This window comes from Budorcas taxicolor, chromosome 5 (genome assembly GCF_023091745.1).
Source record: "Budorcas taxicolor isolate Tak-1 chromosome 5, Takin1.1, whole genome shotgun sequence".
Taxonomy (NCBI): Eukaryota; Metazoa; Chordata; class Mammalia; order Artiodactyla; family Bovidae; genus Budorcas; species Budorcas taxicolor.
Genome location: NC_068914.1, coordinates 75,722,844 through 75,792,077, shown reverse-complemented (window position 1 = coordinate 75,792,077; position 69,234 = coordinate 75,722,844). Strand labels below are relative to the sequence as shown.

Sequence of the window (69,234 nt, the reverse complement as noted above, 5' to 3'; positions counted from 1 at the left end):
ACTGCAGGAGATGCAGGTTCAATTTCTGTGTTGGGAAGATCCCCTGGAGCCAAGGAAATGGCAACTTCAGTATTCTTGCCTGGAGAATCCTAGGGACAGAGGAGCCTGGCGGGCTACAGTCCACCGGGTCACAAAGAGTTGGACGTGACTGAGTATGCACGCATATGATGTAATGAACACCCATCCGTCTGGGCTGTGAAGTCAGGAGGACCTGAATTCCAATCAGAATGTAACTTGGACAAACTGTAAAAGATATTCATCCTTTCAGCAAACATTCATTAATTGCCTACTCGGTTCAGTTCAGTTTAGTTGCTCAGTCATGTCTGACTCTTTGTGACCCCTTGGACTGCAGCACGCCAGGCTTCCCTGTCCATCACCAACTCCCAGAGCTTGCTCAAACTCATGTCCATCGAGTTGGTGATGCCATCCAACCATCTCATCCCTTTCTCCTCCTGCCTTCAATCTTTCCAGCATCAGGGTTTTTTCCAATGAGTCAGTTCTTCTCATCAGGTGGCTGAAGTTTTGGAGCTTCAGCTTCAGTATCAGTTCTTCCAATGAATATTCAGGACTGATTTCCTTTAGAATTGACTGGTTTGATCTCCTTGAGGCTCAACGGTCTCTCAAGAGTCTTCTCCAACACCACAGTTCAGAAGCATCAATTCTTTGGTGCTCAGTTTACTTGATGGTCCAACTCTCACATCCATACATGACCACTGGAAAAACCCATCGCTTTGACTAGATGGACCTTTCTTGGCAAAGTAATGTCTCTGCTTTTAAATATGCTGTCTTGATCTGTCATAGCTTTTCTTCCAAGGAGCAAGCATCTTTTAGTTCATGGCTGCAGTCACCATCTGCAGTGATTTTGGAGTTCAAGTAAATGAAGTCTGTTACTGTTTCCATTGTTTCCCCATCTATTTGCCATGAAGTGATGGGACCAGATGCCATGATCTTAGTTTTCTGAATGCTGAGCTTAAACCAACTTTTTCACTCTCCTCTTTCACTTTCATCAAGGGGCTCTTTAGTTCTTCGCTTTCTGCCATAAGGATGGCGTCATCTGCATATCTGAGGTTATTGATATTTCTCCTGGCAATCTTAATTCCAGCTTGTGCTTCTTCCAGCCCAGCGTTTCTCATGATGTACTCTGCATAGAAGTTAAATAAGCAGGGTGACAATATACAGCCTTGACGTACTCCTTTCCCAGTTTGGAACTAGTCCACTGTTCCACATCTGTTTCTAGTGGTTGCTTCTTGAACTGCAAACAGATTTCTCAGGAAGCAGGTCAGGTAGTCTGATATTCCCATCTCTTGAAGAATTTTCCAGTTTGTTGTGATCCACACAGTCAAAGGCTTTGGTATAGTCAATACAGCAGAAGTAGATGTTTTTCTGGAACTCTCTTGCTTTTTCGATGATCCAGCAGATGTTGGCAATTTGATCTCTGATTCCTCTGCGTTTTCTAAATCTAGATTGAACATCTGGAAGTTCTCAGTTCATGTACTGGTGAAGCCTTGTTTGGAGAATTTTGAGCATTACTCTGTTAGTGTGTGAGATGCTACTAGGTAGCAGGCACAATTCTAGGCACTGAGATATAATGGGAAGTAAAAAAGGTTGACAAGGTTCATGGCCTCATACTACTTACATTCTAGTCCAGGGATGCAGATAATAAACAAACAGGCAAATGAAATAGAAAAATATATATCATGAAAAGTATATTGCATAATCTAGCTACATATTGTATGAACATACTATAGAACTGGAGAGGAGAAAGGCAAACCACTCCAGTATTCTTGCCTTGAGAACCCCATGAACGGTATGAAAAGGCAAAAAGATATGACACTAGAAGATGAGTCTCCCAGGTCAGAAGGCATCCAATATGCTATTGAGGAAGAGTGGAAGCCAATTACTAGGAGCTCCAGAAAGAGTGAAGTGGCTGGGCCAAAGCAGAGACAATGCTCAGTTGTGGATATATCTGGTGGTGAAAGCAAAGTCCGATGCTGTAAAAAACAGTATTGCATAGGAACCTGGAATGTTAGGTCCATGAATCAAGGTAAATTGGATGTGGTCAAGCAGGAGATGCAAGATGGAACATCGACATCTTAGGAATCAGTGAACTAAAATGAACAGGAATGGGCGAGTTTAATTCAGATGACCATTATATCTACTGCTATGGACAAGAATACCTTAGAAGAGTGGAGCAGCCCTCATAGACAATGAAAGAGTCTGAAATGCAGTACTTGGGTACAATCTCAAAAACAAGAGAATGATCTCTGATGGTTTCCAAGGCATTCCAAAGCATTCAACATCACAGTAATCCAAGTCTATGCCCCAACCGCAAATGCTGAAGTAGCTGACGTTGAACAGTTCCATGAAAACGTACAAGACGTTCTAGAACTAACACCAAAAGGAGAAGTCCTTTCCATCACAGGGAATTGGAATGCAAAAGTAGGAGGTCAAGGAGTCCCCTGGTGGATCAGTGGCTAGGACTCCATGCTCCCAAGCCTGGGTTCTATCTTTGGTCAGGGACCTGAATCCCACAGGCCGCAACTAAGACCCAGGGCCAAATAAATAAATATTTAAAAAAAAAAAAAAAACAACTACGATCTCTTTTTTTAAAAAATAGGAAGTCAAGACATACCTGCAGTACAGGAAGTTTAGCCTTGGAGTACAAAATGAAACAGGGCAAAGGCTAACAGAGTTGCCTTGAGAACACATCGGTCATAGCAAACACCCTCTTCCAACAACACAAGAGATAACTCTACACATGGACATCACCAGATGGTCAATACTGAAATCAGATTCATTATATTCTTTGCAGCTGAAGATGGAGAAGCTCTATACAGTCAGCAAAAACAAGACCAGGAGCTGACTGTGGCGCAGATCATAAGCTCCTTATTGCAAAATTCAGACTTATATTGAAGAAAGTTGGGAAAACCACTAGGCCATTTGGGTATGACCTAAGTCAAATCCCTTATAATTATACAGTAGAAGTGATTAATAGATTCAAGGGATTAGATCTGGTAGACAGAGTGCTTGAAGAACTATGGAAGGAAGTTTGTAACACTGTACAGGAGGTGGTGACCAAATCTATCCCAAAGAAAAAAGAAATGCAAGAGGGCAAAGTGGTTTTCTGAGGAAGCTTTACAAATAGCTGAGAAAAGAAGAGAAGCAAAAGCTAAGGGGGAAAGGGAAAGATATACCCAACTGAATACAAGGTTCCAGAGAAGAGCAAGGAGAGATGGAAAAAAATATTCTTAAGTGAACAGTGCAAAGCAATAGAGGAAAACAATAGAATGGGAAAGACTAGCGATCTCTTCAAGAAAATGTCAGATATCAAGGGAACATTTTATGCAAGGATGGGCACGATAAAGGACAGAAACGGTAAGAGCCTAAGAGAAGCAGAAGAGATTAAGAAACAATGGCAAGAGTACACAGAAGAACTATACATAAAATGTCTTAATAACCTGGGTAGCCATGATGATGTGGTCACTCACCCACAGCCAGACATCCTGGAGGGTGAAGTCAAGTGGGCCCTAGGAAGTGCTATTACAAAGAAAGCTAGTAGAAGTGATGGAATTACAGCTGAGTTATTTAAAATCCTAAAAGATGATGCTGTCAAAGTGCTGCACTCAATATGTCAGCAAATTTGGAAAACTCAGCAGTGGCCACAGGACTGGAAAAGTCAGTTTTCATTTCAATCCCAAAGAAGGACAATGCCAAAGTATGTTCAAACTATCGAAAAATCACTCTCATTTCACATGCTAGCAAGGTAATGCTCGAACTGAGAACTTCCAGATGTACAAACTGGATTTAGAAAAGGCAGAGGAACCAGAGATCAAATTGCCAACATTCATTGGATCATAGAGAAAGCAAAGGAATTCCATGAAAACATCTCCTTTTGCTTCATTGACTATGTTAAATAAAGCCTTTTGTGCGGATCACAACAAACTGGAAAATTCTTACAGAGATGGAAATACTATACCATCTTACTTGTCTCCTGAGAAACCTGTGTGCGGGTCAAGAAGCAACAGTTACAACTAGACACGGAAAAATGAACTGGTTCCAAATTGGGAAAGTACATCAAGGCTGTATATTGTCACCTTGCTTATTTCACTTATATGCAGAGTACAGCATGCAAAATGCCAGGCTGGATGAATCAGAAGCTGGAATCAAGATTGCCAGGAAAAATATCAACAAGCTTAGACACTCAGATAATACCACTCTAATGGCAGAAAGCAAAGAGGAACTAAAGAGCCTCTTGATGAAGGTGAAAGAGGAGAGTGGAAAAAGCTGGCTTAAAACTCAACATTCAAAAAACTAAGAGCATGGCATCCAGTCCCATCGCTTCATGGCAAATAGCAGGGGGAAATGTGGAAGCAGTGACAGATTTTTTTCTTGGGCTCCAAAATCATTGCAGACAGTGACTGTAGCCATGAAATCAAAAGATGCTTATTCCTTGGAAAGAAAGCTATGACAAACCTAGATAGCATATTAAAAAGCAGAGACATCACTCTGCTGACAAAGGTCCATATAGTCAAAGCTATGGTTTTCTAGTAGTCATGTATGGGTATGAGAGTTGGACCGTAAAGAAGACTGGATGCCAAAGTATTGGTGCTTTTGAACTATGGTGCTGGAGAAGACTCTTAAGAGTCCCTTGGACAGCAATGAGATCAAATCAGTCCATCCTAAAGGAAATCAACACTAAATATTCACTAGAAGGACAGACACCGAAGGTGAAACTCCAATTCTTGGGCCACCTGACTTGAGGAGCTGACTCACTGGAAAAGGCCGAATGAGATGAGAAAGGCTGAGTGTAGGAAGAGAAAGGAGCTGGCAGAGGATGAGATGGTTGGATGGCATCACCGGCTAAATGGACATGAGTCTGAGCAAACTCCAGGAGATGGTGAAGGACAGGGAAGCCTGGCATGCTGTAGTCAATGGGGACACAACTTATCAACGGCACTATAGTGCTAACAACAAAACAAATACTATACGAGCTTCCAGCAAAAGTAAAACTACGGAAACTGTAAAAAGATCAGGTTTGCAGGGAGAGAGGAATGAATAGGCAGACCATAGAGGATTTTAAGGGCAGTGAAGAACCTCTTGATGAAACTGAAAGAGGAGAGTGAAAAAGCTGACTTAAAGCTCAACATTCAGAAAACTATGATCATGGCATCCGGTCCCATCACTTCATGGCAAGTAGGTGGGGAAACAGTGGAAACAGTGTCAGACTTTATTTTTCTGGGCTCCAAAATCACTGCAGACGGTGATTGCAGCCATGAAATTAAAATATGCTTACTCCTTGGAAGGAAAGTTATGACCAACCTATACAGCATACTAAAAAGCAGAGACATTACTTTGTCAACAAAGGTCTGTCTAGTCAAGGCTGTGGTTTTTCCTGTGGTCATGTATGGATGTGAGAGTTGGACTACAAAGCTGAGTGCCGAAGAATTGATGCTTTTGAACTGTGGTGTTGGAAAAAACCAACACCTTGAGAGTCCCTTGGACTGCAAGGAGATCCAACCAGTCCATCCTAAAGGAGATCAGTCCTAGGTGTTCATTGGAAGGACTGATGTTGAAGCTGAAGCTCCAATACCTTGGCCACCTGATGCGAAGAGCTGACTCATTGGAAAAGACCCCGATGCTGGGAAAGATTGGGGGCAGGAGGAAAACAGGACGAGGGAGGATGAGATGGTTGGATGGCATCACCGACTCAATGGACATGGGTTTGGGTGGACTCCAGGAGTTGGTGATGGACAAGGAGGCCTGGCTTGCTATGATTCATGGGGACGCAAAGAGTCGGACATGACTGAGCGACTGAACTGAACTAAAAGCATCCTACTAGAATAGTTTCAGTTCAGTTCACTTGATGAAGTACACTTGATGTACTTCTTTTCCTATTTGGAACCAGTCTGTTGTTCCATGTCCAGTTCTAACTGTTGCTTCCTGACCTGCATATAGGTTTCTCAAGAGGCAGGTCAGATGGTCTGGTATTCCCATATAGTGAGCATATTCCATTATACATGTCAAAACCCATAGAATATATGGCTTATTCATGTTGATGTTATTCATGTTATTCACCAACATCAATAAGCATCATGCTGATGCTTATTCGTGTTTGTAGAAACCAACAAAATTCTATAAAGCAATTATCCTTCAATTAAAGAATAAATAAATTTTTTTTAAAAACCATAAAATGTGCAACACCAAGAGTGAACCCTGATGTAAACTAGGGGTTCTTGGGTAACAAGGATGTGTCAAAATCACCCTCTATTGATTTTAACAAAACCATACTGTACTGCTCTGCTGGGGGATATTAATAATGGGAGAGGCAGTGCATGTGTGGGGGAGGGTATTAATGGGAAATCTACTTTCCCCTCAATTTTTCTGTGAACTTAAAACTGCTCTAAAAATAGTCTATTTTTTAAGGGTGTTGTGAGAACTTACCATAAAAGGTAGTTATAATAAAAGGTAACTGGAGGGACCTACTTCTTTTTTTAATTTTTATTTTATATTGGAGTATCAGGAAGATCCCCTGGAGGAGGAAATGGCAACCCACTCCAGTATTCTTGCTGAGAAAATCCCATGGACAGAGGAGCCGGATGGGCTATGGTCCATGGGGTGGCAAAGAGTCAAACATGACTGAGCAATGGGCCACAGACACACATAGCTGATTAACAGTGCCGTGATAGTTTCAAGTGGACAGCCATGCACACACATGTATCCACTCTCCCTCAAACTTCCCTCCCATCCAGGCTGCCACACAACACTGAGCAGAGTTCCCTGCGCTATACAGTAGGCCCTTCTTGCTTATCCATTTAAAATATAGCAGTGTGAACGTGTTGATACGAAACTCCGTAACTATCCCTCCCCGCCTCATTTTTCCCATCTTCCTCCCTGGTGACTGTAAGTTTGTTCTCTAAGTCTATGAGCGGAGGGACCTACTTTAAATAGAATGAAAAAGGAGGCTGTCTTCTCACTCATAAAATGTAAATAGAAGTATTGGTCTATATATATGTGCGTGTGTGTGTATCATATATACATTAAGTGAAAATCACTCAGTCATGTCCAACTCATTGCGACCCCATGGACTATACAGTCTACGGAATTTCTGTAGGCCAGAATACTAGAGTGGGTAGCCTTTCCCTTCTCCAGGGGATCTTCCCAACCCAGGAATCAAACCCAGGTCTCCCACATTGCAGGAGGATTCCTTACCAGCTGAGCCACAAGCCACTGGAGTGGGTACCCTATCCCTTCTCCAGCAGATCTTCCCAACCCAGGAATTGAACCAGGGTCTCCTGCATTGCAGGTGGATTCTTTACCAACTGAGCTATCAGGGAAGAAGTCCATATGTATACATTAAAGTTCCCTTTAAATTATTATATATCTTCCCATCAGCTCTGAAATGGCTCCCCATGATCCCTACTTTCTGGTATCCAAGTCCTTGTTTAATTGCCACCCTCTGAGTGTGGGTTGGATCTAGTCACTTGAATTAAGGGATAAAATGCAGCAAGAAAGATGACAAGTCACTCCCCAAATTAGGTTCCAAAAAGACCACACACCTCTCTCTCTCTCTCTCTCTCTCTCTCTCTCTCTCTCTCTCTCAGCAGCTGCCATGTGTACGCAGTCCTGCATAGAGGTCCATGTGACAAGGAACTCGTCTCCAGCCAACCAGCAAGGACCCACAGTGAGATGTTGCAGGATGCAGTGTGTGAATTCTTGATGGGATACTGATTAAGGAACATCAGCTATAGAAGACATTTGGGGGCCAATTGGGAGATCTGAATATTGACTGGGATTAGATAAAAAGAAAATTAATGAAATGAAACCATGGAGAACATTGGATGAAAATAAGCAGGGTAAAAAAGCATTCATTTCACTCTGTGTATATGTGTGTACATTAAAAAAAAAAAATGATACAGCCTAACCTATAACTCAGCAATTCCATTTCTTGCTGTATACCTCCAAGAGGAATGAGTTCATGTGTCTAACCAAAAGACACATGTTCAAGAATGTTCATAGTAATTTTATTCAGTATACAACAAAATTGGAAACATTCTAAGTGTTCATCAAGAGGAGAATGGAAAAATAAATTATAGTGTATTCTAACAATAGAATACCACATGACATTTTTTTAAGTTGTTGATAAATGCAATAGAGATGAATCTCAAAAATGTAATATTGTGGGAGAGACACCAGATATGAGGGAGTACACACTGCACAATCCTTTTTATATGACATTCAAGAACAGGCAAACCTAATCTATGGTGATAAGAGCCTAAGGCACCATCACCACAAGACTCTGGATCCTGACCATGAAGGGGTACAAGGACAGCTCTTGAGTGAGGATGTCACAGACCTTGACATGGATGTGGTTACACAGACACTGATGTATCGGTACGTATATGCAAAAAATTTACCCAATTGTACATTTAAATCAGTACGCTATATACAACTAAGTTATATCCCAATTTTTTTAAGGAAAAAATACCCAGAAGGATTACACCAAAAGCATTAACGGTGGAAATAACAGGGTGGTGAGAATACTGTGTTTTGACTTGTCTCATCTTGTTGCTTGTCTGTATTTCCTTTCTCCAATACATAATCCCTACTTCTGTAATGATAAAAAGTTATTTTTAAACTACATTCCACATGCTTGATAATATCATTTATGCTGCCTCAGGGGAAAGCTAAGAAATGTATTTGCTGTGTTATTCCTGATGGAGAGAGGGGTGTGGCCACACATGAGACAAAGGAATGAAGTACTCATCGCTGTGGCATCAGGGTGTGGGGGACTTTTCGGGGAAGTCCCCTGTGCTGAGCACGGGTGGAAGGTCAGAGTGGACCAGAGTGTCCAGCCCACATGGTGTAATGGAAAGAACCCAGGAGATAGAATCTGAAGATCTAGGTCTAAATCCAGAGCCAAGCACTGAGTGTGGCCTTTTGAAAAGTCCTGTAACCACAGAAGTGGAAAGACGAGGGGTCAGTCACAGGGCACGGGTGATAACCCAGATCATGACTCCGGACAGGTTCTCTCCACTATGCGCTGCTTCCCTGTTTATAACAACTAACTTTTCCATGGGAATTTACATTTTATAAAACACAAATATTCCTGCTGAATTCTCACAGAACCTCTTGAGCAAGCACTGCTCTTGCCCCTTTTAAAAGTAAGAAAACTGTTTCCAAGTGGCTCGCTTGAACTAGTGAGTGATCAAATTACGATTTGCCTGCTGGTTTTCGGACTCCACATTCTGTGTTCTTTCCACCAATGGCCTACCTAGAACCTTGACCCTCGACTGTTGCCCTCCTCCCTGTCAACCGTAAACCAGCACCCGCTTCCAGCGGCTCTGTGTTCTCCTGCAATCTTGGTAGGGCCTTATTTCTGGGGTTGGGGAGGATGGGGGGAACAGAGAGCTCTGTGCAGAGCACCCCTAGTGACCTGATGCTGACTCAAAGAAGGATCCAGACTCCTGGCTCTATGTTACTCAGAAAGGCATATAGGAGTCCACCCCTTGACAATGCAGCCCCTCAGGTCAAGGGTCTTCCAGGCTCATTTCCCCAACCCAGCTCCAGGGTGAGCACCCTGTCGTCATCCACGATGAGGGGCCACAACTCTTCACCAGTCCTCTGCCCTCCTCTCCAGAAGGCTTCTCCTCAAGGCCTGAGTCAGCACTTCCCCATCCCTACAAAGTTCTAGCCTCTCCTTAATATCTCCTAAGGCCTGTCCCATCCCAGGCAGCCAGACCTCATCTTCCTCACAGCTGGTGAAGGAGCCATGAGAAGTGGAGTGAGAAGCAATGGCAGGCCCCAGGGGGCAGCCGCCCAAGCAGCTAGCACTCTGTTCTCTTCAATAATTCATTCCCGGGGAGGCTGAGGGCTCCAGGCTCATTCTGAGCCGGAGATGGCTACCACAGCGCAGACCCTGAGTTGACAGTGGTGGGAGTCACAGGTGGGTGGGAGAGCTAGAGTAAGCAAGTAGAAGAGCACCCAGCCTCCAGCCCCACCACAGACACCTCTCCCACTAATTCTTATTTTAGAGAAGGGGACTGATCTGGCTGGAGGTCAGGCGTGCCGTGAGAGATAAAGGAGCCGAGGACCTGCAGTAGGCCCAAGAGTGCAGAAAGAAAGGACCCAAGTCTCAGCTCTCTCATTCCAGCTGTATGTGCATCAGGGCCTGCCTTATTACCATTGCCCTGAGCCTTCTTGAGGCCACCTCAACCTCTCATCAGCAGCCCCACTTTTCTAAAGGATGCCCGAGTCCACTCTGTCCCAGCTTTTGGAAGGCCTGGGATGCTTCCACTGCCTCCACTTAGGGAATCCTGCCCCCACTTAGGCCTCAGCACTCCTCGCAGGGATTCCCCACCTCCATCGCATCTCTTTTCAACCCCAGCTTCCCCACCCAACCTCTGATGTTTACAAAGCTTATAAATATGTGAGAGTGGAGGAAAGACTTGACCTGATCCCTTGGGTGGTGCTGTAATTCAGTGTCTGAAGTGTTAAGAGTTTGGCAAGCGCAAAGGAGAGAAGGAGGTAAAGCCTAGGTCAGCACCCCCTTCCCCAGGCCACCCTAGGGAGCCTGCCTCTCATACCCCTTCCTCCACCCAGGGCAGCACTAGCGTTCCCCTCCTGTGCCCAGCCTTGTTCCTCTCTCCAATCCATTTTGCGGAACTGGAATCACCAGTCACATTCAATGGAAACTAAGATCTAAGACTAAAATAGACATATTTCAAACACCTACTATGTGCCACCTACTCTGAGCCAAACTCCAGGGAGAAAGAGAATGAGAGCTAAGCATCTCAGCCTTCTCACCTTCCCCTCTTCCCAGGGATGAAAAGGAACCCCCAAATCCACAGAGCATCCACACCACTTGCCTCAGAACCAGCAAGAGTTGGGTCTGGGAGACATAGCTGAGAGCCCAGTCCCTCTAGAGAGGCCTTGTGTGGGAAGGAAGGTGCAGTCTTGCTGAGCACTGTCAGCAAGAAACTCTTCAGACATATTTATAGCAAATGCTGCATCAGGGGATGGAGACTGAAAGTGCCCAGAAGCATCAAATATCACCACGAGTCTAGAGGCAGAGCCCAGAAAAAGAAAACAGAGATTGCAGCAAGAGGGACTGAGGTTTGATGGTAGAGGAACTTCCCCAGAGTAATATCTGGAGTTGGCAACAGGGATTCCCTGTGGAAACTACCCCCACAGAGCTTTCTCAGAAGCTCCCAGTAGAGCAGACATAAATGGACGGACGTGGTGATCTCTGTTCTCTGTCTTTGTGGTGCAGGGGTTTTCAGATGTTAGGGCCACTAAGTACAGTTATGTGAGTTATGCCTTGCTGAGGAGGCAAGTGGGGATCGAAATCTAGCTCTAGGTCAGTAGAGCAACACCCTGTGCAGGGTGGTGTCTGCACAAAGGCTAGCCAAAAGGGCTACCAGAGTCCTGTCACATATCCTGAGGGCCTGACAACCTGGGAGGTCAGAGAGGAGGTGACACCAGGGAGAAGGGATGAAGGCTGTCTGGGAAGGCCTCCTGGAGGGCAGAGGGGTGGGAAGCAGATGCTGGAGCTAGGGGCCCAGAAGGGGCTAACCTAAAACATGGCTCACAGGAGTGCATCCAGGCTTTGAGGCCCCTCTGAGCAGGGTGTCAGACACCGTGAGGTCAGGGCCAGAGATGGGGCCGCTAAGGGAGGTAAGGCGAGGAGGAAGACTGTGGGTCCTCTAAGCAGTCATCTCACATGGAGGGGGCTGGAAGAGGACTGCTCTGTGGACCTGGAGGCTGGGCTCCCAGCTCCAGCTCTGAGGGTCCTACCTTTTCTCAGTAGCAGAAGAGAGAGGGGTGTGTGCTCCAGCAGCTAGAGTGGAAATGAGAACAAGGGAAGGGTGCTCAGCTGTCCCTGTGCACCTAGATTCCCTCTGATAGGCTCAGAGAGAAGTCATTGATATTTCTATTTTAAAGTAAGGGATGGAGAGGCTGTAAGTTCTTGAAGAGGAGGGAGGGAGGGGGAAGCTAGGGACAATTGCTTGCCTTGGCCAGCACCCCCCCCTCCTTCCCCTTCTCCTATGGAAACTTAAGCTGCCCCAAGGCCCAGAGGAGCTAGTCCATTAGCTGTGGTCAGCAGGGGTGTAGGGAGGGGCCTCTCTCCCTCCAGGTCTTATTGCCAAATGATAGCAAAGCTTCTGCTCCCTCTGTTGGAGCCAAAACAAAACAAAACCCATAAAAACTTGCATGCACAATTTTAAAGCACACATGCAACCTCCTTATCTCCTCTGAATAGTTGAAGCTGAATAACTGAGGGGTAGGTGGGTGGGAGGGGATGCAGGGACTAGATCACAGAGAGAGAGGAGGTGCTCCCCCAAAGGACTTTGCAGGTTAAGCATAAGGCGGGGCTGGGGGTAGAAAGAGGAAAGTTGATTCTCCCTCAGTTTAGCTCCCTCCGGAATGGGGGCAAGGACAGGGTAAGCTGAACGGGGAAGCAGGGAGAAGTCTTCCAAGATCCCCAGAGGATCGGAGGATGGGGGAATCGGGAACTCCCCAAAGGAAAGCAGCCAGAAGAAGAGCCAAGAATGAGAGTGGAATACCCTGGATCCAAAGGAAAGAGTTCTAATTGATGCCGAGGGGAAAGTTGGAGACGCCGGGTCACTGGTCTTCAGGGTGTATCTGTCTCTGTCGGCCGCCCCCTCCCTCCATCCTCGGTCTTTGGTATGGAGCAGAGTCCAGCCTGGGGATACTGGGGGTTTGGAGGGACCAGTGAGAAGCTGATCCGCTCACAAGGGTGCAGGGAGAGAGCTGGCTGGGGCTACACCCCTGCTCCCCCCTTCCCTTGCTCCCCCCTTCCCCCGCCAGAACTTGGGCTTGTCCTATTTGACGTGCCCGCCTAAGCGGGAGGGAGCGGGTACTGACCCGAAGACTGGTCCCACGACTCCGTACTCCCTGCTACTCAGGCCGGGCCAGGACGCCGCCGGGCTCAGCAGGAGAGCCCCCGGAGAGCAGGATGGAGGTAGGAACAGCGTAGGGGACCCAGAAGGGCCAAAGACCTCAAAGAAGCCCCTTGGGGGAGGGGATAGAGTGCAGATCCCAAAGGGGTCTGGAGGTGGGATCGCAGTTCCTGGAAAGAAGAGCGGATGAGGGGGCCCTGTTAGGCTTCTGGCGGGCGAGGGTCTGGCTCCGAAACGCGCTGCCTCTGGTCTAGCCAGGGCAGCGCCTCCTGCTGGCAGGGCCAGAGCCCTGCCGGCCGACAGGCGGACCCCGGGTGCCACCACCTGGAGGGCGTGTGCGACCGCGGGGCGAGCAAGCCCAGGGGGCGCTGCAGCTGGCCGGGAGGAGCCGCCTCGCCTCGCTCTCCGCCTGTGCGAGCTGAGTCTCGCGGCTCCCGGAACCCGGGAGAGAAGAGTGACAGTAGAGACGCCCCGGGTGCCGGGCGCATCCCCACTGGGGTGTCGCCAGTTGGATCCCATAGGAGCCACCGGGTCTGGGCCTGGGACGGGTGGATGGACGGAGCTTCCCCGGAAACCAGAGGGAGCGCTGGACGCTGGGGCTACCGAGCCGTACACAAGCATTCTTCCTTTCCGATCTTTCCCTCTGCTGAGGACAGGTCGAAGTCGTCTCTGGGACCGCGGCGCCTTTCTTTCCGGGCGCACCGAGCAGGTGTCGGAAGGGAGCGGAGCCTTCCGCCTAAAGCTCCGGAGTCCGGGCAGCCCTTCGGCTACTCCTGCCCTTCTGCCTGCGGCAGTGGGAGCTCCGGAGCCCCTACCTTTTCTGGGGAGAGGGTTAAGCAAGAGAAGGTGGGTGGGGGGGGGGCGGTCAGGGAAGAAAGGCGAGATATGTGGATGGAAGGACAGTGGCAGGCCCCCAGATAAACAGAGAACAGGGATCGTAGAGGGGGGAAGAGACGGAAATGGAGAAAGCTGGGCTGAAAAGCGAAAAGGGAGGGAGAGAGTGACAGAGGCGGCGAGAAAGGAAGAGAGAGAGAGAGAGAGAGAGAGAGAGAGGGAGGGAGGGAGGGAGGAGGGAAGAGAGAAGGGAGGAGGGAGCCCGGAGAGAGGGAAGGGAGCGCCGTGGGAGCCGGGCGTGGGGCGAGGCCAGGCGTGCAGGTGGGAGCCAGTGTGCAGAGCAGCTGCCCGGTCCTGCTCCCGCCTTGGAGCCCCTGCCCCGGAGGAAGGAGAAAGGCCGCCAGCCCGGTCTATGTCTTTTTCTGACTCCAGTGCAACCTTCCTGCTGAATGAGGTAAACGCGAGGGCCCCCTCTCAGTGGGTGGGAGGAGAGCCCACTCCGAGCTAGGGAGAGGGCTGGCATTTGGGGGAAGACTGCAGTGATGGGGAGGGAGGCGGAGTAGGTGAGGCTAAGGGTAGAGGTGGCAGGTAGGAAAGGAGGGAGAGCCAGTGCTGGCAGCCTCTAAGCACTGGGACTGGAATGGGGGCGGGGAACTGTGTGGGGGCCAAAAAGGGGTCTAGATGTGAGGACTGAGGGGAGGACTATGCAAAGCTCCCCTGGTGCTCCTCCCTGCATTCCCTGGGAGCAGCCCAGCAGCTAGAATGCTAGAGGCTTTGGCTTTCTCCAGATTTTAAATACTGCTGGGGAGGACTCCCAAGAGGTCCTAGCTTCTGCCTCAGTTTCCTCCCTTCAACACTCTGCGACTGGGATCCACCCAGTTTCCTGGTGCACTTATAGGAGAAGCTAGAATGTATTCTGGAGATTCCCAAGAATTCCAACTCCCAAACCTGGTTATTCAGGCTTCCCCCCAGCCCCGATCCTATGTCCTGCTTCCATGCCTTGGGTATCTGCCAGCTGCCAGTCTAATGACGCTCTCCTAGAAAGAGGAAGGCAGAAGGAATCCTGTCCATGAATCCTCCTCCCACCCCACCCCCCAGCTCACTCTCCTTATGCTTAGCCAGGGAAAAGAAAATGGATTAGGGACCACATGGACAGTGACAGGCACATGTCTTGATATAGGACAGGAAGCACTAGGCTGGCATGAGAACCAGAGCAGGCAGTTGTGGGTGAGGTGAGAAATGGAAGAGGGCAGTGAGTAGCAACTTGGAGAGAAGGGAACCAGGGAGAGGCTCTGAAGCTCCCGCAGGACCCAGGAGATGGCCCAGGTATGCGGAACTTGAATACATCTCCTGGGGGTGGTTGGCATGGCAATTCATGCTTCATGAGCAGACTTAAGACATCACTGTCCCAGATGGGGATGAAGACAAGGTGTGTAAGACAGGAGTGAGGTTGACAGCAGATCCACTGTTACCTACAGTCCCCTGGACACTCCCGTGGTGGATAGAGTCCTAAAAGGAGGGGCCATGAGAGTAAATTCAGGGACGGAGAGAGAAGCAGATGCCCTGGTAGCTGTTGCCTTCATTAGAATCATCTCCCAGGAGAGAGCACCTTAAGGTCTTATTGCGTCACATTTAATGCCCCCTTTCTGCCCCTCTGGAAGGACAGAGACAGAGAATAAAGGAGGCTATGAGAAATACGGAGGAACTGCAGGAGGGCACAAAGCGAGAAGACAGTGTCTGGGAACTTCCGATACAGAAGAATCCAACATATAACCAAGCCCCAAATGGTGCTAGCCTCAGGAGAGGGAACTGTGAAAGTACACTGCCTCGCCCAATAGTGGGCCATAGGGGCTCCAAGAAAGTTGTACGCCAAATCCCTGCGGGAGGTAGATGCTGGGCAGGGCTGGACTGCACCATTCACAGGGGGGTGAGAGACTAAAGGCAGACCAAGACAGTCTTAAGATGAGACCCCCTTCTCTTTTTCTTGTTAAGGAACACGAACAAGTGACCTAAGTGGGAAGCCAGTTGGTTTGGTGGTCTTCCTCTCTCTCCCAGGCACAGTGCTTCCTACCACAGATCTCACCCAACCCTGTCAGAGTTTTGGTTTTCCAACTCCCCTGTAGCCCCGGAAGAAAAGGGATGAGCAAATATCAGATTCACCCTCCTGGGTGTGAGACTCTGGGAGGGGAGAAGGACTGAGACCAGAAGCTGTCCAAGGGCACCCCTGTATCTCACATTCCCCATCCCCGCCACCCGCCCCAATCTCTGGGAGGAGGCAGAGAGGGGAGGAAAGAGTAGGGAGGGAATCAAAATTCAAAGGAATAATTTTGCTCTGGAGTTCAAATGGGTGGATCTTTGAGGAAGTTTCCTCAAGACAAGGGATGCTGCTCGGGTCTCTAACCTCAAACCTTAGTGCCCCTTTGAAGGAGACAGACTGGAAGAATGGTACATGTGCTTCCAACCCACACACTGGCCACCCGGACCACCCTCATCCTTTTGCTAAGGAGGGTATCTGGCCTTAGACTAGTGACTCTGAGGAGAATTGCTCCCCCCGCCAACCCCGGCGTGGCCAGGCTCCCTCCTTCAGTCTCAGCCACAACCACCCCCTACCTCCACTCTCTGGCTTCTTTCCCCCTCCCTTTAGGTTCGCCTAAAGCAGCCCCTCCCTACGCCAGTTCCCACGATGCCTTGGCAATGCCTGGCACAGTCCTTGGCAAGGAAATGAGGAAGGGAACCCCCATCCTGGCCAGACTAGGATGAAATCTGCCCGCGCAACAGGTGTAGTAAGGCGGCCGGGCCCCAATCCGCCCGGGTTGGGCAACCACTGAGGCCCTTGGCTGCGAGCGAGTCCCAGCACTAACGGGCCCGAGCGCCTGGCGTGGGGGGGGTTGGGGAGGCGGGGGACGGGAGCCACTTTTCGGCATTTGGCCGGGGGTCGCTGAAGCCACTCCTCCCCAGGACCCCTGCGGGGTTTGCTCTTGGAGTCTCCCGGGCCGCCGGGGCGCAGACACGCCGCCGTCTCACCTGCCGCCCGCCCCCGCCCCGCCTCCTCTGTCTCCGGTCTCCCGCTACCCGGCCTCCCCTCTTCCTCTCTCGGCCTCTGCCCCTGCGCTGCCTCCCCCTCTCTCCCGCCTCGCCCTAACCTGCGCCCGCGGCTCGCTCGCCGGGTCCCGGCTCCGCGGCCGTCTCCGCCCCGCCCCTCCCCCGCGCCAGCCCTTTGTTTCCCGGCGGAGCATTTCCTGGGTTGCCGAGCGCCTCGGTCTCCGCGTCTCTCCTCGGCCCGCCTCCTCCACGCCGGGATCCGCCCCGCCCGCAGTCTCTCCTCCCCTTCCTCCCCGCCGCCCCTCTGCCCCGTAGGTGCTCGGGGACCCACCTTCTACCCCGCTGGCGTCGGCCACCCTCCGGCGGCCGGGCCTCGGGCTCCCCCGGCGGCCGGCGCCCCCTGCCGCCGCCCCCTCGCCCGCTCCCGGGGAGGGGGGTCAGGTGGGCGGGCGCTATTGTAGGAGCCGGCGCCAGATTTCCTCAGCCGCGCTCGGGGTGGGACCGGCGGGGTTTTGGGGGGGTGGGGTGGGGGGAGCGGTGATTTGAGCTCGGAGCAGCTGGTCTTCGCGGCTCGCTCCCTCCTTCGCGCTCTCGCTCTCCGCCGCCGCCCGCAGGGCTGCGGGGCTCGGTGGCATCTCCCGGGCGCGGCCCGCTGTCATCGCCCCTGCCTCCGGGCCGCTCCCGCCCCCGGCGCCGCTCGCTTCCCCCCCACCCGGACTCCCCCATGTATGACGACTCCTACGTGCCCGGGTTTGAGGACTCGGAGGCGGTGAGTGCCCACGGGGAGGGTGGGGGTGGGGGAGCTGGGGTGACACCTCCTGTCCCTCGGACCCTTCCCCCAGTTCAGGACTTTGAGGAACGCCTCTGTGGCGGGGCAGGGCATGTCGTGGGGGGTGGGGGGCGGTGGCGCTCCAGCAAAGTGGAGCGATGGATGCTCACGCCGGAGGCTTCCCGGTGGCCCCGTCCTAGAGCAGGGCGCATCCGGTGTGTGCCGAGAGGGACTCGGGTGGGGGGAGGCTCAGAGCAGGTGGCTCCACAGACCAGGACAGAAGGGTAGAGGGAGGCGGGGCTGGAGACTGAGGGCCCGGAGGCATTAGAGAGGCCCTCGGGCAACGTCTGGAGTTCCCCAGGGAGGGTTTCTGAGGTCTGAACAGCAGACACAGAAGATGCGATGCGGGGGCTCTTACAGAGGGGGACAATCCAGCCCTCCTGTGCCTCAGTAAAGGACAGATTAGGGAGCCTGGAGAAGAGCAGAGAATCCCATACCAGCCCCTTCAGACAGAAGGATCATAAAACTTGAGGACCTCCATTATCGCCTTCAGCTGGCCATCCCCGGGCACTGCCTTACCTCCTCACCCCTCAGCCCAGCTTCTCTCCCAGCCTGGAAACTGGGTGTCCAGCACATGGGTGGGCTGGCTGACTGTGCCCCAGCCATCCCACTCCTCCTGCTGAGGCACCCCCAAGCAGGGGGGCCTCCTGAGCACCTGCTCAGCAGGGAGGCCAGGAGATGAAGCCAGAGGAGCCCAGGGCCTGGGGATGGAGAGGAAGCTCTTTGCTCAGAGAACCAGGCAACTGATAAATATTTAATTCTCCTCTTTGCTTTTATCTCCTGACCCACTGAGACAAATCAGCTCATTAGGCAGTGATTCCCGGAGCTCAAGAGAGCAGGGAGAGTGCTTGGAAAGATGCGGCAAGGATGGGCAGCACTGTCTCAGTCCCTTCTCTCCGGCATCCGACAAGAAGTCCTCCTTATGAAAGCAGCTGGATGGCTTGAGAGGGGTCTCTGATCTGATAAGGAGGGTAGAGTGTGCCAGGGTCAAAGGGGACTGTTGGCGTCTTCTCCCATCTCCTGCTGCCATGTCCAGGATAGATGAGTTCTGGGGCTCAGGAAAGGCACCTATCTATCAGTCCTTTTCGGGGACTGGGCCCCTGCTGGGCCCAATTCCCCACTGGGCCTCTGAGGCTAATTACATTGCAGCTAGAGCAGATGATTTTCAAGGCTCTGGTGAACACCTCTTCCTGACAGTTGAAGGGACAGCTGGCCACGGCCCAGGGTGCCAAGGTGAGCTGGAGAATGAACCTCCCTCTGTGGGGCTGGAGGGCCCTAGAAGGTTCTTCCCACCCCTTGTTGAGAAGGCTTGGACTGTTACAAGGTAAAGCCTGACTTAGGGATGGTGTTTGGGGCAGCCTGCTAACCCATTGCTGGCTCCCCACCCCTCTCTGGTTCCTGGGTTACCCTCCCCCACTTTCCTTTCTCTTGCCTGGCTCCTTGCTCTCCCTGAGGCCCCCTCTGAAGCAGTAGGAGGGAAATCAGGCTCTAAATAAATCCAACGGCTCATCTCCCTCCTCTCCTTCCCCCGTGCCAGGCAAGAGTAGAGCTGCAGCCTGCCCACACACTCACCAGGCGAGGGGGGCACCACCAGGGCACAGTGCCAACTCCTGGCAGCTCCAAAGCACTGAGCCTCTGGCTGTTCTGGCATAACAGGGGGTGGGGGAGGCAAGACCCCAGGGTCTGCTTGGTGGGGCAGCCCTGGCCTCCCTGAGTCATGGGTGAGCTCTGAGGACCTGGGAGAGATGGAGAGGGATTGCATTCTGAGCATGACTCACGGAACATTAGGAAGAGACCCTGTCGTTCCCATCTTAGGCTAAGAGGTCAGGTAACCCAGGTGCCCCAGGCAGGAACACAACAATGACTCAGGCTGAGAGCCTGGAGAACAGAGGAAGGGTCAGACTCCTCTCCCATCTAGGAAGCATCTGGCATGTACTTACCAACGCAGGTGGTCATCCTGCCTCACCTGCCCCCTCGCCTGCTGGCCCCTGTTCACTTCAGACAGCTGTTTCCCACAGAGGCATCTCCTGTGCCCCAGGCCCCTGGGATGAGATCCCCAACTCAGCTGTTATAGCTAAGGTTCTTCCCGGGGCTCAGCTGCTCTTTATCCTGCTGCCAAGAGGCCTTATTTAGTTCTCAAGGGAGATGGGAACGTGCTCTGTAAAATGGAGGCCCTTCCCTCCTCGTGCTGTCTTCATGCCTTGGGTCTAGCACGGACATTGTCGTTAGTTTCCACACTAGGACCTGGGCTGCCCGCAGGCTGACCAGCCCTCTTGCCCACGGTGGGCTGGGCAAGCTGTGTGAGTTTGTCTTCCTCACCCAGAATCAGGCCTCCGCTGCCTTCTGTGGTGGTCATGCACAGTGGGTCTGAAGGAATGTTCCTCAGCCTGAGAACATTCTACTACACACGCACACACGTGTACATTCCTACACGGTCCCTTTATCTAGGCTCCTGCCTGATCTCTTCCCCCTGGACCTCAGAACTGATCCATGTATCACTTTAGGCTTCTGCTCATAAAGAGGGGAAACTGAAGCAGGAAACCAAAGACTCCCTTCTCCCTAGACTGAGGGGGAATCCCAGACATTCTGACTTCTTCCCTCCTGCCCTGAGGTCCAGCTTCCCTTGTTCATCAACCTCACGGCCTTGAAGGTGAGCTCTGCCACCCTCCTAAGGCCCCTCATTGCCCAGAGGCCCGACCTCTGAGCAGGACTCACACCCTCCTGGCTCAGGTTACCAGAGACCCCCTCTCTCCATCCCCAGGGTTGCCCGGCACCAGCACCGCCTTCCTCCAGAGCTGATATCCCCCTGGGCAAGGGGCGGAGAGATGTAGGCCAGCTGCTAGTCGTGGCCAGGGCTCACCTGGGCTCAAGGAGGTAGCTTTATGTTGCCTCCTCAGTCTGTGCTGCCCACACCTGGCCAGTTGTCCCAGCAGGGGTGAGAGGAAAGAAAGTGGGGGTAAAGAGAGCAGGAAGGGAGTAACTGCCAGGAGTTGGGAGCCCGGTGTCCTCCCCTTCACCCTGGATGAGAGAGAGGATCTAAGGGGGTAGGCAGCTATATCCTGACACTCAGGACCAGCAGCATGCCAACCAGTGTCTCTTGACTGTTCCTGGCTGGCTATACTCCTGCCAGGCATTTTAAGGAAATAGTTTCCAGGCTGCTTTGCAGGCTGATGTGAACAAGAGGGTTGGGTCTTCTGGATTCCAAAGATTCCGAATCATCCCCAGTATGTCATCTTCAGTACATCTCACTTCCCTCTGCCTCACAGGACATGGTCAAGGGGAGAAAAGGGAGGAAGGAGGGAAATGAAGGCTCTATTCACGGCTGCAGTATTAATAGGTTTGGGAGGAAGAGCCCAGATCTCAGCACATAAGGGTTGGACTGGCTTTCCTGCAGCCCCAGAAGCACTGGTGCCTTTCCTGGGGAAACAGGAGGGACTGACAGGGCCAGCCACCCCCATGGAACTGGAGAGGCTGAGGTTCGTGGGGTTCGGAGGTGCCTCTCTAGTGCCCAGCACTCCTGAGCCCACAGGTCACAGCCTCTCCCCACACCAGGGTTCAGCCGACTCCTATACCAGCCGCCCATCTCTGGACTCAGACGTCTCCCTGGAGGAGGACCGGGAGAGTGCCCGGCGTGAAGTGGAGAGCCAGGCTCAGCAGCAGCTGGAAAGGGCCAAGGTATCCTCTTGCCGGCTGCGGCACAGTGGGCCAGGCTGGGTGGAAACTGGTGCCAGATCCTAAGTCTCGAGGGGTCAACGGGCAGGATGTGCGAATGAGTATGTGTGTGGTTGGGTGGATGGTTGGGCCCTGAACCTGGAAGGGTGCTCTGAGGTTCCCCTCATTTGTGCCGATGGTTGCGTTCCCCAGCACAAACCTGTGGCGTTTGCTGTGAGGACCAATGTCAGCTACTGTGGCGTACTGGATGAGGAGTGTCCAGTCCAGGGCTCTGGAGTCAACTTTGAGGCCAAAGACTTTCTGCACATTAAAGAGGTAACTGACCCTCTCCGGACAGAAGCCACTTGGTTTCTCTGCTCTTACCCAAGTTCCCAGGCCTCTTGCTTCAGTCCTCTTTAATAAACAAGTCCTGAAACTCCGAAACTCATCCTTAACACACCCCTGTACATACACACACCCCTCATACCCGAGACCTAGTCCTCAGGGTCTCTGTCCTCCGGAGACCTGGAACTCAGCTCCCATCTGTACAAGTGAGCAGTTAGCTTAGTTGCCTCTAAGGCTCCCAGTGACCAGCGTGAGGCCTCACACGGAAATCTTGGGGGTCTCAGACATGGCTGCCCTCCCCTCTGGCACCTTCTCCTGACCCTCTTCCCTTGCACTGCCTGGCTCAGACCAGCTCTCCCACGCCTCCCTTTTCGTTGAAGAGCCAGCGCGGAGGCCTGGACCGCCTCCTCTCACCACTCCTTCCGCCCCACCCCACCCCTAGAAATACAGCAATGACTGGTGGATCGGGCGGCTAGTGAAAGAGGGCGGAGACATCGCCTTCATCCCCAGCCCCCAGCGCCTCGAGAGCATCCGGCTGAAGCAGGAGCAGAAGGCCAGGTGAGAGCAGGGCTGAGACTCAGTAAATACCTCCTGACGTGTGCTCTTTACCCACGGTCCACATCACCACACAGGCATGCATGCCCCGCCCCCCGCAATATGCAGTGTGCACACTCAGACCTAACGTGTACATTCGCAATGCACAGGTACAAATGCACACGTATTGAAGCTCACACACAAAGGCTCACGTCACATGCACTTCTGTCACTAGCAGAAACATAGGATGCATACAGCTATTGAGTACTGTGTAGAGCAGACACACACAGACTCTCATTGACCTCCGTCTCTGCTCTCAGGAGATCTGGGAACCCATCCAGCCTGAGTGACATTGGCAGCCGACGCTCCCCTCCTCCATCTCTAGGTAGCCTCCCCTCCACCCACCTGTCTTGGGTAGGTGGGCCACTCAGACACAGGGGGAAGGGAGATTCTCCCAGTGAACAGTGCGGGAAGGGGTTGGAGCTGGGAGAAGCCCAGGGTTTCCCCTGGGGACGGGAACACCGTGTCCTCGGGGTCTTTCCCCCTTCACCAACTTTAATCTTTTATTTCCTTTTCCAAAAAGCCAAGCAGAAGCAAAAGCAGGTGAGTCAAGGAAGGGACTGGGGCTTGGGGGGCTCCTGGCGTCTGGCTGTGGGGACAGGCTTCTGGGCAGTCATTGTTGAAGGGGCAAGAAAACACAGAGGGGAGGGGGCCCAGACGTCTGCATCTGCCCCACCCCACTCAGGCGAAGGGCAGGCCACATGGCCATGACTTTGCCTGACCTCAGGTCAATTCTGCAGGCGGAACATATTCCTCCATATGACGTGGTACCCTCCATGCGGCCTGTGGTGCTGGTGGGACCCTCTCTGAAAGGTTATGAGGTGAGAGGTCCCTGACCCCAGAGTTGCCTCTACCAAACTTGCCACAGAAACAGTGGGAGGGGGTGTTCCCCACTGCCCCTCCATCAAGGTCTGCGTGTGGAGAGGCTGAGCTCCATGGCCGTACCTGGGGAGGCTGCCCATCTCCAAGAAGGCTCCCAGCCAATTCCACGCCTCTCCCCTCACCCGCCCCCCCAACCCAGGTCACAGACATGATGCAGAAGGCGCTCTTCGACTTCCTCAAACATAGGTTTGATGGCAGGTAAGCTACTCTGGCCTGGGGAGGCATGAGAACCAGGGAGAAGTCCTTGCCTCCTTCCAGATGCTGTAGCCCGGTGTCCTCCAAAGTGAACCTGGTGGGACCTGGGTAGGGAGGGCCCTAGGCTTGAAATTTAGAGGTGGGCTGTGCTTCCCCCTGCCCACCCCAGGATCTCCATCACCCGAGTCACCGCAGACCTCTCACTGGCAAAGCGATCCGTGCTCAACAATCCTGGCAAGAGGACCATCATCGAGCGCTCCTCTGCCCGCTCCAGCATTGGTGAGAAGTCCCCAGTCCTGCTTCTCTGCCCACTCATGCATTAGTGAAAACCTTCCTCGTACCTTTCTCTTTCCTGACAACTTGCATTCCTGCCCAACCCCTTCTCCACCTTCCCCAGGATTGGCAAGAACCCACCCCAGTCTCAATTCCCCGTGCCTCTGCCTGCCCAGGCCTTGATGAACATCCTCTCCCTCCACCATTCCTTCCCATCCACCATTTGGGAGACCCCCAAAGCCCTGTTGGAGTCAGATGGGGGTGGAGCCACCGGTGAGCATTGCGGCTCCCCCCACCCCTCCCTCCCTTCATAGCTGAAGTACAGAGTGAGATTGAGCGCATATTCGAGCTGGCCAAATCCCTGCAGCTAGTAGTGTTGGACGCTGACACCATCAACCACCCGGCACAGCTGGCCAAGACCTCACTGGCCCCCATCATCGTCTTTGTCAAAGTGTCCTCACCGAAGGTAAGAGCTGTGGCGATGGAGGAGGCCTACAGGGCTGCCCTCTTAGAATGTGGTACTACTCTGCTTGGTCCCTGCCCAGGGGCTCCTCAGTCCCCTTTTCCTGCTGCTGCTTAACATCGCTCAGAGTCCTCCTCGCCTGCTCCTCATGCCATGAGTCAGGGACATGCCCAGTGCTCCCTGGGCCCAGCTCTGCCCTTGCCCCTCAGGTACTCCAGCGTCTCATCCGCTCCCGGGGGAAGTCGCAGATGAAGCACCTTACTGTGCAGATGATGGCATACGATAAGCTGGTCCAGTGCCCACCCGTAAGTGGCTGGGCACCACTCCTGTGCCCACTCTTGCTTTTCCAGGGCTGGGGTGGGCTGACAGAGACGGAACATTCCCCCTTTCCCTTCCAGGAGTCATTTGATGTGATTCTGGATGAAAACCAGCTGGAAGACGCCTGTGAGCACCTGGCTGAGTACCTGGAGGTTTACTGGAGGGCAACCCACCACCCAGCCCCCGGCCCTGGGCTTCTGGGCCCTCCCAGTGCCATCCCCGGACTTCAGGTAACCATTTCCAAGGGCACTGATGCTCAGGCTGAGCTAGCCAAAGCAATGCCCCCTCCCCACCCAGCGGATCATTCCTGACCTCCAGTTTGAAGGCCAAAGGATCAGAGAGCAGAGCAAGGGTGTGTGGGTGAAAGCACTCCCTGATGAGGGAAGAAAGCAATGAGACAGGTAATCAGAGGCCACTTTTCCTGGGATTCCAAAGCAACACACTCTGCAAACTCTTCTCCTCATCTGTCTTGAAGGCAGAGCCTGGATTTGGCTGGAGTCGAAAGCTCCAGTTTTCCTTGTCTGAAGTAGAAGAATGCTCCGGGGTGCTTCTCCTTCTGCATCATTTCCTGTACCCAGGGACCGAGAGTTGAGGGCAGGAATCCTCACGCTGCCAGAGTGGGGAGGGAAACTGAGGCAAGGTCCGCATGGCCTCACGTAGAGCTGCCATCTTGCCCCCAGAACCAGCAGCTGCTAGGGGAGCGTGGCGAGGAGCACTCGCCCCTGGAGCGGGACAGCCTGATGCCCTCAGACGAGGCCAGCGAGAGCTCCCGCCAAGCCTGGACGGGCTCTTCACAGCGCAGCTCCCGCCACCTGGAGGAGGACTATGCGGATGCCTATCACGACCTGTACCAGCCTCACCGCCAGCACACCTCGGGGCTGCCTAGTGCCAACGGGCATGACCCCCAAGACCGCCTCCTGGCCCAGGACTCGGAGCACAACCACAATGAGCGGAACTGGCAACGCAACCGGCCCTGGCCCAAGGATAGCTACTGACACAGCCTCCTGCCACCCTGCCCCGGCAGGCACAGGCACAGGCTGGCTGGGGCCCCTGCTCCAGGCAGGTCGGAGTTAGACTGGCATGAGGCTGGCACTAGGCTCAGCCCCCGAACCCCCCCGCCCAGCCCCAGCTCCAGGCCTGCCTGCAGTCCCGAGGTTCTGGGAGAAGAGCAGGGGGCCCCCTCACCTCCTGGGCACAGTGACCCCCCCCCCCTAGGCTGCCATTCCAGGAAATAGCTGTGTGTGCTGCACCCTGGCACCTTTCCTCTCCTCCTGCACAAGAAACTGCCCCACTGGGCAGTGCCCTCAGGCCAGGACCCCCTTAGCAGGGGCCTTCCCACCAGACTCAGGGAAGGAATGCCACCCAAAGAGACAAGAGGGTGGGGCATGGGCAGCATGGCATGAGGGAGAAACAAGGTCCCTGAGCAGGTACAGTCCTGTCCTAACCTGAGGGACTCAGGGTTCGTGCTTTGGGGTCCGAGGGCCTCTACTCACCTCACTGCCGCACGTGAGACATGAGACAGTCGAAGCCCAGCAGGGTGGCACTCCTGGCATCAGCTGGGGTGGGGCATCCACACAAAGGCTGGAGCATGGGCAGCTGGGCCAGGGCCAGCTGAAGCTCCAGCAGGGAAGGGCTCTGCCCACCTGCCAGGAAGCATCTTAACATCTGAAGGGACCAGGGACTAGGAACATGGTGGGCTGGGGGCTGGGGGAGGGAGGGCAAGTGTAGCAGAGAATATATGGACGGCTTGCTCCGGGCGCGTCCTTGCCCCACTCATTCTTTCGCTCTTGCATCCTATCTTTTCTGTTTTTGGCCTTCATGCCTCCCACGCCCATGGGATATGGGCCTCAGACTTTATTCCCTGATCCATAGCTGCTGCTCGTAAGTTAGGATTAGAGGGGGAGATAGGACCCAGCGGACAGCCCCCAGAGGCCCTGTCAGCCTGGCTACCCTTGTCTTAAGGCTCTAGTGTGTGACCTACAGAGCATGCTCCACAAGACCCTGCCCCACCTCACTGTCATCACTAATAAACACCATGCGCAGACCCTTGGGCTCCTGTTCTGTCTGCTGGCTCCGGTAGCCAAGGTCCTTACTGCATGGCCCAAGTCTGGAGGAGTTGAAGACGTGTCCTCGATGTGCTCTCTCAAAAAAAGACCGAGTGGGAAGGGGAAAGGACAGAGCTGGAGGAGGCACTAGACTCCCGGGCGCCCCTTCACCCAGCCGCTCATGCCCAGGCCCTGGAGGGAGACTGTCAGCAGCACAGAAGGGACTTGTTTGGGGAGGTGGAGAAGAGGCTGAGTCACAGCCTCACACTGTCCCAGCCTCAGGCCAGAAAGGCCCTGAAGTAGCTGCAACTCGAACTCCATGTCCTTGCCCAACTCTTTGAGGGGTAAGGAAGAGCATGTGAATAAGAGTACTGGGGGAGGACCCAGGCCTTGCAGCCCCCTCCCTACACGGAAACTCAGCCGGGCCCAGCTCCTCTCTCCTTGCTGTCTCTGGTGCCTGTCTCCTCACCCTCCAGAGCAGCAATCTGGGAGCCACAAGCAGTGATCCTGAAGACTCGGGGTCAAGCACACTGTTCCAGGGTGGGAGAACGGTTCTGACTGTGCTGCTCCTGCCAGAGTTTCACAGCTGCTTTCCTTCCTCACCCTTGGGTGAAGACCCCAGAAGGCTGTCCAGGCCAGAGCTACAACTTCTGTGAAGCCAGAGCTCAGGAGGGAAGATGCATGACGGTCCCACCGTCACTGCCTTTCCCATCTCCCCTCAAGTGGTTCCTAGAGACTTAAGGCTAACAGCCTAGACCCAAGGATCTTTTTCGGATGTGATTTTCCTTCATTTCCCAAGTCAACCCACCGTGCCCAGTGCTGTCCTTCCGTCTCCTGTGGTACTAGGGAGGGCCTGGGAGAGGAGTTTAGCCAGAACTAGACACAGCCTTCATATTCGTGTATTTATTCTCAGAACATACAAACTCATCTTCTCAGAGAATAGAAAACAGAAATTTCACTGACTTCAAGATGGACTCAGCCAGCTCACCTTGTCCCCTCATCTACTATAAAAATTCCCGGGGTGAGGGACGCCTCAAGTGCACAACACCCCTTGGTACAGGGGCCGTGCACAACTCTAAACAAGGCTCTCGACTTGTTTTATAATCCAAAAGGGCAAACAGCTGTCAAAATGACGATAAGAGTCCAAGGTCCATAATTCTCAGTACCCGATTCCCTGGGTCATCTAGGGCAACAATGGTGCCGTGGCTTAGGCAGTCAAGTCTGTGCCAAAGAAGTCCCAGCCCAGCAGCCAGGTTTTTGTTCAGTCTGGGAGGCGATGCCAATTGGCTCCCCCTTTAACTGGCAAGAACTGATGGCCCGATGCAATCCCAAAGCCCGCCTGAGGGGCAGAGCTGGGCCAAATCCCTGGTAGTTTGTTCTGCCTGCCTCCTAGAGCAGCTTCCTCCCCTTTGACAGACCTGCACTCAGGCCTTCAGCCCTGAGGGCCTGGGCCAAGGAGTCTGACTGCTTCCTAAGCCCCTGGAGGAGTGAGGGCCTGGGAAGAGATGTGAGTCTCCTGAGGAACAGGCTCCAGAGCGTGGCCTTGAACCCTGGGGTGAGTGCTGCGTCAGGCAAAGATGGTCTCTTCCCGGCGCTTCTTGGTGAGGATGGTGCCTGGTTTGTGCTGGGCGTCAGGGTGGTTGGCTAGCTCTGGGGGGCAGGAGGACACCGGGCTCTCCAGAATGGCTTGCTTCAGCTCATAGAACACAGCAGAGTCCTCTTTGGTGAGGAAGGTGATGGCCACACCACTCTTGCCTGCTCGTCCCGTGCGGCCAATGCGGTGGATGTAATCTGGGGAGGGGGGAGAAATGTCAGGGTACCAGGCCAGATGCCCTGGTGGGCAGTGTCTGAAGCCTCCACTTCTAAAGGCACCCTCTTCCCTGCCACACCTCCAAGGGCAGTAAATGCAGCTTGTGCTGCCTGAACCTGCAGGGCCCACGGTGCTCTCCCCAGCAGCACTGCTGATGGAGGTCACCCTATCACACTCGGACAGTGTGACCCAGCTCCACTCTTCACACCCAGAGGACAGAGTGCTGTCCCAGGCGCTGAGGGACAGGAGCTCTTCTCACAGGAAGAAGCAACTCCAAGCTCGAGGCTGAGAGAGCTGAGAGCAGCGGCCCCCTCGGTGGAGACATTCGAGAAGAACCAGGCAGGGAACCACCCTTTACCTGGAGTGAAGCTGCTTTCCCCTGCACTCACCCTCAATGTTCTTGGCCATGTCATAGTTGACAACCATAGACACATCTTGGATGTCGATACCACGACCCGCCACATCTGTAGCCACCAAAATATCCTTGGCCCCAGCCTTGAGGTTGGACAGTGCAAACTCTCGCTGCTCCTGGCCTTTTCCACCGTGCAGTGTACAAGCGTTGTACTGTTGGAAGAATGGTGAGGTGAAGAAAGAGCAATGGGATCACAGAGAGACACAGAAGGCAGGAGGGTAGACAGGGAGGGAGGGTTGCGGAGAGGAGAGGGAGAAGGAAGGGGAAGGAGGCGGGAGAACAAGGGCAAGTGAAGTATGAAGGGAGCAGATGAGCTGAGGAAAGGGATGGAAGAGACGGCGGTGCGGCAGACAGACAGGACAAGGTTAAGGGTAGGGCAATTGGGGTGAGATGTGGAGTCAAAACAGATGACAAGTAGTGGAAGAGAGAATGAGGGCAAGATGAGGATAGAAAGCAGGGACCAAGAAATTCAAGGCCGTTTCAGTGTTGAGTGGAGAGGACACACCCTTCCCCTCAAACACCAGATTCAGGAGTAAAGGACGCTGATCACTAACATCTGCCTCCTGACCACGCCATCCCCTCTCCTCAAAATACTTGGTAACAGAACACTCCAACCCACTCCACTCCACACGCTCAGATCCTGCCAGGATATGTGTCTCCCTGGCCCCAGCCCACCTGGAGGAAAAGCCGAGGCAGCTGTGGCTGGCACTGCTGGAATGGACAGGGAGTCACAGCAACTGACTGAGTCCCCTTTATCCCCATCTACCACCCCTCTCCCTCTGACCCTGACTTGTTAAATACTGTAAAGGTTCAAGAATGGGTCGGAATTGAAAGCAGGAGCCCAGGGGGCCCGACTAGCTTCAGAAAGCCGCACCAAAGAGACGAGGCATTGCCCTCCCCTGCCAGACACACCCCCATCTTCTCCAGGGATTTGGCCAAAACATCACAGCCCTTCTTCTGGTTGACAAAAATGATGATGGGTGGATCAAAGCCTTGCTCCAAGATTGCCAGCAGCTTTTTCCTGGAGAGAAAAGGATGAGAAAAATTACACACATACCCCTCCACTCCAAGTGAAATGCCCAACCCTGATCTACAAACACCAATTCCAGAATCTCCAGTGCCCGTGGAATTCTGAACAAAAAAACAGAAACTCTTCAACATGGTAGAACAATCACCCTCCAGCCACCACTGGCACTAAAGAGTCCCTTCTCCCTTGTGTTTCCTGACTCAGGTGCCCCCATACCTCTTTTCGGACTCTGACATGAGGAAGACTTTCTGTTCCACACGTTCATGGGGCTTGCCTGCAGAACCAATGTACACCACAGCAGGTCGCCGAAGATAGCTCCGGGCCAGACGCTCTACCGCTGGGGGCATGGTGGCCGTGAACATGACTGTCTGTGAAAACAAGAGGTCTAGCCCTGAGCGCAGGCAGACACACCACACATGCCACCATCAGCACAAGCAGCACACCCCAAACTAAAGAACAGAAAATGAGCCTGGACAGGAAACAGTGTTTCAGAAAACTGCCCCTTGCCTTCCCACTTCTTTCCTCAGTGGCTACTCAGCAGAGTACTTTCTACCTTATGATAGAAGGAAGGGCTGAGTCATCTGCCAGAACCTGCGGCGGCGGCAGCGTGACTCTCAAGAATCATCTTTCCAGGCTAAGAGGCTACACTGCTAGCACTGTGAGAGGACCGTACGCAGCCATGCCTCACCATTCTGGAAACAGGTACTCTGGCCCACCAAGGGCAAGAAGGGCCCTGGAGCAGGTCTGGCAACTTGCCCAACTTCTCCCGGCCTGGGGAAGCAGCCTTACTTGGCGGTACTTGTGTTTTCCTGACTCAAAGTTGGCCAGCATCTTCTCAGGGTCCTCGGCCTCATCTGTGTCCGGCTTCTGATTGCTGACAGGCATGTGCTCCAGGATCTTCTGGACATCTGGCTCAAAGCCCATGTCAATCATCCTGTCTGCCTCGTCCAGAACCACATAGGTGCAGCGGCTCAGCACCAAGTAGCGGTTCTCTAGCACGTCGATCAGACGTCCCGGGGTAGCGATCACTATCTGGGGGGCACAGGGGAGTCACGTGTGGCCCAGCAGATACCCTTTCCTTCCCCTCCTGTCAACTATCCACCTACTTGGACAACAGATCCCCAGTGCTAAGAAACTTGGCCCCCAAACTCTATTTAGGTTTGGAAGTGAAAATTCCAGAGAACTGGCATGAAATCACTCGGATTTTTTTTTCTCAGGAGTGAATGGGGTCTCTGGGTAAGGTCCAGGGGTTAGACGGAAGAGGCAACATCAACAGGAACTTTCTTAGATGGAAGAGAGACTAAGTGATATGGTGGAGGGGGTTGGACAGTAGGATTAGGAAGCCTGCAGAAGACTCAATTCCTCCAGCAGACCTCTTGTAAAAAGCTCTCCTTCTACCCTGAGAAGAATGCAAAGCAAAATCAATGACGCAGTCTGGCAGAGTGATTAAGAGCACAGCCTTCAGACATGAATCTCAGTTCTGCCCATCACCAGCTGTGACTCTGAGCAAGTTATTAACTTGATCCTCAGCTTCATCTGTAAAATGGAAGTACCATTATCCATTCTCCTAAGGTAGTTGTGACAATGATGTGCAAAGTACAATCCCTGGTGCCTAAGTCCTCCATAAATAACAGCACGTATCTATAAGCCAGCCCCCTTTTCATTTACTGTACATCTATGGCAGAACTAGAAACACTTCCATCCCAAACGGCGGGCTTGCTGCTGGCTAGGTGAACCAACCTCACAGCCCATGCGCAGCCTGAAGCCCTGGTCTTCTCTGGAGATGCCGCCAATAACAGCCACAGTGCGGATGCCCAGCGGCTTCCCAAACTTGATGGTCTCTTCCTCAATCTGCTGAGCCAGCTCACGAGTAGGGGCCAGGATGATAGCGTAAGGGCCCTGGTCGGACTCTTCGATCCTGTGGTAAATGGGGCAGCCCGCAGTTTCATAAGCTTTGGTTCTCATCCAACCACAAACAGGAGCAAGATAAAGTCACTCTTAAGGGCAGCTATGAGAATGGGGAGGGTGGTGGGAAAAGAATGCAACAAGTGCTCTTAAAAATCAGACTCCAGGACAGCCAAGCACTCCAAGGAGTGATCTGTACCAGCAATAAAATAACCATATGCTTCTTTGATATCATGATCCAATTATTCCCTAATATCTGACCCAGGCTAACTAAAGAAGGGTCCTTCTGATTACAGACTTAAAAAAGAAGACCAAATGCTCATTTGCCATTTTCACCCTTCCCGCCCAGAGGAGCCAATGCTGGCTGCTCTCACCTGTCAATTTTGGGGAGAGTGGTAATCCAGACCAGCAACGGGATGAGGAAGGCTGCTGTCTTGCCGCTGCCAGTCTCAGCCACGCCAATGATGTCACGATTCTGTAGCCCAATGGGGATTGCCTGGCGCTGGATAGGTGTCGGCTCCTGCAGTGACCCAGAGATAGCAGTGGGTACAGACAACGGGTACAGAATTATGCAACCTGGACTACTGCTGCCAGGCTGGGCACAATGGGAAGAAACCAAGCACAGTGAAAAGGTATGGGACCCGAGAAGAAACACAATCAACAAACAATACTTCAGAAACTGACAACATATGGGAAGGGAGGTGGGAGGGGGGTTCATGTTTGGGAACACATGTAAGAATTAAAGATTAAAAAAAAAAAAAACCCTCAAAGTCCAAAAAAAAGAAAAAAAAGAAACTGACAACAACATCACCTTGGTGCCCACTGGCAGAGGAGGCACCAAACAGTCAAGGAACAAAGTCTTCTGTTCGCAAATTAAGCATGTGCCCCTGGAATCTGGCAGGGTGTCGGACCTCGGGCAGTCTGCGCATCTCACCTTGTAGCCACACTTGTCGATGACCTCCAAGATGTGTGGCGGCAGAGAGGAGTCTTTCCAGGACCGGACGGGGTTGGGGATCTTGCCGCCTTTGGTGGTGATGCTATAGTCCTCGCGGAAGATCCGCCAGTCCCTGTCCGTCATCTCATCCAGCTTTTTCTGGGACCAATGCCGATCATCCCAGCGTTGCTTGGCTTCCTTCTTTCGAAGTTTGCGGAGTCTCGCCCTGGAGCAGGACACGGGGAATAAATGGGGTCCATATCCTCCATCTCCTTCCTGTAGACTCGGCTGTGCCCCCGAACCCATAGCCCTGACCACTCACTCCTCTTGCTCCTTTTCTTCCAGCGTCCGCCTCTTCTCCATTAGGTCTCCATAGAAACGCGACTGCTCTCGTTTCTGCTGCTTCAGGTCAATGCCTGCAATGAAGCCTCGCCCCAACAACTGTACCTGGTGCCGTTCTTTGTACCTGGGGTTGAGACAGAGAAAGAAGAAAAGAGAAGAAGCTGCTAAGCACAAGGCTGAAGGTGTGCCAGTTCCCCTTTCGGTCAGAGTCTTTTCCCACCCAGAGGGCTATTGACTATTGTTTTACCCATCTCCCCATCCCAGCCTATCTCACTCCTATCTCTGTAGTCACTGATTCTCTCTAGCAACTGCCTAGTTTAAAAGACCTAGCACTGAGGCATGAAACCACTCACAAGGGGTTGTAGTCAATGGAAGTGTCCTCAGACGCATCCCACTCAAAGACAAACTTGCGGTCGTTGAGATGCCTTGTCCGGCGCCGCTTCTTGATGCCACCGAGGTAACGCTCCTGCCCAGAGACAAAACACAAAGCCCTTTAAGCAGGAGGCCCAAACCTCACATACAGAGATCAGAACAGCCACACAGCTAAACCTCATTTGTGTGTGTGGAGGGTGGGGCCCAAACCTTAATGGCGTGCAGCTCCTTGCTCTTATCCTTCTCCTCCCGGATCTTCTGCCGCCCTTCCTCATCCTCATTCCCGTTGGTCTCCCTCTCCATCCTCTCCCTGCGCTCCCGACGTTCCCGTTCCTGAGGGTCTTCTGCAGACCAAAGAGAACAAAGCTGCAGAAGAACTCAGTGGAAGAAAAAGAGGGCATGGAGATCATCCAAACAACAGACACCAAACGAGTAAAAAGGAAGGGGGGACATTTATGATACAAGGGGAATGAAGACCTAACAGAAAGAGATGTTTCTCATGAACGTGCCCCAGCCACCCTCCTCCAAACTCAAACAGGTCTCAAGCCCTTCTGAGTGACACCACAATCCTGCCCCACCCTTTCCTACCCCCATCGAGGACCACGGGGTAAGAAAACGAACCCAACATTTTCCTGCCCAAGTCCTGGAACTGCTTCCTTTTCTTCCTCTCTTCTTCAAGCATCCTCTGCCGTTCCTCCACCTCCTGCTGTCGTCGCTTCAGGGCTTCAGCCTCTCGTTCTGCTTTGGAGAGGAACTTGGGCTACAAAATAGATTACAACTGTTAACAAGGATCTGGGGACAGGGTAGACTCACATCACTGATGGTGAGATGGCAAAGGGCCCAGAAATACCTGTCCAGGCATTAAATGTGTAAGGAAAATACAAACAGGCCTGGGACCTTGTTAAAGGCTAAACTATGTCTCCCTCAAAATCTGGATGTTGAAGCCCTTAACTCCCATCCCTCTGAGTAGACTGTATTTAGAGAGGTGATTAAGGTAAAATGAGGCTCCAAAGATAGGCCCTACACAGATCTAACTGTATCTTTATAAGAACACTTGGACAAACAGAGACACCAGGGGCCTGTACACAGAGGGAAGGGCCTGTGAAGATGGAAAACCCACCCACCTAAAAGTCAGGGAGGGAAGCCTCAGAAGAAACAACCCCATTTGATCTTGCATTTCTAACGTCCAGAACGGTAAGAAGGTAAATTTCTGTTCTTTAAGTCACTCAGTCCGTATGTTCTGTCGCGGCAATCCTAGGCAACTAATACAGACCCTCAAGCTCTTACCTTGGCCTCGGCTTCCTCCTCAGCCTTTTTCTTGGCCAGAAGTTCCTCCAAGGATAATGGCTGGGCCTGAAGATAAAACACAGGACTTCAGTCCATAGAGGCTCTCTCCCTCTGAAGAACAACAAAGTCAGGCTTAAACTGAAGAGTATGGTAAGGGGAAAAAAAAATTCTTCCTCTTTTTACCTTAGGCTTCTTATCACCATGTTCATCCTCTTCATCCTTTCTAGAGTCTCTATCTTTCCGAGATTTAAAATCTTTTCCTCGGCCAGGAGATAAACTTTAAGGCAAATGAACAGGGGAACAGTCCACATCACTTTTTTTTGGCTACGCTGTGAAGCATGTGAGATCTCAGTTGCCCAACCAGGGATCCACTGCAGTGGAAGTGAGGAGTCTTAACCACTGGACCACCAGAGAACTCCCCATATCACTGTTACTCTAGCCCCTGGATGAGATTCAGACTGAGCCCCCGAAAGACAATGGAAGTTTTCCCATGACTCAACAAGACTTGCCCATGGTCATCCAACAAGTCCTGAAGTTCCTTTGGCAGGCCTAGTCAGTCTGCCTGCTCTGAAACCAATGATGGCCCTGTCTTGGGCCCATGATACCTGAACCTCCTTTTCTGAGACTAATCTCCTCTGGGATGTGGGTCTTAACTACTGATATCAAAAATATTTCCTCCAAACATTAGTCACAAAAAACAATCAAATATTACCATTTGTAGCAACATGGATGGACACAGATTATCATACCAAGTAAAGTAAGTCAGACAGAGAAAGACAAATATTAGATAATATCACTTATACATGGAATTGCAAAAATAATCAAATGAATTATTTACAAAACAGAAACAGACTCACAGACACAGACAGCAAACTTATGGTTACCAAAGGGGAAAGTGGGCAGGGAGGACTAAATTAGGAGTATGGGATTAGTAGATACACACTACTATATATAAAATAAACAACAGGATTTACTTTGTAGCACAGGGAACTACATTCGATATTTCATAGTAACTTATAATGGAAAAGAATTGGAAAAAAATATATATGTGTAACTGAAATCACTTCACTGTACACCTGAAACTAACCCAATATTATAAATCAACTATATTTCAATTAAAAAAAAAAATCCTCCAGTTAGCAAATGCACATCAGAAGGGAAAAAAAAAAAAAGACCCTGCCCTTACTTTGTAATGCACAATGAATTCAGCCAACATGGCCACCACCCGCACCCTTCCCAGATACTGCTATATATTCCTTCGCTCACTTCTCCTTCCTATCAGTCCCAGCAATCTTTTCCCCATATCTGCTATAAGCATAATATACAAGAGATCTCAAATAACCACAGTGTTTGTTATGAGGATTCTATCTTTTGCCCTGAATTCTAACCTACATATTCAGGGCCTAATAAAAACTTTGTATAGAAAGTTTCCAGAACAAAGAGATCAAGATATTGGCACATTAAGCTAACCCAACAAGTACATGTTGTATATTCTGGGTAGGAAACTGAATGGTCTGATGGAGCTATAGGAACATTCTGTTGGCTGGTAACCTTTTCAAACTAATTTCAAAATTCTAAGAACAAGCGGACCCTCAAGGGGCTGTGACTTCACTAACTGGTTATACATTCTAAAGAAGATGTGTGCCTTCTAAAAGACAGCTCTGCAATAACTACCAACAGGATTCACTGTGGAAAATTCACTTTCCCGTGAAGCTGGGCGAGCTGAGATGGAGAGGAAGCAGTGAGGGCGTTGCCCTAAAGCCCACTCCAACCAGTCAGGCACCTGGATCGCTTGCGGTCCTTGTCCCTTCGGTGCCCATCCTTATCCCGGTCTCGGTCCTTCTTATTCCGATCTCGTTCCTTATCTCGCTCTCGCTCTTTGTGCCGGCGATCTCTGAAGACAGAGCAATTAAGAAATCATGTGATATTTCCTGTGGACCTGCACTGCAGCCCTAAGAAGGTTCCCACGCTCTTTTCTTCCCAAAGTAATATTTTACAAATTAGAAAATGTGTTTCCCAAAAAATTATGAGAGAATTCTATTAATAAGGTCTTAGAACTCCAAGCTGCACTGCTAAGTACTAATGACAACCATAGGCCATGGACTGTGTGAACAGATGAACTATCTTCCTCAATCACTGGGAACTTCATCTTACAAGTTTCCTCTTTACCTGTAAGAGCTACTGGGTCCCCAGGTGTAGAGAAACCTATGACAGACTCATGTCCCAATATGGAGGCATCAGAGGAACCAAGGATAAAGGAGTCTGAAATGTACACTCCCTTTCCAGGTAACACACAGCAAGTTACTTTACCTTTCTGTAGACTTGGATCGGGAACGGGAGCGAGAACGGCTGACTCCTCTACGCCGATCCCTTGAACGATGCCGTTTCCTGTCTTTAGATGGGGAAGACTTCCGGTCTCGGTCTCTATCGCGGTCTCTGTCAGGAGTCCGAGATCGCTTCCTCTCCTCCTTGGAAGGTGATGCATCACGGTCCTTCTTATCAGCCAGCTCTCCTGCCATCTATCGTGCATAAGACGAGTATTTATTATGTACTGGGTACTTTCCTGAACTTTTTTTTTCTTTTCTGAACTTTTTACAAACAATTTACTTAATCTCAAAACAATCCTCTGAAGTAGATATAGTGGTGTGCCTGCTTTATGGATAAAGAAACTGAAGCTCAGATATATAAAGTAACTTGCCTAAGGATACCTGGGTGTTAAGTGTCAGAGTTTCAGGCAGTCTGGCTCCAGAGGCCCATTCTTATTTATTAATACTCTCTCTCTGGGATTCCTTTTTGTATATATTCATTTCCAAAAGTGTACAATAAGCATACCTAATTTTTATAATTAAACTGCAAGAGTATTAAAAGAAATTTACCAAATGAATAGTATACTAGCTATCTCTAGAAATATCTTGTATTGCTCATCTTTGGAATCTACTGTATCTGCCAGCCCACCAGGATCAATAAACTACATCTAAGGGAGATAAGTTATCTTGGGCACATAACGAAAACTCAAAAGAAAAAAAAAAGAAAACTCAAAAGAGAAAAAAGGAGTTTAATTTTGAGATGTGGGATTATGATCAGCACCTCAAGGAAAACCTAAGTTCAAATAGAAGAGAAACTCACTTTTACACAGATTAAAAGAAATGTACTTCTAGTTATGCAATGGCAAAAACTTGGGTGACAGGTACATAGGACCTCCATGCACTTTTGTTTTAAAATTTCCTGTGAATCTATGTCTTTTGGAAACAGTGAGAGACTTTATTTTTTGGGCTCCAAAATCACTGCAGATGGTGACTGCAGCCATGAAATTAAAAGATGCTTGCTCCTTGGAAGAAAAGCTATGATAAACCTAGACAGCATATTAAAAAGCAGAGACATTACTTTGACAACAAAGGTCCATCTAGTCAAAGCTATGGTTTTTCCAGTAGTCACGTATGGATGTGAGAGTTGAACTATAAAGAAAGCTGAGCACTGAAGAATTGATCCTTTTGAGCTGTGGTGTTGGAGAAGACTCCTGAGGGCCCCTTAAGACTACAAGGAGATCAAACCAATCCATCCTAAAGGAAATCAGTCCTGAATATTCATTGGAAGGACTGATGCTGAAGCTGAAACTCCAATACTTTGGCCACCTGATTCGAACTGACTCATCTGAAAAGACCTTGATGCTGGGAAAGATAGAAGGCGGGCAGAGAAGGGGATGACAGAGGATGAGATGGTTGGATGGCATCACCGACTCAATGGACATTAGTTTGAGCAAGCTCTGGGAGTTGGTGATGGACAGGGAAGCCTGGCGTGCTGCAGTCCATGGGGTCACAAAGAGTCCGACACGACTGAGCGACTGAACTGGACTGTGAATCTATGATTATTTTAGAATTAAAAATAAGGGAGGAAGGGATGGAATAGAGCAAGGAGGCAGGAAGGGAGGAAGAAGTGTACCAAAAACTAGAGATCACAGACGTTCTGACATTCCATACTCAGATTTTCACAGCCCTGATTATGATCCAGTCCCACAAAAAGTTTGAGCAGGAATTGTTCTGTCCCCATCCTGCCTGGGGGATACTGAACACCATACCATACTGTCAACTGCCCTTTAGACTACAAAATCTATTTCAGCGAGGTGCTAAATTCAGACAGCAAGTCTGAATCTGCCTCTATTCTACCATCACCATCATCATTCCTAAGCCTCAGGATATATTTCTCAAAACTTACTTTATCTCCAAATGGTTCCCATGCAATAACAGTTCCCTAACCTACAGCTTACAATCCCCCTTTCCCATGTAATTCCTGTCATGTATCTTTAAGAAGGGAGAGGGTAAAGAAAAGAAAAATGAACAAGTAGCACTTTAAAAAAGTTGGAGACGACCTAGTTTACCTCAGAATTGCCAGTACATCATGCATAAACCATGGACATTACACTTACGTCTCTTTCACTTATAGCCCTAAGAAAACAATCAGAGGAAAGGCAATCCTGGACATCACCATTATTTCAACAAATACTCACTGAGTACCTGAGAGGCGCCAGAAACTGTTCCAGTACTAGAGATACAGCAGTAAGCAAAACAAAGCCTCTGAACTCATACTGCTTAAATTCCAGTGAAGCAGACAGCAGTTAGGCAGAAAATAAGAGAATTTCAAACAGTGTAAGTGCTAATGAAGAGAACAAAGCAGGGTGTGTGATGGGGAGCAGCATGAACAAGAGGGCTCTGGAAAGAATTTTTTAAATGACATGTAAGCTGAGAATTGAATGATGAGAAATAGAGAATCCATAAAAATCAGGGAAAAGAATTTATTGTGTAGAAAGAACAGCAAGACACTGAGGCAAGAGCTAGCTTAGCATGTTTGCTAACTAAAAATAGGCACGTGTGGAATTCCCTGGTGATCCAATAGTTAGGCCCTCACAATGCCAGGGCCAGGTTCAATCCTTGGTCAGGAAACTAATATCCTGCAAGCTATGCAGCACTGCCAAAAAAAAATACTCATGTGGTCAGGAGTGGCAGAGACCAAGGGGAAAACTGGCTCAAGATGCGCTCAAGGAGGTAGGCAGGAGTCAGATCATGGAAACATGTTTTAGGGCAGGCTAGAAGAACTTGGCTTTTAGTTTAACTGCAGTGGGAACCTTAGAAAGGTGTTAAACCAGAAGTAATATGGTCTTATTTTACATTTTTAAAGAATCACTTCAGTGACTTGCAAAAGGCAAAAATGGACACGGAACCACTGAGAATGCTATTATGGTAGTCCAGACAGAAGATAACAGTGGGGACCTCTCTGGTGGTTCAGTGGCCAAGACTGCACTCCCAATGCAAGGGGCCCAGGCCTGATCCTTGGTCAGGGAGCTAGATTCCACATGCCACAACTAAGAGTTTGTATGCCACAACTAAACAATTCCTTGTGTCCAACTAAGACCTGGTACAGCCAAATAAATAAATAAATATTTTTAAAAAGGTAACAATGGTTTGTTCTAGGAAAGTGAGAGTGGAGACGGAAAGAAGAGAGCCTCAAGGCAGATTCTGAAGACAGAGCTAACAGGACTTACTGATGAAGGGAGGAAGCAAACAGGAGACACTCAAACTCCTATATGGCCTGACCAACTTAAATGGCTCACAGCGCCATTAGTGACTGCAGAAGACTGGGGAAGGAGAAGATGGAGGAAGAAATTTAATGTTTCATTTTGATCCCGGTGAATGTAAGATGTCAGAAAGAAAACCAAGTGGCGATTCCAGGAAGGCAGCTGAAAATGCAGTTCTGGAACTTAGGAGAGAGTTGGAGACAGTAATGTGAGTTATCAATATACAGATGGCTTTTAAAACCATAGGACACTAAATGATTATTATCTAAGTAGGCATTCTAGTTAGGAAGAAAACAGAGGAGGACCCAGGGACTTCCCTGGTGGCCCAGTGGTTAAGAACCCACCTTTCAATGCAGGGCACACAGGCTGGATCCCTGGTCAGGAAAGTAAGATCTCACATGCTGCAGAGCAACTAAGCCCACCTGCCCCAACTAGAGAGCCCAAGCGCTGGCAGGAAAAAACCTACACCACAGCGCTGCCACCCCCTCACTACCGGAACTGCAGCTAAGACCCAACTCAGTCATAAATATTTGTTTTAAAAACAGGACCCAGGATTGAGCTCTGAAACACTGTAACGTTTAAAAGTCAGGCATAGAAGCCAGAGAAGAAAACTGGAAAGAAACAATAGCCAGTGAAAAACAAGAAAAGATAGTAAAGTATGCCATCACAGAAGCCAAAAATGTGTTTCAAGGAGGGAATGCTGATCTGTGTCAAGTGGAGAAAGACTGGAAGATAAAGGAGTCACCCTCGCCTTTGTAAAAACAGAGATGACAAGAGCTGTTTTAATGGCATGGTGGGAGTAAAAGCCTGAGTGCAATGAGTTTAGAAAAAAATGAGAAGTGCAAATAAGCAGACAGTAAACACAGGCAACTTTTATTGTAGGTTCTACTCATCACAAACCTCCGGATCTTTGAGTTCCTCAGTGCTTGCAGGACAGCACTGAGGAACTTCATTGAATGAACTTCATTTCATTCAATGAAGTATGCATTTATCAAACAACCACCATATGCAAGGCACAGTGCTAGGCACAGTGTGAGTTACAAAAGGAAATCAGCAAGATCCTGTCCACAGGAAGCTTACAAAACAATAGAGGATATGAGACACATACCAAGATGCAGGCTCAGATGAATTGCTGCACGAGTTCAAAGAAGTTTCCTTTCACTTGAAAAAGGAAATCTGGAAAGAGTGTAGAGGAAATGGCTCTTGAGTATTAAAATATAGGTAGAATTTGAAGATGTGTAATTGAGGGTTCCGGAAATAAGTCATTCCCAGCAAAAGAAATAATACAGGAGGCGCAGAGGCGGGAAAGCATGACTAGTTATGGGAGAAAAGCCAGAGTTTCAGTTTGGCTGGAGCAAGGGCTACTCCAAACATGAAAGAATAATATCGGACTGAGGATATCACGGGTGCTGTGCGCATGGACAAAGGTCTGACCCGTAACATCGTCCAGGGACCTGCCCTATCCCCGCCGGAGCCAACACTCCCACTGGGGCCCGCGCCCCTTCGCTCCTGCCGGATAGATCTTTCCAAGCTCGTGCCCTTTCCCTATGGTGTTCTTCCTCTCCTGGTCCCAGAGACAGGGTCGACCGCTGTCCCCTCATTCTCGCCTTCTCTGCAGGCTCGTGGAAACCGCTTCCATCGCCCGAGACTCACCACTCTTGAGCCCAAACCGCCCAACGCGGCCTCAACGTCGCCGAGTAGTCGCCATCTTTCCCGTTTCCTGGTCGCCGGGCTGCTCCCTCGGCCGCGCGGCAAGCCGGGAAGGCGAGTTCCTGGTCCCGGGCAGCGCAGGCCAACAACGCGGGGCCGAGAACTACCAATCCCCGAATGCACGGCGCGAGCGCCGGTCCCGGGACGCGGGGGCCGCTGGGCAATGTGGTTCGCCAAACATTAGAGTCTGTGGGAGGAAGAGTTTTTCATAGGTGGACTTTCATCAGAAGGTTTTTCTCTCTGCGGGCGCAGCCCTCCTGAAATATGCTGGTTTTCCTGAAAACTGTAGTTAACGACATCATGGCCCGTGGCTTACAACGGAGTAATTTAAGGCTTTCCTTATATATGAACTCGCCTGGCGTGCTGCAGTTCATGGGGTCGCAAATAGTCGAATACGACTGAGCGACTGAACTGAACTTACATATCAATAGCACGTAGTTATAACTAGCAACTGTACTAACAGCAATAAATACTTTACCATTTGTGGAAAAGTGGGTTTTAAAAAAAATCTTTGAGATAGATTATTTACAGATGGACAAATGAAAATTTAAGTTACAGGAGCAGCCTAGTATTTACCAGTGAGGGTGGGACAGTTCATTGTGTGAGACTATCCCAGCTTTGGGAGAACATATTAACAACCCTGGCCCCCGCGGTAACACCGCAGTTACTGTTACAACATTTTGAACATTTTGAAATGAGCTCACACAGTGGATTGCACCTCTTGGAAAGATAGTATCTTCCGGGCTGTGGCACCTGGTTTTCTAAACATCCCAGATAGGACCTGCCCTTTTCACTTTCTCGCTCTTTGGAATCTGGCCAGTTGTTTGGGTTACCTTAATACTTTTTATTCTTTCTCTCTCTTCAGTCCTCCAATGAGCTTTTTCCCCCAAAAAACTGTACTTTCACTTTGTTTCTCTTTGGTCTTGTGGTTAATAATTCTACCTCCCTTCCTCCCCAAAACAAAAATCTTGACAACTTCTAGGATGGTTTAGACAGATGCGTTCATGCTAAGTCGCTTCAATCGTGTCCGACTCTTTGCAGCACCACGGACCAGGAAGTAACTAACGTCTCCTTCCTTTCCTTTTTTCCCATCACGAGCTTTTGGGTTTCAATCCCACACGGCTCTTGGTCTGGTTTTTCTCTCTGAATGTGTTCAGTGCTGCTGAAGTAGAGCCTGGAGTAAGCCCAAATAACCTAAAACTCGGAACCTCACTGCACAAAGTCCAACAGTAACCCCAGGAGAGGCATCCTTCTGCTCTTAGAACTCTGAAGCCTTTATCTGCCCTCTTGGACCTCAGAAAAGGGAAGGAAGTTGTCCAAGATCAGTTAGGTGTAATTCACCCAGTGAACACTGGAGGGCTCTCCACTCACAGACTGGAACTAACAATCAGACCAAGGGGTAGAGCTGCGACTGCTCTTAACTAAGTTATCTTCTACTGCCCAACTCTGTGCTGGATACTTAATTACATTACTTACTTCACTGGTTCTAACACTTTAAGATGGGCATTATCTCCATTTCAGTGATAAGGAGATTTGTAGCCTAGAAAGATTAATTATACCTTTGAAGTCCACATAGTTCAAAGAATGAAGCCAGGATTAAACTCCAAGTTCATTTAACTTCAGCGTAGATGCTGTCCCCATGTTCAGGCTACCATTCTCAAACATCTTTAAAGATCAGTAAATGGAGGCCCAGAAAATTGATTAAGCTTGTCCAAGTGCATAGAGGCAGAGTTCCCTAGTACTTGCACATAGCTTTCTCATGATACTTGTGAGACATTGAGTTTAAAGAATACCTGCAGGACTTCCCTGGCAGTCCTGTGGTTAAGATTCCATATCCAATGCAAGGGGCTGGGGTTCTATTCCTGGTCAGGGAATTAAGACCCCACATGCCTAGCAGAGCAGCCAAAAAAAAAAAAATTTTTTTTTAAAAGGATACTTGCATGGTTTGTCCTACCCTGCTAGCTCTTTCACAAATATGCATCTTTGGAGATGGAGACAAAGGGGCTACATTCTCTTAGGGTTCATAAGTATAGTCTCCTATTTCAGCACCACATGGCTAGCAGTAAAGGACCCATGGAATTAGTTAACACTGAGACTGGGTTTGAATCCTGACTCCACTATTTACTAGAGTACAATCTTGTGCAAGTTATATGGCATCTCTGGCTTTTCTATTTACTCATTTATAAAATAGGAATAATAAGACCATTTGCCTCACAGGATAGGATAGCATGGGCTTCCCTGGTGGCTTAGATAGTTAAGAATCTGCCTGCAATGCAGGAGACCCAGGTTCAATCCCTGGGTTTGGAAGATCCCTTGGAGAAGGGAATGGCAACCCACTGCAGTATTCTTGCCTGGAGAATCCCATGGACACGGAAGCCTGGCGGGCTATAGTCCATGGGGTTGCAAAGAGTCAGACACAACTGAGCAACTGACACCACTACAACCATAGGATAGCAGATCAGGAAAAAGTGCGTGTTCTGTAGAGAACAAACTACTGGTTACCAGTGGGGAGAGTGAAGGGGCAATATAGGGGTGAAGGGAAGAATATGGGATATTTGAAATCATGTGTGTGAAACTTAAAAATTGCACAGCACTATAGAATTTAAAGACATTCAATTTTTTTTTAATAAAAAAATTAAATGGTTCATTTTTTTTTAAGTGCATGTTCTACAGCCAGGTTGCCTGGATTTGTATTCAGGTTCTACCACTTTCTAGCTGTGTGACCTTAAGCACATTAATCTCTCTGAACCTCAGTATTCCTGTCTGTAGAGTGGTGTTAGTACATCATAGGGTTATCACAAGAATAAGTAACATAAAGAACTTATAAGCACACCTGACCAATAGTAAACATTTAATAAATGTTAGTTATTTTCATTTATGAGGTGAAATGTGATAATGTAGAGGGAAGGATTGGAAGTTTGGGGTCAGCATATATAAGCTATTATACATAGGGTGGATAAACAACAAGGCCCTATTGTAAAGCACAGGGAACTATATTTAATATCCTGTGATAAACCATAATGGACAAGAAAACTAATATGTAACTGAATCACCTTGCTGTATACCAGAATACAACACTGTAAATAAACTACCATAGGATTTTTTAAATAGTAAATTTAAAAAAAAAATGTGATAAGGTAAAGCACTCAGCACAATGCTGAGCACATAGTAAGTACGCAATACACAGTAAATTTTTATTTCCAGTACAGCATGACACTTAGAAAAAAGAAGCTATAAGCAGCTAAAGAGATGATAAGGCCCCTGAGCTGCCATCAACAGGCCTTGGAATTAGAAGGTCAAGAAAGCAAAAGGCATCACCTCACGTTGAATTCAGAGACCTGAACCCTTGGAACCTCCCAGCCCTGGCTTCAGCCTGCCTACTGTCTGTAGGGGTGGGGTTGGCTCTCCATCGGATGCTTTCACTGGATTTTGTCTCTCTCCTCTAGACTCTCTAGGGCAATGGTTGTCAACCCCAAATGACTTTGCCCTGAGAGACATTTAGCAACATCTGGAGACATTTTGGGCTTCCCTGGTGCTCAGATGGTAAAGAATCTACCTGCAATGCAGGGGACATTTTTGGCTGAGACAACTCAGGGTGCTATACACACCTAGCAGGGAGAGGCCAGGGATGTTGTTAGACGTCCTCCTGTGCACAAGAGAGCCCCCACCACAAAGCAGTAGCTACTCCAAAGTGTCATTGGTTCCCACATTGAGAAACCCTGCTCCAGAGGTAAGGAGAGGCGCACTAGATTAGCAGGAAATGGGTGGGGAAGGGGATGAAGCAGGGCTCTGGGGAGAGGGAGCAGATCCTTGCTGGAGGTGCCAGGGAACAGTGGAGGCAGCCCCTCTGCAATGCACAGAAAGGACCCCAGCACCACTTTCTCCTCAGTATCGGAGACCAAAGGAAACCAAGAAAGAAACTAAGAAAACGGAGTCAACTTCTTTGTATGTCTTATATATTTCATTAATAAATAGGTTTTCTTCTTTAAACACAGAACATATAACAGATTGAAACACTCCCCCCTCCCCCCGATTCCAAAGACAAGAGTCTATAAAACAAACGCCAGCTATACTGCCCTAGGGCAGAAAAAGTCTGGTGACCCCCACCCAGCCCTGCCTCCTGCAGCACCACCACCCCCACACTGCAAGAGAAGGGGGTCTGGGGCTTCTCCCTTGGACCCTGGGGACTCAGGCGAGAAGCATGCGAATGTATGATGTCACCTCTCCATGAGGCATGGGCTATGCAAAGATGAGGTTTCCTTCTTGGTGGCTCTGACCAGCTCCTGCCTTCTGATTTCAGTTACCAGTTATGAAGCACCTGGGCTCAGCTCCCAAGGGAGCTGCCTCTTGGCTTCCCCACCCTCCACTCCTCTGCAGCCTCCTCAGAGGGGAAGAGAAGGGTTCAGGGACCCCTCCCATCCCCTGGCCTGCATGGAAACGCTGTGTGGAAGAGGCATGATGCTGAAGCGAGGCTCCTATAGGCCCCCAACCAAAGCCGTGAGGCCAGCATGCCCCCCAAACCCCCACACCTTTTCTGTCACTGGAGCAGAGGGCACTGGGGCAGCCGCCCCCTCCACCATCTAGTGCCTGGCTTGGGGTGTGATGGTTCTTTCTCAGTGTCAGGTCCTCAAGCCGGGCCTGGCTCTTTCCTTGTCTCGTTCCTGTCTCCTTCCGAGCCCTCACCGCGGCCATCTGAAAATCTCATGTCCAGAGTCCTAAATTGTCTCCTCCTCCCTCTCCCCGTGCCCCTGCAACCCAAGGGAGGAAGTGGGAGGTTGTCTCCCCTCTCCAACCCCCACTTCACATAATGGAACAGCTTTTGGCCTTTTCCTTCTTGAAGGTGGAAGAGATGAGTTCAGAACGGCTGGGGAGGTGGAGCAGTCGCTTGGAGAGGCTTCGGACAGGGCTCTTCGGGGGCATCGGGCTGGGTTTGTTCAGACACACCATGGACGCTGTCCGGAAGATGCTGTGGATACTCTTCTCTGAGGTGAAAGCCGAGCCTTCCAGGTATATTTCTGCACCCAGCTGCTTGGCAATGGCACAGCCCTGCAGGGGAAGTGAGGTCATCCATGCAGTGATCTAAAATGGGTCTGAAACCCTGCTTTCTCAGGGTAGCGATCCTCCCCAGGGCTGCTCCAAGGGACCCAACTGCCAGGCTCCCACCACCACCCTCTACTGATTATTTTCTGAGAGTGAAGCCTTACTGCAGCTTAAAGTCATCTGGAACATTTTTAAACCATACTGATGCCAAAACAAGTAAATCGGAATTTCTGGGGGTAGGCCTAGGAATTAGTATTTTTAAGAAAAGATGATTGTAATGTGAAAGACTGGTTTAAAGAAATGATTCTTACCTTGCCATGTGCATAGGAAATTATCCAGGGACTTAATTTATAATGTAACTCCCATACTTTTCTCCCAGAATGACTCTGCAGATAAGGAGTCAGGAATCTAACAAACACCTCTAGTGATTCTAATGAAGGTGGTCCACACATACACACAAAAAACCACCTGAGAAACAGTGGCACACACAGGAATGGCTCACTGAAAAACTATAGTATGTGCCTGCGTGCATGCTAAGTCACTTCAGACGTGTCCAACCCTGTGCATCTCTATGGTTTGTAGCCCACCAGGCTCCTCTGTCCATAGGGTTCACCAGACAAGAATACTGGAGTGGGTTAGCCATGCCCTCCTCCAGGGGATCTTCCTGACTCAGGGATGGAACCCATATCACTTATGTCTCCTGCACTGGCAGGCAGGTTCTTTACCACTAGCGCCACCTGGGAAGTATGAATCTGAGCAAATTGGTATCCACTACCTCTATCCAGGTAACTAGTTTGCTGATTATAGATGGCCCCCCAGAATACCAGTTCTCTCTTGCTATAGTGAAAGAGTGTGAGCAAGAGCCATTTTCCAAGCCCTCTCCTGTAGCCTTCCCCAGCTCAACTCCCAGCCCACACATGGGCGTGCACACACACACACCTGCTCATAAGAGATGGGCGCCTGCTTCTGGTGTGACAGCTCCATCAGAGTGCTCAGGTCTGTCCTCAGGTCGGTCTTACAACCAATAAGCAAGACACGGGTGCTGGGACAATAGTCAAGGATTTCCGTCCTCCACTGAAGAGCCGTGCAAGAAGATAGGAAGGAGGAAGGAAGGAGAGTCAGTGGCTGACGGACACCCGGAGGAACCCAGCTGGCAACATCACATACACCATTCCGCTTATCCCCAGCCCTCGCTGTGAGTCACAGCATCGCCACTGCACTAATTACATCATCTTCCTGCCCATGAGGCCTTTGGGGCCACAGGAGTGCTGACCCAAGAGTCTGTCCCCAGATTCAACGGCCCAGTCTCCAAAGAGAGCACAGGGACAAATCTCTCACCCTCCACCAAGCATATGGGGCACAGGTCCACCCCCTCAACCCAAAGGGCTGCACAAGTCCAGAAAGCCAAGAAGCCGACCAGTCTCTTTCCAAGAGATAATCCCGGAGTCTTCTGGGAAACTGGGCTAGTTCCGCAAGGTTTCCTGGGACTCCTCAGTATGGGTAGACCTTACTACCATGACCGAGGCATTTCCTACCAGCAGTTCAGCTCAGGCCTGCCTGGCTAAGTCCCAGAAGGCCTGGGATCAAGGTCTGTAAAGCTGCCACCCAAAGGCCCCTTCTCCAACTCTCAAACCATATCACCAGAAAGTTCTCTGCTCTCAACCCTCACTTCCTGAGTCTCCAACACCACCCTCCCCTGCTGGGCCTCTGGCAGATCAGTGCAGGATAGGGGCGAAGGCAGGATGAAGAGGGACTGGAGATCTGGGTTTAGCCCCAGTGTTTAGTGGCTCAGTGTGTCTAACGCTTTGCGACACCATGGACTATAGCCTGCCAGGCTCCTGTGTCAATGGGATTGTCCAGTCAAGAATACTGGAGTGGGTTGCCATGTCCTCCTCCAGGGAATCTTCCTGATCCAGGAACTGAACCCGTGCCCCTGCACTGGTAGGCGGATTCTTTACCACTGAACCATCTGGGAAGCCCCTCTGGTCCCAGAACTGTAGCTAATGGTGTGGCCTTGGGCAAATCTCTTCCTTCCCTGGCCTCAATTTCTTCCTACACAAGAAGGGTTAGATGACCAGGTCCCCAAGATTCCTTTTTGTTCTCCAGCTGAGCTAGAGATGGTAGAATTCATTCAGCCTTACCTTCTTGAGTGCACTGTCCACAGTCTCTGGACGGCTGATATCAAAGCACAGTAATACTGCGTCCGAGTCACTGTAGCAGAGTGGACGGACATTGTCATAGTAGGGAGATCCTGGTAGCGGGGAGAGAGAGCTGATGGTAAATCATGGCACTTTCCCTCCCCTAGAGGCCTAAACCCAAAGAGCACTGGGAACACCATGCTTGGTCCCTTAAGGGAGAGGGCCCCACCTATTTCCCAGGGGAACATGCTGCAATGGGAAGCTTGGCACCTGACCACCTGCCAAGAGACAGTGCAAGAAGGTCATCTTCCTTAATCCTGAAAAAGGGAAAGGGTGCAAAATAAAAGGGAGGTGAAGTATAATCGGGCCCTGTCTGGATCTCCTACAGTGGGCTTCACTGAAGGTCCACCAGTTTTCTGAGTCCCAGGGGAAGCGCCTCCTACTCCTGCAGAGAGACCAGGCCTTGTTTAAGGTCTCTGTTCTAGAATCTGCCTGATGTCCAACCTCTGCTCCTGGCTTCTGCTCCAGGGTCTCCCCAGTGAAGAAACACATCTGCCTGTTATATAACAGACTGCCCTGCTTCTTTGCCATGGGGTCAGAACTCTAGGAGGCAGGCAGGGGAGGGAGAGCATCAGGAATTCAGGGTCCCACTGCTCCTCCCACCCAAATAAGCTTACAATGGAAAGGGCAAAAGGAAAGCTGCAGCCCCCTGTCCCAAGATCTCAGGGAGGCATTCTCAAAGACAGCAACACCAACAGCTGGGATTTAGAGGCTCTCGAATAAGGGTCCATGGCTGGGAGGGGAGTAGGTAGTGCAGACCCAGGTGGTCCAATGTGGGAGAAGGCTGGAGTTTGAACCTGCCCCCCTCCACCCTGGGGAAGGAACAGTAGCAGCTTTGGAACCCAGACAATCCGTGCTCAGAATAGCAAGCAGCCCCTCTCCCTGAACCGCAATCGCCATGGAAACTGGGGGGAATCCAAGCTGAGGCAGGGGGTTGGTTGTTCAAAAAAAGGAGTAGAGGGGAGTTGGGATAACTGCCTGCTCCTTCAGTAATCAGCCCCCACCCCTCTCTGAGGGATGAAGTGGGGTCTCATCACAGTATCACTGAGCAAAGGGAACACTGCAGCCCTGGGGAAGGAGGAGGAGAGGAGGCCTCCTTTCTGGTTCTAAGCGATCCCCCTCCCCTAAGACCAGCAAGTGAATAATGGCCCCAGTGCTGGGAAGCCCCATCCCACACAGCCCTGCCATTCCTCCTTCCTTACGGGCATCTCATTTGAAAGAGGGAGTTTGAGGCCGACGGACAGCCGGCGGACAGCCGGCATCCTTTGGGAACTTGGGGGGTGGGGATGCGGCGCAGGGAAAAGAGACCACCTTGCTGATCTTCCATTATCTGAATTGGGATTCCAGGACTGCATTCTGACTGTGGGAGGAGGGGGAGGGGCTCTTCGGGGGTGGTGGTAGTGAAAAGAGATGAGCTGCAGGAAGATTCTGGGAAGATTGAGAGGTGGGCAGAGTACAGCAGATGAAAACCCATATATCATGCAGCCGAGCTGCATTCCAGCTCAATCCAGCCAGCGTAGCACAGTCTGGATAATCAGAATGCTGGCTCCCAACCCCTGGAACTGCAACAGAGGGAAGCACACCAGGTGGAGGAATTTCTGTCCTGTTTTGGGGAGTGGGGAGCAAGGGGGATGTCTCATTTTCTGATTACCCATATCCTACCTCCAGTCTTTCCAATCCTCAAAATTGGATGATGGGAATAATAGATCTTTGGAGGAGTAGGATGGCATATTTATATGTAACAGGAAAGCCCTAGTGATTTATAGTTCCTCTTTAAAGTCAGCATTTTTGAAGAGAAATGGATTTTATTTTCTTTCTCATATTTCTGGCTTTTAGCCTTTAATTATGATCCGAGCTCAGTCTATTTTAAGGGGCTGGGGTAAAGAGATAATGGAAAGGGGGTCAGAGTGAAAAGCAAGGGATAGCCTAGCACTGAAGATTTAGGGACGAGAGACTTAAAACACTGCTTTTCACATTCCAGAAAGATAGAGCATCTTCTCCCTCAGCCTAGTCAGAGCCAACAGCCCCCTGCCATGTACAACATGACCATGACCCATTTGAGCCCCCACCCTCCAAAACACTGACGATGCATCGCTTCATCCCTCAGCCGCAGAGGCATGACAGTGGGGCTGAGCTGCGGCAGGCAGGCAGGCAGCAGTGGCCAGAGATGAAATGCAGAAGAGAAAACTGAGTCAGGAGCAACATTTCCCCCAAAACAGACTTGTCTCCCTGCCACAGCCACCACTGCCTCCTGCCTTTTATTTGGCTTTGCTCGGAGGCAGTAAAGGCTGTGAGTGCGTGTGTTGGGTGGCAGAATGTGGAAATGCAGAAGCCCTAACTGCCTCCTCCAGTAGTCTTCTGGGGTCCATTCCCCTCCCCATTCCAGCTCTCCAAAGGATAGAGCCAGACCAAGAGAAGTGATAGCTTCTGGGGTTCATCCATTCTCCACCCCTGGATGAGCCAACTGAGTTAGCCAAGCCCCACCCCACCCCCCAAAGAATCTTCAGGTCTCTCTCTTTCAGTCTCCGGGCAAGCACCATACTCCTTCCCCCCATCAGAGAGAAAAACAATTTCTAAGCGACAGCGACTGCAACAGACCAGTGCGGGTGGGAAAGGGGCACTCGGGGCCAGCAGTCTTACCTGAAGTGTCCCAGAGACTGAGCTCCACTCTCTGTTCCTCTGTCTCCAAGCAGGCTGTGTAATTCTCAAACACAGTGGGCACATACGTCTGTGAAAAGAGAGGAACTGTTCACACCTTGGACGTACCAACCCTCAGAACCCTCCAGTTAGTGCTGGCTACACAAGAAGCCACTCACCCTAGTGAGACACTAACGTGGCAGGAAAGGAGAGGATACCTGGGGCAGGAGGGACCACGTGGGACAGGAGAGAGGGGTGTAGAGGCTCAGGCACTTTGCTCCATCAAAGTGAGAAATGTAAAAGACTCCCTGCCAGGGACAATCTCCCCATATCCTAGACGGTCAGGGAGGCACCACAGACACACACACACACACACACACACACACACACACGGATTCCTCTTGTCCCCAGATTTGCCTGTCTACAAATTTCAGAGCCACAAATCAATTCTAGCTCTTTTTCTCTCCACAGGTCCCTTGGACCAGCAGGGCGGCAGAAGCCTGCCTGGGGACAAGCGCATAGAATGGGTGAAGGGACGGCAGGTATTACGTCAAGAAGAAACCCCTGACTCTCAAATGCCTCCAGCTCCCTCTCCCAAGAGCAGACTCCAGGATGAAGAGAGGTAGGAGGGGATTTGATCAGGGACCTATGGGTGAAGAGGTGAGGAGGAGCCAGCTGGGCGACAGAAGTGGAACAGGTCTCAGGGGAAGCTAAGGCAGGGCGGTCCTCCAGCCAGAAAGCGGCTGAGGATGGGGAGGGGTGGGGTGGGATGAAACAGCTCCCCTGGGCAGGTGGGAATCTACCCGCAGCAGCAGGCGGTCAAAGAGGAAAGGTGGCCAGCGGGCGGGCTAGCAACTCACCTCGGGATAGCAGTCCTTGGCCAACACCTGTAACATTGCTGTCTTCCCACACTGCACATCCCCCACCAGAACGAGCTTACATCTGGCCACGACTGGCTGGGGGGCCCGTCTCTCCTTCATGGCTGCAGCCTCCGCGGGACCTGGACTCGGATTCAGAAAGGAGAGGGTTACGCCAGGTGCGTCTCAGCACACTACCCAGCCGGATTCCCTGCCTCTCTCCAACTGAGACAGAGGCCAGTACGCCACCTTATATTGCCATCGCTGAGCCAATCACAAGAGAAGGCGGACTCTGTCACAGCCAATCCCTGAAGTGGGATCCCCTCTAGCAGCCAATGGCAGGAGGATCTGAGTCAGAACCCTCTTCTTCCCTTCCCTTTCTCTTAAAGCTGCACCGTTTCTTGCTTCCTCTGAAGGGAATTCCCACGTTGTTCTGCGTTTGTATGAGGTTGGGGTGGGGGAAAATGAACCAAACTTTAACGGTCTTGAGTGTCCACCAATTAGTGTCAAAAACAACAAACTAGCCAAGAATGTGGATAGTGAAGTCAAGCTGGAGTTGTTGCCAGAACAGGACTTGCCTAAGGAAGTTCCAGAACAGGACTTGCCCAAGGAAGGGGAAGGGGTGGTCCCAGAAATCTCTGGCCCCCTCGTTCCATCTAATCCCCACTCTGACCACTTCCCACTTCTGGCTTCTTTTCACAGAATCTCCTGCTGGACCCCCTTATTAACTCGGTTGGACCCCTTTCAACACCCAAGTCTCTTCCTCAGAAATCACCTTCACTAAAAAGTACATAAATTAAACAACCTTCTTGCGTCATCTGGAAAAAACCCACAGAGCTTCTGATCCAGAGATGGGCACAGAGAAAGGAATGAGGGAGTCTGGCAAGTGGGGAGGGGCATGAAGAGGGCAAAACAAACAAAGTTGCTGTCTGTTTGGCCAGACAACCTCTCACCCCAGGCCTGGCAGGAGCTGCTTTAGGGGTGTTTGTTCTGCCTCTTGGGTTCAGCTTCCTGGATGAATCAGGCACCGGTCCAGTTTCAGGTTGACACCTACTGACGCTGCTGTACTGCGTGTGTCAGCTGGTTGAAGTCCAGACTGGAAGAATTGGCCTGGGACTTTGGGATTCGGAAGCTGAAGGGCAAAATGAGGTTGAGATGAGCTGCGTAACTGCCTGCCAGCCCTTGGCCCTCAGAGCCCTTCATGTTACCGCCTCTCCACTAGACAAAACCAGCTTGAATAACCTACTGATTATTCAAGAACCAAAACAGTCTAGATGAGGCCTCCTGAGGGATCAGGGATTGAAGTGAGACTGACCCTGGGCAAAAGCGGAGCACTCCAGACTTCTCTGGGTCCCTTCACCTTGGGAAGCCCAGTGCCTCTGGAGCACAGCCTGAGCCCTATTCCCTTGGAGCTTTACTCTGACTTGCCATCACTGCTGCCCCACTGGGCAGGGGAGGGGAGTGTGTTCCCTGTTACCTAGGATGTTTAAAATCTTCCCTGGTCCCAAAGGGACAGGATTGCCAACACCCTCTATAGACAGGAGAATGGAGAGTATTTTGAGAATGTAGCCTAACCAATGTGTGTGCATGCTAAGTAGCTTCAGTCTTCAGTGTCTGACTCTTTGCAATACTATGGACTGTAGCCCACCAGACTCCTCTGTCCATAGCATTCTCCAGGCAAGAATACTGGAGTGGGCTGCCATGCCTTCCTCTAGGGGATCTTCCTGATCCAGGGATTGAACCTGCATCTCTTATGTCTCCTGCATTGGCAGGCAGGTTCTTTATCACTAGCACCACCTGGGAAGCCCCAACAGTGTTGGTCAATCAGTCGTGTCCAACTCTTTGGGACCTCCTGGACTCCACGGACTGTAGCCATACAGGCTCTTCTGTCCATGGAATTCTCCAGGTAAGAATACTGGGGTTGGTAGTATTCCCTTCTCCAGGGGATCTTCCCCACCTAGGGATCAAACCTAGGTCTCCTGCGTCTAGTCCAAGTTGCCTGGCTGAGGGTCCTGGGGCTAAGTCCTGCACCGTCCTCTGCCCTAAGACCCCCTTCCAGGGATCAGGGATCACTTCAGGGAATCTCCACGGTAGAGAGTCAGTTACCAGATGATACCATTGGCTGGTTACTCTCCTCTCCCAGGCAGGCTCTCCGGAAGCTTCTTTCCCCTACCATTCCCCAGGTCTCATCCTCAGCCCTAAGATAATGTTCTGTCTATAGAATTTGTCCTCTTTCTGCCCTTTTGCAGCAGCCTGACAGCCTCTCTGAGCTCCCCATAAACATGTTTTGGGAGTGTTCCAGGAACAGCTGTAAGATCACAGACTGCCTCAGCCTGGAGTCCTCTCCCTCAGCATGACTTTTTCCCGGTGTCTCCCTCCTTCCATGTCATCCAAACTCAGTTCTGGAAGCACCAGTGTGGTTCCCATACAGCCTCTTAACCCTTAACTGGGTTCCCTCCAATGGCAGCCCCAAAGGCTTTAGCCCTCTCTCCCCATGTTCTCTCCCAGCCTCCCCCTACACTCACCCCCTCCCGAGGCACTCCAAATAGTATTCAAATAAGTAAACACTGTTCTTGCTATGCAAACAACTTCCTCTAACTTCTAACAAGATTGCCACTCCTGAGGTCCACTGAGATAGAAATTCTGGGAACTGGTGCTAACACTGCTTCCCTGAGTGGTTGCATTTCAGGGGAGGAAAGCAGAAAGCCTGAGCTGTGAGACGGAGCAGCCCCCATCATGGGGCCTCCTGGGGATCAGGACTGAAGTAAAACTGACGTTGAGCAGAAGGGAGAGCTCTCCAGACTTCTTCTCTAGGTCCCTTCACCTTGTCAAGATGTGTCTCCGAAGATATTTTGTGGGTCACGTGTTTATGAATTATGGTGGGAAATGTGGGGAGGGGGTGTGTGTTCAGAAGGCAGTGTGGCAACATGAAAGGAGGATGGAACCAAAACTCAGCTGGTCTGGATGTTGGACCAGCTCTGTCCTTAACAAGCTATGTGTGTTTGGGTTAGTCTCTCTGGGCCTCTAGTTCCTTGAACGTAAGGTGAGGGGTTTGGACTAACGAAGGGGTTTTTAGCCTTTTTTTTTTTTTTTAGCAGTTAGACTACCTCCCCCAAGTTTGTTTAAACCTCTTCTGTGTATCTTTCTTTAAAAATCCAAAACCAGAGTAATAAATGTATAATGTTGTATTTTCCTATGAGGCTGATTCTTTGCAACCATGTGGACTGTAGCCTGCCAGGCTCCTCTGTCCGTGGAACTCTCCAGGCAAGAATACTGGAGTGGGTTGCCATTCCCTTCTCCAGGGGATCTTCCTGACCCAAGACTCAAATCCAGGTCTCCTGCATTGGCAGGCAGATTCTTTACCACTGAACCACCAAGGAAGCCCTCCTATAAGACCAGGAAAATTTAGGTTATACTTGAAAACATTATCCTAAGGTGAAAGGAGCTAGTCACAAAAGGCCATATATTATATGATTTCACTTGTATGAAGCATCCAAAACAAATCCAAAGACACAGAAAGGAGATTAGGGCTGTAACGGTTGTGGGGGAATGTAGAATGTCTGCTAATAGGTGCGAGGTTTCTTTTTGAGGTGACAAACTCTTCTAAATTTGATTGTGGTGATGGTTGTACAACTCTGTGAATATACTGAAAACCACTGACTTGTTTAAATTGGTGAGTTGTATGGTATGTGACTTATATCTTGATAAAGCTGGTACTTTTCCTGACATTTTATTTATTTATTTATTTTGGGCTGGGTCTCTGTTGCTGTGCAGGCTGCTCTCTAGTTGCGGTGAACAGGCTTCTTCTTGCAGTGGCTTCCCTTGTTTCGGAGCACGGGCTCTAGAGCACAGGCTCAGTAGTTGTGGTCACGGGCCCAGGTGCTGCTCGGCATGCAGGATCTTCCCGGACCGGGGATGGAACGCATGCCTCCTGCACTGGCAGGTAGATTCTTTACCACTGAGCCACCAGGGAAGTCCAAAGCGGTTACTTAAAAAATAAATAAGTTTATAATTTCAAATTTTCTTTACAATCTCCTTTAACTTGTTTTTTTTCTTAAAAAAAAAAAAACTTATTGTGTGGAGATGTTCAAATATTTAAAGAAATAGAAAAATACAACAAACCCATTTGTAACCATCACCCAGCTTCAACAATCATCCACACAATCCTACTTCATCTATACCCCCACCCAGCTTCTCCCCAGTACACCTCCTCACTGGACAATTGTAAGGCAAATTTGGATGTCATATCATTTAATCCATAGAGGTTTCAGTACTCATCTGAAAAATAAAAAGATTCTTCATTAACATAATCAAAATACCATCATCCCCACCAAAAATAAATAACTCCTTAAAAATCACCAAATAGTCAGTCAGTGCTAAAATTTCCCCAATTGTGTCATTCATTGATTTAGTTAACTAAATCACTGGAATCTGAACAAAGTCCACTCACTGAATTTCACTGATATGGCTCTTAAGCATCTTTTATTTCATAGGTTCCATTTCCTTTTTTTCCCTATAGTTTACCTGATGAAGAAACCACGTTGTTTATTCTACAGTGTCTTCCATATTCTGGATTTTGCTGATTGTATCTCCATGGTGTTGTTAACATGTATTAAACACTTTTACAAATTACATCTCATGGAGTATTCCCAAACACAAAAAGATGAAAAGCAAAACTTCTGTGGTTAAATCAGAATTAGGGACTTGGGATGGGACTCACTCAGCCCCCCAGTTTGTCCTAGGGGACAAACTCCAGGGAACACAATTTAAAAGCCACTAGCCTGGATATCATGTGCATGAGTGTATGTGTATGTGTTTGTGTGTGTGTGTGTGTGAGTGTGTGTGTACCACACCTTCAAAGCTCAGGGCTGTCCTATCTTTTTTGACTCTGATTACTGTGATAAGGTCCTTATCTAGGACAGTGACATAATACACCAAGGTGTTCAGGGTGGTAGCAAATTCAAATCCACTCTGACTCTTAGCACAGAGTACACAAACCCAGGACTTTCTCTGCCCTAGGGATCCTTACAAAGAGCTCCCAGGGATACTGCCACCTGTGTCCCCCAGGAGTCTGGAAGGCAAGGCCCACTCACCCCTCCTTAATATGACTCAGGCGCCCCACTTCTCAGTTCTAAACCATAACTTCTCATGATCTCAGGGATCCCTGGCTCCTAGCCATGGGAACACCTGACCCTTTGACGGGGCCTTTTAGCTGGAGCAGTCACTAGAGTGCTAAACAAGATTTTAAGACTCAGTCCCCATCTTCATGGAGTTTACAGCTTATGAGGAAGAGATAAAACAAGAGCCTGGCGGGTAACTGAAACAAGTGCTGTAGGAGTGCTGAGAAGGGAGAGGTCAGATCTGGTTGGGTGATCTTGGAAGCCTCATCTAAGAGAGTGGTTTCTCCTGGGCTTCAATCTTAATGCAAGATTGGAGACGGCAAGACTTCCCTGCTCCAGTGGTTAAGAATCCTCCTGACCATGCAGGGGACGTGGGTTCGATCCCTGCTCTAGAAATGAACATACCCATATGCTGTGAAGCAATTAAACCAGAGCGCTGTTACTATTGAAGCAAGTGCTACAGAGAGCTGCAACTAAGACCCAAGGTAGTCAAATACATAAACAGACAAACATTATTAAAAAAAAAAAAAAAAAGACTGGAGAGGAGAGATGCAGGAAAATGCTCAGCTCGCCCAAGGACTGAAGAATCATGTAACCAGCTGAAGCAGATGATTCAGGGGGTGGGGCAGTTTGCCTGAGAACATAATTAGGAAAGGGAATGTGGTACTAAAATATCATAAAATACACTTAAAAACCAAAACGTAGGAGTTCAGAGTTTTAAAAAATATGCACAAGTGTACTTGTATGTTTTTTCTTGATTGTCAATGCCCTCCAGCCAAAGACTACCAGCAGACACTTGTAGTCAAACAAAATGGGGTTTGTGAACTCATTTCATCAAGGAGAACAACACACACCAACTGTGGGCATCCAGGAAAAGGCTTAGGATTTGGACTTAAATTTGCAGATTTGGGGAGAGGTCAGGGAAGCAGCGGAGAAGGTGATGGCACCCCACTCCAGCACTCTTGCCTGGAGAATCCAATGGACGGAGGAGCCTGGTGGGCTGCAGTCCGTGGGGTTGCAAAGAGTCGGACACGACTGAGCGACTTCACTTTCACTTTTCACTTTCATGCATTGGAGAAGGAAATGGCAACCCACTCCAGGGTTCTTGCCTGGAGAATCCCAGGGACGGGGGAGCCTGGTGGGCTGCCGTCTATGGAGTCGGACACGACTGAAGTGACTTAGCAGCAGCAGCAGTAGCAGCAGGGAAGCAAGGTTGCCCTGGGTTAGAGGTTGTCAGGAAGCTGGAGGATTCTACAATTGGGTACCTTTTTTTTTGGGGGGGGGGGTTCTATTTTTTTTGGCTGTGCTGCACTGGCATGAAGGAACTTAGTTCCCTAACTCATACCCACTGTGGTGGAAGCACAGAGTCTTAACCTCTGGACCACCAGGGAAGTCCCCACCTTCTCCATTCTAATCCACAGTGGTACCTTAGTAAATAAGAACGAAGCAAGACTAACGCTGTGATTGGTAAAGGAGCAGCAGCCACTCACAGGGGGATGTTTGTTCATGTTTATGGCTTGGACAATTTCTTGTTTTGTCTGTGTTTGGATGTGACTACAGCGAGGTCTTGTTCTTGATCTGTTACGGTCATTGGGTGGCCTTGCTTGATGTTGATATTCTGTGAAAGCGTTATATTCCGTAGGAGAAAACCAAAGATTAGCTGTGAAGGCCAGGCCTATTCCTGCAGCTTTTCTCTTTCTTGGGCTCTTCTGCTCCTCTTCCTGAGAGCTGAGTGTTGTATGAATCTGGTGAGCGATTAGAAGCAAAAACAAAAGGAAAAAGGAGAATTTTCTTGGGAAACTTCCTAGAGGAAGTAGCATTGAGCTATGGTTAAAATAAGAAGATGCTGAGAGGTGGGTAGTATATAGGGAATGATCTAGGGAAGGGGACAGTGTGGAAGCAAGAGATGGAAAAAGAGGACCAGTGAATGCTCGCGCGTGTGCGTGTGCGTGTGTGTGTGTGTGTGTGTGTGTAAAGGGCTATACAGGAAGAGAAAAAAAGAAAAGCTACCTGAACTAGACTAAGAATTAGGAGGGAAAAGATGGCTGAGGATGGGGCAGGGGGGGAAATAGGGACACAGTAAAGACAGTGGTCCTGGGGAAACCTTGTTCTGCCTGGTCTGGACTGAGTTGTGGGCTGGGAGTGGGGGACAGAGGAGCAGTGTGTGGCCAGGGTGAGTGTAGCCACCATTCCTGAAACAGGCACCTGGAGCAGAGGACCCTGGTAAGACCGCAGCAGGTAGGGCTTCCTGCCTTCTCTTGCCACCACTGAGGCTTGGTCAGGGCCAAGGTGCTAGGGGGCCCTCACTCTGGGGCATGTCTAAGGAAGGAGAGGCGCTGGGGAACAGGGGAGTGAGCCAGGAAGCGACGTGAACGCTGAGCCACACACACTCCCTTCCCAGTTTCCCAAGTCCAGCCACTTCCTCATCTGCTAGTGTAGCAACTCCCCCGCCCTCCTCTACCCTCTCTGGGCCTCCTTCTGCCACCCTTCATTACAGCCTCCCGGGGATCTTTGGGTGCCCCCTCTCCTGGGTCCCTCCAGGAGGTCCTTCTTGATCTGGCAAGGTGGACAGAAGTATAACTTTCCTCTGCCTCCCCCCAACCCAATTTCTTGCCAGCAAAAGCAAGGCAAATCTGTTTTGGTGGAAAAAGCAACTATAAGGAGATTCAGTTTATCTATTTCTAAAAGGCAAGATTAAAAACAAAACCAAGAAACTACATGGGTCATGTCCATTCTCTGCTTAAGTCTTATGGGGTCAGGTTCATTTTGAATAAAATCCAGTTTCTTTTAGACCCATACATGACCTGTCTTGCCCTTGTATTCTTCCCCTCCCCACCGTGCTCCAGCCATGCTGAACCTTTGCTTCCTCCAATCACGGCTCTCAAATTTTCTATCACAAGTCAGAGTCAGCAATTTGTTACGGGGACTTTCCTGGTGGTCCAGTGGCTAAGAATCCACGCTCCCAATGCAGGGGACATGGGTTCAATACCTGGTCAGGGAACTAGATCCCACGTGCGGCAACTAAGAGTTTGCCTGCTGCAGCGAAAATTGAAAACACCATATACCACAACTAACGGGATCTTCCCAACTCAGAGATCGAACCGGGGTCTCCTGCATTGCAGGCAGATTCTTTACCACCCGAGCCATCAGGGAAGCTCCAACTAAAATCCAGCACAGCCAAATAAATAATAATAAACACTTTTTAAAAAGAAACACGTTACATCACAGCCCAAAACATAGACATGTTCACACTTTATCTACATATACATTTACATATAAATATATATTTATCACACACACACACGTTCATACTACACTAGCGGATGAGGAAGTGGCCGGACCTGGGAAACTGGAAAGGGAGTATGTGTGGCTCAGCCTTCACATCATTTCCAAGCTCACTCACATGTTCCTGAGCGCCTTTCCTCCCTTAGACTTCCTCCAGCATGACAGCTCCCTATGAAGTTAAAGTTCCTGGGGAAAAAAAAAGAACATTAAATTTCCCCAAACAGTCACCTTTACTAAGTACCATGTATTCTGCTTGTACCTGGGAGCTTTTAGCTGCATGCCCTCTTCCAGGAGCACCCTGCTCCTTGATGGTCCCCACTGGTATCCTTTCATCCCTTAGATCTGGGGTTTTAGTGTCATCTGCCCAGAGAACTCACCTTAACTGAAGTAACCAGTTGACAACTCCTTTTCGTGTTCTCTGGCACTGGTCACCACGATCTTTTCCTGGCATGTGTTTTTCGTGTACCTATTTTTTGTTGCCTTCCTCCTCCACTCTGGTAAGGCAGACTTGCACGTGTGCTTGCTGAGTTGCTTCAGTCATATCCAACTCTTTGAGAGCCTATGGGCTGCAGACCGCCAGGCTCCTCTGTCCGTGGGATTCTACAGGCAAGAATACTGGGGTGGGTTGCCATGCCCTCCTCCAGGGGATCTTCCTGACCCAGGGACTGAACCTGTGTCTCTTATGTTGCCTCTTGGTGGGGTCTTTTCAGTACCATTTCCTGCCATATCGCCAACTAGAATGGTAGCTGGCACCCAGCAGGTGCTCAGTGACTGTGGACAAACTGAAGGAATGACCCTGACCCAGACTCTCTCTTTGGGCCTCAGCATCCTTATACAAAATGTGAGGCTGGACTTGCTCTCTGGGAGCCTCCCGGCTCACCCCCAGTCCAGTCTTTCAGGGCATGCCAGGGGATGTGCCCCAGACAACCAGAGTCTGGCATTGGTTGGACTGTGAGGGTCAGGCAGTCACCCCTTAACCCACAATCCTGTTTACTGACTGAGGACAAACACGGAGGAAGGACAGATATTTGCTTCCAGGTTAGTGAAGGCCAAGGGCATAAACCCCGGCACAGAGCAAATAGCGGAAAGGCAGACCCGAAGCCAGACAGACAGAATGAGGACAGCGGTGTCGGCTCTCTTGCGTGCTGGGCTCCACCTACACTGTCTCACTCAGTCCTCGGTCCTCCGAGGGTCCAAGAGGTGCTACAGGACTTCATTAGCATCTCCGCTCCAGAGTCAGCCCCACTAGCTTGAGAACCAGACTCCACACATCCAGAGGCCGCACAGGTAGAGAACCCAGGCTCAGATCATGCGGCCCGGGGCTCGCATCCTGGTCCCAGCCGTTCCCAGTTATATGAACTGGGTGAATTACTCCATCTTTCACTGAGCTTTGCTTTTTCTGAAATGGAGGTGGCAATATTGCATTACCTTGTGTTCTTTCCACCACCTCCTGGGGATGGGACTCTTAAGCAAATCAGGAGTCTCCACTGGGTTTGCCAATCCATCTGACTCCCCGGGGCTCTGGGCCTCTGGCCACAACGTGTGGGTTGAAAGCCTTGGCCCACGTTCAGTGGGCTGTGGTCTGTGTCCATGTCCAGGGCCCAGCACCGACTGCCTTGTGACCTTAGGCAACCTCTGTGAGCCTTGGCAGAGATTTTTAATTTCTTGAGCCAGAGTTTCATGCACAGCTGGGACATTCTTCTGCTCACCAGTTCCTAGACGCTCCAACCCCAACACTTCCTCTTCCCTGAAGGAGACAAAACAGAATGTGACACAGAGAGCCCTCAAGTCTGTTATTATTGTTAAAAGCCTTTCCTTCCCTCTTCCAGTTTTCTCCAGACTGAATAATCCAAATCCTTGTCTCTTGCCTTCTCAAGAGAAAACCCTGAGCCCTCCCCCGACACCTCTCCTGTGCCACCTCTGGACATCACCTGTGTCTTCGGGCAGCACTGAGTCCAGCTGAGGACTCCGATGGGCAGGGGACAGGGTTGAATGAAACAGGCCTGAGAAACAGCCCTGCGTCCTGGAGGACCCTCAGGTCCATTAGCAAGGCCTTTGCCACCTGCAAGGCACCTGAGCTCTGTATTCTCCTTGCATTAGTTCACTTCAACCTCGCTACAACTCTGGTGGTTTAGTCACTCAGTTGTGTCCGACCCTTTTGTGACCCCATGGACTGTAGCCTGCCAGGCTCCTCTGTCCGTGGAATTCTCCAGGCAAGAATACTGGAGTGGATTGCCATTCCCTTCTCAAGAGGATCTTCCCAACCCAGGGATCGAACTCACGTCTCTAATGTCTACCGCGTTGGCAGTCAGGTTCTTTACCACTAGTGCCACCTGGGAAGCCCACTGAGGCTTAGGCAAGTGCTGCTTTATTGATGACGAAGCCTGAACCTAATTGGTGGGGTGTGGGCTCCTAGATTCACTGGACTCCCCAGCTCCTCCTTTGAGTCAGGTGCTGTCACAGTGGGACGAGCCCCGAACTGCAGAAATAGAGTGGCTCTCCTGCAGGGAGGGAAAAGAACGCCACAGTGGGGGAAGCTTCCCACTGTGGGAAAACAAGAGGGAAACAAGACAAAAGGATAGAAAGGATGTAAGACCCAAAAGTTTCACATTACAAGCAACATTTACCAGTGTTGAGGGGATGGGAGAGGCGGTAATGCGAGATGGGTGGGATAAGGCTGGAAATTTTCAACAGAAGGTAAGGATGGGTGGGGCAGGGTTGAAGAATGGTCGCGGTCATGGAAAGAATTGCCCTCACCCCCACGCCTATGAAGATCCAAAAGATCAGGAAGGTGCTAGTGTGTGAGCTGTGTTTATTTTTTCCGAAGTCTAAAAATACAGCGAAAAGGAAACACACACACACACACAAACTAACCTAACCAGAAATGGGAAAAAGTGGTCACAGCAACAGCTGAGAAATCGGAGTCAGGAATTTCAGGAACCCGGATAACTCGGTTACTGGAGCTTGGAAATTCCACCTCATGACGAGCTCTTAAAAGCTGCCAGCTTCCGATCAGAGTCTGGAGCACTTTCCAGCAGCCTGGGGTGGGGCGGACAGGGAGGAGGGAGGAGGAGGTGAAAGCCTTCTACCAAGGGCTGACCTGTCATCTTGAGGGGCTGTGGGTGTGGAACGAATAAGGGGTAGGGTCCTCCATTTAGCCCCCTCTCATAGTAATAATAACTGTAACAAGAATAACCCCTTACCAAGTGTTCACCATCTCTCAAAGTAAGAATTATGAACCCTACTGTACAGATGAGGACTTAGAGGCACAGAGAAGTTAAGTAATTTGCCAAAGTTCTGACAGCTAGCCAATGACAGATCTGGGGAAATTTTTGAGATCACAGATACCTTTGTGGAGTTGATGAAAGCACACAGGAGATGAGAGTTCAATCCCTAGGTTGGGAAGATCCCCTGGAATGGCAACTCACTCCAGTGTTCTTGTCTGGGAAACCCCATGGACAGAGGAGACTGGCAGGCTACAGTCCACGGGGTCACCAAAGTGTTGGTCACAACTTAGTGACTAGACAACAAGAATTGCAGCTTATAAGAATTTATATACAACATTTTACATTAAATTCCAGGGGTTTCAAAGAGCAATTAGATGGTAGGGCCAGTGTTGAATTAGCTCCTACCCCTATCCCATCCCACCAGGGGCTTCCCTGGTGGTTCAGACAGTAAAGAATCTGTCTGTGATACAGGAAACTTGTGGTCGATCCCTGGGTCGGGAAAATCCTCTGAAGAAGGGAAGGGCTACCCACTCCAGTATTCTTGCCTGGAGAATTCCATGGACAGAGGAGCCTGGCGGGCTACAGTGCTGCTGCTGCTGCTGCTGAGTCGCTTCAGTCGAGTCCGACTCTGTGCGACCCCACAGTGCAGGGGATCACAAAGTCAGGCACAACTAACAACACTTTTTTCACTGCCCCATCCCATCCCCAATCCACTGGTGCAGTAAACAAAGCCAGAAGAGGGGGTGGCTTACAGAAGTTACCTACTCCCCGACCCAGAACCCTACTATTCTGGGACCTGGGGCTCGCCCTGGCTGGCCTGTGAGGTTTCCCCAGTTTGCTCTGGTGTGCGGTGGAGAGACGGCCGGCAGGTGGGAGGGGATGGGCTGGGAAAGCTATACTGGGTGCTGTGGAGAAGCCAGAATTGTGCTATACTGGAGGACAATGCTTTTGCCTCACCCCCTCAGGGTATCCTTTTCGGGCAGAGATTTGGAACTGCCCGGACTGGAAGAGATGAAGGCCTCCTCCCTTAATTAAATGCCCAGGGGTTGCTATGGAAACCAGAGCTTCCAAATCCTGGTCAGACAATGGGGAGAGGAGCTGCCTCCTGCCCAGACAAGTGAAGCTTCAGAGGCCTCATCGGGGACAGGAATGGGGGCGAGAGGGTGAGAAAAAGGGGGATGCTGACCAAGAAGTCCAGCCGCGTCTCTCCATGGAACTGTGGGAAGGGGCCTCTCAGAACCAAGGGGTCTGCTCAAGACGGGAAGGGGGGTGTGGGGGGCAACGCTCCAGGGGAGAGGGGAAGGGAGAGGGGGCGGGGAGCTGGAGCCAGGCACTGCCCAGAACTGAACACCTCCTTTGTTCCCAGAGAAGAAAGCCATCCAAGTTGGTAAAAAAAGGGAAGAGGCCAGAGGGCAGACAGCTAAGGGATAAGAGTGGGACTGCCGAGAGCTGAGTAATGGAGCCTGAGAGACGGAGGGCAATCTCCTGAGTCCCGTTGACAGGCAGAACGCTGGCATGCACAGTCACCAGACCTCACAGGGCCCACGCAGACACACACCTCCACAGAAACGGTGTGCACTGATGTGCCTGTTTTGGGGGACACTCAGACCCCCAATGCCTTTGTCACCCCAACTTCTTTCTGAAATCCCCTTTACCCCTGCCAGGCTTTGGAACATCTCCTTATGGACAGTCCTCTGTAATCAGCTCGTGTTCCTGCATGTGAGCCAGCTGCGTATTGGGGTCAGGGTCTTAGTAAGTCATGGATCGTGACACCTCACCTCAAGGGAAAAGACTTACACTTTGAAAGCACAACAATACCTACCATTCATCAGCACTTGTCAAGCAACTCTGCAATGATTGTCTTTCTAGACACAGGAACCCAAAGGAAAGTTAGGTAACCACAGCTGGGCCTCCCCCAATAGGAATGACAAAGCTGGGATTTGAACCCAAGTTTGTCTGGCTTTGAAGCCTGTGTGCCTTTCCACTTTCCCTGCCTTTGCTTTGAAAACCTCTTGGAAACTTTTCTGAACAAGCCCACTCTGTTCTCGTCCCTTCACTCTCCCACTCGGTGTTACCTAAATACTTCTCTAGAAGCAGTTCCCAATTTGTAAGCTGGTTATCTAAAGGGTTTATATATAACTTGGTTGTTTGGAACCCAAAGACATTTTCCCCGAAGAAAAGGGTCCAGAAAGGCCACTTGACCCAGAATGCAGCTGACAGCGGTACATCTGGTTCAGAACTAGCCTGGGGCCCCAACCATCATTAATAATATTGTTTCCTGGAAAATCACATCCCTGCTTACACTGGAGAGAAAGAAACAGCTTTCTTTCTCACTTTCTTCTCCATCATCCTGCTGCATCTATGCCAAGTGGCTGAGAGTAGGGGCTAATAATTCATAAATGAGGCTACATTCTGAGTGCTGACCAAAGTGGGTGTTTCTTGAGAAAAGAGCCCAGGGTGGAGAGGGTTAAGAAACCAAGGCTTCCAAAACTGAAAGAACTGTTTAGGTGGCACAGCAAAGGTTGAGGGTGGAGGAGGCGAGGAGGATGGCTGTCTGTAAGTGCTTAAAGGACTGTCTTGATTGCATGTAGCTCCAGAGGGCCAAACTAGGACAAAGAAATAACAGGGAATCCGTTTTTGTTTTTATTTTCAATAAGAAAGGACTATTCTTTTACCTGTGCTGTGCTTAGTCGTGTTGACTTTTTGTGACCCCATGGACTGTAGCCCCCCAGACTCCTCTGTCCATGAGATTCTCTAGGCAAGAATACTGGAGCGGGTTGCCACTTCTTCCTCCAGGAGATCGTTCTGACCCAGGGATTGAATCCAAGTCTCCTGTGCCACTTACATTGCAGGCAGACTCTTTACCTGCTGAACCGTCATGATGCTTCTTTTTTTTCCCTTTTTTTCTATTAAATCTCTTCAAAAATGGAAAGGGCGTCTTGTGAAGTAGTGAGTTCTCTGATATTAGGGATATTCAAAGGGAAAGTAAATGACTGCCTACTGGGCATATGCTAGAGGGAAACCAGCATTGGACCAGTAGACCTCTGAAACCCTTCTAAATTCATACACTCATTTTACTCATTTAGCAAAATGTTATGGAGTGTCTATATGTGTCTAGCACTATGCCAAGAGCAAGGTTTCATTTTGTTTGTGTTTTGGGGGGCTGCACGGGGTCTTCATTGCTTTGTGTGGGCTTTCTCTAGTTGTGGAGAGCGGGTGCTACTCTTCATTGCAGTGCATGGGCTTCTCATTGCCGGGGCTTCTCTTGTGGTGGAGCAAGGGCTATAGGGCACTTGGGCTTCTGTAGAAGTGGTGCAGAGGCTTAGTTGCTTAGTTGCATGTGGAATCTTCCCAGACCAGGATCGAACCCATGTCCCCTGCATCGGCAGGCAGATTCTTATCCACTGCGCCAACAGGGAAGTCCATAAGCAAAGTTCAAAGTGGAGAATAGAGTGGGGCCCTTGTCCTCAGGTGGAGAAGGCAATGGCACCCCACTCCAGTACTCCTGCCTGGAGAATCCCATGGACGGAGGAGCCTGGTAGGCTGCAGTCTATGGGTCGCTAAGAGTCGGACACGACTGAGCGACTTCACTTTCACTTTTCACTTTCATGCATTGGAGAAGGAAATGGCAACCCACTCCAGTGTTCTTGCCTGGAGAATCCCAGGGACAGAGGAGCCTGGTAGGCTGCCATCTATGGGGTCGCACAGAGTCGGACACGACTGCTGCGACTTTGCAGCAGCAGCTTGTCCTCAGGAAGCTTGCAGTCTAACAGGAGAATCAAGCATCAAGCACAATTGGATCTACAACTTCAAATTATAATATAGGTTATAAAGGGAAGTAATAGGTTACTACTGTGAAAGTATAACAGAATAACTAATCCAGAGATGGGACCCAGGATGGCCTCTCTGAAAAACCCACAGTGAGGCTGGGATCTGAAGGATGAGTGGGGATCAGCCTGAGAAAACATGAGGAGGGTGTATCTGTGTGCAGTGGGTGGGGTGGTTCAGGGCAGAGGCCACAGCAAGTAAGACCACCCTGGGGGCAGGAAAGAACAGCAAGATGAAAACATTGTGCGTGAGGGGAGAATGGCTAGAGATGACAGTGCTAAGGGAGGAAGGGGCTGGGGCTCAGGGACCACAGTAGGAGAGTCCACTTTACTCTGCCCCTGACCGTCTTACTTAGCTTGTTGCCCCTCTCCAGTCCTGGATCCCCAGCCTTAGCCCAGCAGATGGCCAAGGCCTCACCAATCCCTGTGCTCCTCCCACTGCCCTGGGACCTCCTGCAGAGCAAGTATCAGTGTCTTGGGAGGTGGACTGGTAGAATTCTCAGCTCTTGTGTGGGAGGCCCAGGCTCAGTTCTTAGCTCTTGCAACTGCTTTCCTTTCCAGAGGTAGGCTCACTCAGTGGTGAAGAGCCCAGACTGCCTGGGTCCCGATGGTGGCTTTGTCCCTTGCTATTTGATTTTGCCAAGGCACTTACCTGCTCTGTGCCTCATTTTCCCCAGGTGTAAAATGACACTGAAGATCATGCCTATTTCCTAGAGGTGTTATGGAATGAAAATTGATTAAGTGTTTAGGACAGTGCCTGGCATGCAGTAAGTCCTAGATGAGTGTTAAAATAAATCACTGACAATAAATCACTGTAATACCTGCTTGCCTGTCTCACCCGGTGCTCTTCCTGTTCCACCCCTAACCCTACAGCAGGGGCTGGGGGCGGCAGGTCTATTGCTGTCTCTCCTCACCCACTTTTCTAGCCAAGGCTGCTTCTGGCCTCAGCTCTGAAGTTAAAAAGTAGGCAGAGCTGAGCTCACTCCAGCTGAGCCCTCTTCGCCCCCAACATAAAAGGTGTTCCTAACGATAGGATGCAGTCAAACCGAGGTGCACTTGTCACTGCTCCCTCCCCATTCATCCTCTGGCTGTTTTCAGAGGCTGAGGGTATTCTGGATATATACCATGTGTATCACTGAGCCTCACGTCCTGGGCCCTGGGCCGATCCCCACGACTGGGTATACAGCTCCTCCTGCATACTCCCACACCGCGCTCTGCTCACTCCTGGTGCTGAACTTACCCTTCTACCGCAGAACCACCAGCTTTCTTGCCAGTGTCCTTGAG

The 69,234-nt window shown here is 50.4% G+C and overlaps 3 protein-coding genes across 6 annotated transcripts; 1 reads left to right on the top strand and 2 right to left on the bottom strand.

The window, feature by feature from the left end:
* The first annotated feature begins 17,341 nt into the window (after window positions 1-17,341).
* Window positions 17,342-26,379, top strand: CACNB3 (calcium voltage-gated channel auxiliary subunit beta 3). 2 transcript variants are annotated; one of them, XM_052641366.1, is made up of 13 exons: window positions 17,342-17,565; window positions 21,178-21,300; window positions 21,490-21,612; window positions 22,064-22,179; window positions 22,476-22,540; window positions 22,739-22,758; window positions 22,956-23,036; window positions 23,237-23,295; window positions 23,462-23,571; window positions 23,880-24,031; window positions 24,238-24,333; window positions 24,427-24,576; window positions 25,027-26,379. In XM_052641366.1, exons 1-13 carry the CDS (start codon window positions 17,521-17,523, stop codon window positions 25,339-25,341), a joined length of 1,455 nt encoding a protein of 484 aa, XP_052497326.1. In that variant the 5' UTR covers window positions 17,342-17,520; the 3' UTR covers window positions 25,342-26,379. The 2 variants fall into 2 exon arrangements, with proteins under 2 accessions (XP_052497326.1, XP_052497325.1); XM_052641365.1 differs by lacking the exon at window positions 17,342-17,565 and having other exon boundaries at window positions 20,929-21,300.
* A 900-nt stretch (window positions 26,380-27,279) lies between these two features.
* DDX23 (DEAD-box helicase 23) lies at window positions 27,280-41,792 on the bottom strand. 2 transcript variants are annotated; one of them, XM_052639567.1, is made up of 18 exons: window positions 41,703-41,792; window positions 41,158-41,225; window positions 36,791-36,999; window positions 36,264-36,374; window positions 34,664-34,757; window positions 34,481-34,546; window positions 33,815-33,953; window positions 33,404-33,537; window positions 33,175-33,287; window positions 32,802-32,945; window positions 32,480-32,705; window positions 31,920-32,065; window positions 31,381-31,558; window positions 30,430-30,672; window positions 29,857-30,008; window positions 29,526-29,634; window positions 28,591-28,765; window positions 27,280-28,182 (listed from the first exon to the last, which is right to left on the bottom strand). In XM_052639567.1, exons 3-18 carry the CDS (start codon window positions 36,997-36,999, stop codon window positions 27,959-27,961), a joined length of 2,463 nt encoding a protein of 820 aa, XP_052495527.1. In that variant the 5' UTR covers window positions 41,158-41,225; window positions 41,703-41,792; the 3' UTR covers window positions 27,280-27,958. The 2 variants fall into 2 exon arrangements, with proteins under 2 accessions (XP_052495527.1, XP_052495528.1); XM_052639568.1 differs by lacking the exon at window positions 41,158-41,225 and having other exon boundaries at window positions 41,703-41,772.
* A 4,086-nt stretch (window positions 41,793-45,878) lies between these two features.
* Window positions 45,879-52,698, bottom strand: RND1 (Rho family GTPase 1). 2 transcript variants are annotated; one of them, XM_052640663.1, is made up of 5 exons: window positions 52,495-52,698; window positions 51,638-51,725; window positions 48,941-49,050; window positions 47,739-47,873; window positions 45,879-46,805 (listed from the first exon to the last, which is right to left on the bottom strand). In XM_052640663.1, exons 1-5 carry the CDS (start codon window positions 52,612-52,614, stop codon window positions 46,560-46,562), a joined length of 699 nt encoding a protein of 232 aa, XP_052496623.1. In that variant the 5' UTR covers window positions 52,615-52,698; the 3' UTR covers window positions 45,879-46,559. The 2 variants fall into 2 exon arrangements, with proteins under 2 accessions (XP_052496623.1, XP_052496624.1); XM_052640664.1 differs by lacking the exon at window positions 47,739-47,873.
* Between the last annotated feature and the right edge of the window lie 16,536 nt (window positions 52,699-69,234).

Coding starts and splice junctions, on each gene's coding strand:
- CACNB3 (XM_052641365.1), top strand. CDS start 20,929: ATGAAGGCTCTATTCACGGCTGCAGTATTAATAGGTTTGGGAGGAAGA. Junction 24,032..24,237: donor TCAAAGTGTCCTCACCGAAG/GTAAGAGCTGTG, acceptor CTTGCCCCTCAG/GTACTCCAGCGTCTCATCCG. Junction 24,577..25,026: donor GTGCCATCCCCGGACTTCAG/GTAACCATTTCC, acceptor TCTTGCCCCCAG/AACCAGCAGCTGCTAGGGGA.
- DDX23 (XM_052639567.1), bottom strand. CDS start 36,999: ATGGCAGGAGAGCTGGCTGATAAGAAGGACCGTGATGCATCACCTTCC. Junction 29,635..29,856: donor ATGTCAGAGTCCGAAAAGAG/GTATGGGGGCAC, acceptor TTTTCTCTCCAG/GAAAAAGCTGCTGGCAATCT. Junction 28,766..29,525: donor AATCCCTGGAGAAGATGGGG/GTGTGTCTGGCA, acceptor TTCTTCCAACAG/TACAACGCTTGTACACTGCA.
- RND1 (XM_052640663.1), bottom strand. CDS start 52,614: ATGAAGGAGAGACGGGCCCCCCAGCCAGTCGTGGCCAGATGTAAGCTC. Junction 51,726..52,494: donor CCAAGGACTGCTATCCCGAG/GTGAGTTGCTAG, acceptor CTCTTTTCACAG/ACGTATGTGCCCACTGTGTT. Junction 46,806..47,738: donor CGCCCATCTCTTATGAGCAG/GTGTGTGTGTGT, acceptor CTTCCCCTGCAG/GGCTGTGCCATTGCCAAGCA.